We start from the raw sequence: 60,948 nt of genomic DNA, 5'->3' as shown, positions 1-60,948 counted from the left end.
ATTACCTCTGCCATTTTTACCTCTGCCCTTTTTACCTCTGCCATTTTTACCTCTGCCATTTCTGCAATTTTTACCTTTGCCATTATTACCTCTGCCATTTTTACCCCACCTGTGTGCCTACTAGGTGGGGAAGTTACAACAAAAAATATCAAGATCAAGAAAAAAAAAAGAGACAAAGTGAAAAACAAAACCAAAACATACCCCAAAAGTGGTAAGTTGAAATATAATAACATTATGTGATCATTCTATAAAAATCTATCACAAAATATCAGATTTTTGTATGAAAATTAATAAAAAGTAAAAAAATTCTGCTTGCTCTCTTCGCTCGCTCGCAGCTTTCTTTAAATGCTGCCCCATACGTAGGCTTACACTATGTCTAGGGCCCTCAAAATGCTGGACACGGCACTGACTGTAGACATTGACCAAAATCGATGCCGTCTAAAAACCAAGCACCACCCCAGCTAACACCCCTGCTTCCCAGGGCCATGCATAATTCAATTCTTAGGGCACCCTTATTCCTGATAATAATGATTAAAAAAAGTCTTGATTTTTTTTCTCATCTGTAGGCCTATAATACCCATGCCAAAAAAAGGTTTTCATTGAATACATTTCGATTGCTAATCTCAATTTTCTCGTTTTCTTAGGTCTTGACTGTCACTACCAAATGATTTACGCCACTGCTCATTATGGAGAAGTGAAACCAAAAAACTTTTACCAACTTTATTTTTCTTCTTCTCGGTTGTACGTTCCACCATGGTAACAGAATAGATGTGTTTATATTTTGATACAAAGTTCGTTTACCTTCTCCGAAAATTCACAGTCATAACAATCATAATCAGTTTAGCTGTCAGTTTTCTGGGTCAGTCTGACAGTGTGAATGCCGGGCGAATGTAAACGTCTTTTAATCTCTAAAGGACATGAAGAATGTAAAATACTTTAGGATATTTTTCAATAAACCGATAATTGAGTTGTGGTTATACCATAGAGATGTATACTAACTACTAGTTACTAGTATACATCTCTATGGGTTATACACAGATCGGACACAGATACATATAATTTGAATATATAAAGGTAAGCTGTACGCGTGAATATATGATGATCGGTTGAAAATAAAGTGACAATGAGATTTCAATTAATTGCAACTTTCTACTGCAGTAGAAAAGTTGCAATAAAATTTGGAACCAACAACAAGTATGAATTCTCAACAGGCCCAAGCCAAGGTGATCCCCAGACCCCACATCTTTGCCCCCCCCCCTCCCCCCTGTACTGTGCGATGATGGGCGTGATCGTTTGGCTCGTTTTCATTGGTTGTTTTTCGATCTGTCGATATCACGTGCGTACACATGTGACGTCACACTGTAAAGTTGGCCCCGGTGGCGGTGTGCATGTGATTTTTGCTTTACATGTTTTTATGAATATTTCCAACCAAGGCTTCAGTTTTACAAGAATACCTGCACGAGGTGACATAGAGACTGTGCAACATCATCTGAAACTCAAAACAAATTGAAATTTCTCAGTAAAAAAAAATCGATCAGTCCTCGCATCTGTCGCACTCACTCACTTCATCTGCCGAACGGATCTCTGCAGCAGTGTTCCCCCGCTCGTCCCCGTTCAAATATCAGTCTTGACCCGGCCGTCGCTGCCACGCCGACGACATGGAGACTTCGATATCTCGTTGTATGTTTCTTCTCTTCACCACTCTTTTGGTTGCCACTAAAGGCTATAAACCGGTAATTATTATCCATGGAATGCTTGATGGAGCAGCAGAAATGCACTTCATGCATGATATGATCATGAAGGTAAGTTTAAAACAACTGATCATGCTGAGCTGATCATGTCTCAACATGCTCAATCAACAAACAACCATATTAAATTATTATACATTGTCTTGATTAAGAATAAGATTCAACAGTTTTTCTTAACTTATTTTAAGTCAATTTTTCCCCAACTGTCACTGAGTGATGTGACTTAGGCCAGAACCTCATTATTTTGTATTTTGATTATGAAAAAATGTAACCCTCAAAGTGTATAACTATAAGATCTAAGTTACTAATCTAAGTTCTTTTTTTTAAAGGCCAAATTCATTCAATGTCAGTTTATCACCGATACGAGTGGATACCATGTGCCACCAAAAAAACACGTAGAAAATATGTATTTTTCAAGATAGGGCACGATACGTATGTAACGTAATAAGGACCCGTGTCAAAAACACTAAAATAATGAAAAAAGGGTATCTATTTCACGAGGAAAGCTACATGTTTAGGGTCAAATTTGTGAGGGTATAAAATATAAAACGTTTTATAAAGGATGTACTTTTTGCCCCAACAGTCAACACTGGTACGTGTTTAGAGTACGATTTGCGCGAGGTGTGTGGAAGGTTGGGCTGTACTAATGATGTCGGTAAAGGTAAAACCGACGACCGGTTCGTGACATAATATCGCTGTACTTGTTAAGGGGTTCAATTCACTGAATACTTGCCAAGACTATTGTTTTGTTTCCAATACTTGTTAAGGGTAGGGTTTGGCACGCCAATACGTGTTAAGGGGTGCATTTTCAGAATATGGAAAATACTTGTTTAGGGTGCTTTTCGAGACCCCATGGTCATGCATGGTATCCATTCATCAATGGAAGTGGCCCCCCCCCCCCCCCCCCCCCGGGTTTATCATCATCCTCAATCATGGTTAATTTTAAATGCCTGCCGCTAATATGTAGACTGGAATAACTGTCGTTTCTGCGGATTTATTTAACAATTTCTGACATTTGCTATAATCCCCATTGGTGAGTGGAGCCAACCAAATACAGAGACTGAAGCTTTTGGTCTACCAATAATGATATCACTCATCAGCCAGACCAAGTGAATAATATTTTATTCAATTTTTTTGTTGTTGTTGAAATTTTCTTATGTCTGGTTTCTTTTGTCATTTCAACAGAATACATTAAATGCTATTGAATTTTTTTCAGTCATTGGCTTAATACATTTTTTTTTTAAGTGAAGGAATATTGTGTTTGAGCTGAGAGAGTGAGAGGTCAGAGGTACATGTAGTCTGACACTGGCAAATGCCCCCCCTTGATTTGTGCATTATGTACTCTCAAAACTGTCTTTGAGTTTTTTAAATTATACTGTAAATATGTCCATATAAACTTTGGTTGACAAGTTTTACAATAGTGGTTTCAACGGTTCACCCTTTTGCAGCTTTAGCTGTGAAAAGGTTGTAGTTAGAGCAATTTACAGTAGACCTACAAAATATGTATTTTTTCACTCACTGGGGAATCATGCAAGGTTAATTAATTAATTTTCTCAGGCACATCCTATAACGTTCTGAACTCCCTGGGATCATGGGATGCATATCATTAAATTGTTACAAAAGTTTTAAGTGGTCTAGATTCATTTGTTTGTTATTCATCAGGCACATTCTGCAATTTTCTCCATTCCCTTTGGAGCATTACATGCATTTGTTACAAAACTTCAAAGTGTTCATGTTCAATGTCTTTTTCTTTTACAGGCACATCCTGGAACAAACATCACGATCCCAGACATCTATAGTTACTATAAAAGCTTGGAGCATCTATGGAAGCAGTTCCCTGACTACCTCAAGGCTATTCAAGATGTGATCAATCAGTCCCCTAATGGCATTCACTTAGTCTGTTTTTCACAAGGTAAGGGAATCAATGTTTGACCTGGTGGATGTTTCATAAAGCTTTTTATTAACTTAACGATTGATTGTAAGTTTGAAGGGATTGTTTGGACAGGTGTGTCAGTCTTTTCTTAATCACATTCGACAGAGTTTATAACAAACTTTGTTAAGTGCAGAGTTTATTACTTGCCACATAGATGAGATACTCAGAATTTAAACTCTTGGCTTTCTTCTTCCGTTGAGTACAGTCCTCTTTGTAGAGTACATTCGTACTCAAGGTAAGAAATTTGGACACTTAATTTGAAACTTCCTATTTCAGCTTTTTGGTAGGTCATGTTCTACTGTATGGTGGAACACTTCCTGATTCTCACAAGTTGCAGTAGGCCTGACTCTCGAGCATATCAAAAGATTTTGCAAATTAATAGATGGCTCCAAAATGATGATATTCTAGGGTAAGGATTCTTTTTCGAGGACACATTTCTATACTATAGCACAAAAGGAAAACAGCCAGTGAATCCCCATGGGCAATAAATAAGGCATAAGGGAAAAAGTACATGGAAGCTGGGGGTGATTTAGCCCCCCCAAATGTTCAAAAGAGCCCTGAAAATTTTCGAAACAGCACCAGAAAACCTCCATTCACAGCAATGTTAAATCTTCTCCATTGTTGCAGATTTAGGCAACTGGTTGTGGAAAGTAGTGCCCACAATTTTTTTTTTTTTGCCTTGATTAATGGGACATTTTTCCTTCTCGCCCAGTGCTAGACAGGGGAAGGGTAAAATGATTCATTGTCTACTGGATAGCTTATAGCTAAAGTGGCTATACTTGGTAAATAGATTATAAATATGAAGGATTTAAATGTAATTGAGTACCACTTAAAAATGAAGAGGGACAGGATTGAGCACAAGCAGAAAGAAAAAAAAAGGAATTTGATTGATTGATTGACTTGAAAAAAATTGCTTATTCCTGAAATGAGTGAACAAATTTGAAAGTTGAAACTCAAATAAGGGCTTATTTTTTCTTTTTTGGGGGGTGAAATGGTTCAAACTTCACCTTAGCATTGGCAAGAAATTCCTTTTTTTCACATTAGGTGGTTTCAGACCACCTCGAAGTTCGTCAGTTCCAGGTATTTTCTGATCGGGAAATTTACCCGATCAGAAAATACCAGGTAATAATGGCAATGTGAAAGCAAATTACGCTTAATATCCCCGAAAGAAAATACCCACTAAATAGTAGGTACTTGGCAAAATTACGAGAACTTTCGCAGGGATTTTTCCAAGGTCGCAGGTATTTTGGCAATGTGAAATCAATTTACGGAAACTTTTAGCCCAGCGTGTAGTTGGGCGCGGGCGCCTGCTGAGCTAGTGGGTTTGAATCTCGCGCCTTGCCTGCTTATCAGACCATACTGCGCATGCTCCTAACTTCAGAAATTTATCCCGAAGGGTATGTTTCGGGGCGGTGTGAATGCAGGAATAATTAATGGGTATTTTTTAGCCTAAAAAAGTTCTCGTAATTTAACGGGTTAGATTTGAAAACCAGTGTCTTGCTTGAATGCTCACGAGGGAATGGAGAAGATGCATTGTTTGTGGGCAAGTCTGAAACTTATTCAATGTCGGAAGACATAGTATATAGATCTGCAAGCATTTAGAGGTGTTGTTTCAAACACTGTACAAGGAATATTATATTATTCTTCTTCCCTCCTGCTGCTGCTCCTCCTCCTCCTGACCCCCTGATTCTCATCTGTTCCATTTAATTCTCATCCTTGTGCACGTTTTTTATTCTCCTTAATCTCATTTTCCTCCTCCTGGGTCCCGTTTCATAAAGACTTGTTACAGTAACAAGTGCAAAATTTCTATGACAAATTTTGAATCAACCAATCAAATTGCAGGATTTCAGTAGCTTTAAACTGTTATTGCAAGTTTGTTATTATAACAAGCTTCATGAAACGGGACCCTTATATTTTTACATTGTACTGATGTTTGTATTCTCTCTCTTTCTCTGCCTCACTTTCCTTCACTTTCTCCTTTTCTCCTCATAATTTTTCTTCTCTCGTACCAGGTGGTTTGATGTGCAGAGCTGTGGTTGAGCAGTTGGACAATCACAACGTGGAGAGTTTGATTCTACTTTCATCCCCACAAATGGGTCAATTTGGAGGTAAGATTTTTAGTGTATTATCCTCACCCCAAAACTGATCTAGGATTTACCAGAAAGGGGGGGGGGGGTGGTGGGTGCACTTAAAAGAGACCAAAGGTTAGCTTTGCTGTTAAAGAGTGCTCATTCCCACCCCCTCCCCTTCACAAGCGCAGTTTAATACTTACTCCTCAGCCAATTCTCTGCAACATCCCCCCCCCCCACCTGCATGGATCATTGCGGATAAAATTTTCAGGCTCCCTTTTATTACTGTAATATTTACAGTGTGGAGCAATTACTTACAGTGCAATGGTCACAGCAGTATTTGATGTCATAAAATGTTGTACATGTACCGGTATTACACAGATTGAACTTGGTCAATCAATGAAATCACATTGCATATGTTTTTTCTTCACATTCATTTTACATGCATGCAGAATCTTTTTATGTCAGCAGTGCAAAGTCTGTTAATATACATGTATGCATTATAATAAACTGATGATATGGATCCTAATGAAGTGATTGGCTGAAATTTATCATGTGAGCAGTCAAAGCAAACCTAAAAATTTGCTAATGAGTAGTACTAATGTCTACTTGTAGTTCTATTGACCAGTCATGGTCTTGAGATGAGTATGGCTCTACAAAAAGAAAGATTCCCATTAATAACATAAATCTGCTTGGTTGTTACACAGACTTGTTACCTAAGGAAACAGTGTTATAAACCCAGTGCCAACAATTCTTACCATTGCCCTCAATAATGTGCATTATTTGTTTAAAGGATTATAAAAGATGTTGTAATCAAGGCCTTGTAAAAAAGGCCATTTATAGTAGTGTATCATACACTGTTTATTTTTTCCCCCTGTAATTGACTCTGAAGTTGAATGCCTATGCATAAAGCCCATGATACAAAAGTCATTATTTTAAGGTCCTCTTACATTTTGATCACTCTATTTAAAAAAAAAATTAATTTACAATAAGGTGGGTTTTTTTCATGCGATGTACATGTGCCTTTAAAAAATCTGTACCCATATTCCCTTTAAGGAATTTCCTGAATTAACCAATTCTACTTTGGACCATCAAAGTAAAGTTTGTTTTATAGTTTGCTTTTGCTATCATATTTGTAAATTGACAACTTTGGGATATCTTGCAGAGTCGCTTGTGCATGTACTAGTCTGAGGGTGTGGTGCAGGGGTACATGTATTTGATGGGGTGGGGGTACAATTTGAACTTTAAACTTTCCTTTTCTATTTTATTCCTCTTAATTTTCTTCTTTTTTAATGCCTTTTACAGTATCCTCCCCTTTTCACTTCTTGAAAATCATAGGGGCAGCCCTGGCTATTATTGTAAAACAGTAAGGACAGAAAGTTATTGTTTTCAGTCAAGAAATGTTTAATCTTCCATTCAACAATCTATATACATGTAGTCCTTGCTCTATGTGGAACGAAATATCAGAAATATTAGAAATGGGTAAATTAATGCTTACAGTTAATAGTTGGACTAAACATGTACTGTATCATTTCATGAAACATTTTTTTTTATATATTAATGTATGCCATTTGTCTATCATGACTATACATGTACTGTATCATTTCATGATTTTTTTTAATATTAATGTATGCCATTTGTCTATCATGTCTAGTCCCATATATAGATAATAAAAATGCATGTAAGTACATTTGTCTGTTTGCATGCACCTTGAAACGTTTTTATTACCATTACGCAGCACCCCTTTTTCACAATTATAAAAAAAATATCACATCTCATGTCTTTGTAGTAAGGTGTATGTATCATTTTTTTTCCCCATTAAGCTACATAGTATTAGAGAAATGCAAAAGCTTTATTATAAATTTGGGTGCTTTTTTTATTTTAATGTCACACTTGGCCTTTGGTATAATATTTTGATCATCCTATGATGTACAAAGTAAATTGAAAGAACTCGATGTTTAAATGTGCCTGCGCTTAAAAGAATATTATGTATGTGTACATGTAAAATCACCAAAACACAAGTTCCCTCCATTGCTAATAGGTGATTTCCTATTCACGGTTTCACTCACAACTCCTATGCTGAAAGTCATGCTTTCAAGATATCAAATTTATATTTTTCATTTCCGTGTTTAGTACCCTGGGTAATTTTAGTTTATTGTTTTATCTTAGAACGTTTACCATTCCATTTCATTTTTTTTCTTGATAAAACCAACGCTGCTTTGCAATACATACATGCACCTCATTCATTATTAAATGAGATCTAGCTCTATGTAGGTCAGGCTGACAGAGGTCATAGCTTGTCACTAAGGCAAAATAATCACTATGCAGTAGTATAATAAGGTTATGAACCAAGTTCACTTTCAACAATTCCCATAGGGATAAAATCAGAGCTTTCCCTAGTATAAAGAAGATTATGATTTTAAGTTCTGTGTGGGTGCTAGTAGATTGTTTCCCCGAGCGCCAAAACCTATTCTGAGTTTTATCAGTATTAGCCAGATCACATTATTGATATCTTAACACCTAGTGAAATACCAGCTGCATTTTCACCTCATTCATGATGACAAATCACGATTGGTCAAAAAGATTCTTCTTTGGAATATGTACATGTAGATGATAAAATGTTATTTGGATGGCAGATTTTCTCAGTCATTCTTTAAATTTTTTTTTCACTTTCTGTTTTATTCTTTTTTTTTCAGACACAAGCTATGTTAAAGAATTTCCAAAGAGTCGTTATGAGGTGTATAGGTTAGTATACATGTACTTCTACATGCTATCATCTGGGGTATTTCACAAAGATTTAGATTTGACAAAATAATCACTTGAATTCTAAATGGGGTACATCATACTAAGCCCAGAGCAAAATATAGCGATGTGATTGCACTAAGTTGCCAATCGCATCTACAGTAAGTGCAATCTGTTTCAGGCCAGTGCGCACATTACATGTACAACGGCACTGCAGCATGCTGCATCTCACGTCGCCTCTTCTGTTGCGTGTATGTTGTCTGCTCTGCAGCAGCGCAGCAAATTGGTAATGACATCATTGTCTAGGACAAATCTGATTGGCTGAAATTATCAAAATCGCAAAAGATTTGACATGTAAAATGTCTTAGATTTAATCTGTGATCCTACTGCAACAAAGCAGGTCGCAGTTGCAGCGTGTTGTAGGTTGGCGCACACTCTGTGATTTTGTTGTAATCGCGTCACATAGTTTTCGCTGGGCTTAATGTATCTCCATTGGTCAAATCATGCACAGGGAATGTGCGCTACCACTTGTCTATTAATGAGATTGTGCATTGAAAAACATGCTCATTAGCACCTAAGAATGAATAAAATATAAAGAACAATGAAACCTGAAACAAGATTATTCATAACAGATTAACCAAAGGAAAAAAATCAATGAAAATCTGAGAAAACTTGAATAAATAATAAGAAAATCTTGAGCATTTGAATGTTTAGATCACTAATGATATGGGCATCCTTCAATTTTTAAATTTGAATGGATTTTGAATGTATGATTCATGCTAACAAAGGTAGACTGTGTTAATAAGATCTTTGGTAATTGTCACCTTTGCCTAAACTGAAACTTGGCATTGAGTTCTAGATGTTTATCATGACCTGCATTGCTTAATGTTTAATCAAGACAAATTTGTCTTGATACTAGTTTCATTTTCTGCCATTAAGGTATCATGTGATAGGTAATAATGATTGCTAGTATGACAAACATTTACAATGTATATTTAGATATATGGTTGGTTTATACAAATCATAGTCTGATATCATGGGACCACTTTTAATGTATTTTCATATATTAAACAATTTGCCTGTAAAGTTTCAGTTTTCAGTTGGACAGTTACTGAAGTTAACATGAGGTTGTGAAACTACTAAATTATGAAAAATGATACAAAATGATACTGATAAATTACAATAATCATGAGGGCTCTTCATATTAATGAAGAAAAAAAAAGTGAAATTTAATCTTATGCATAATTTCAATATATTTAGATAGGGTTTAGAAACTGGATGTAATTTCTAATTATACTGTACCCTGCCAAACAGAGTTTAAAGAGGGTATGCAATCAGCATGTGACTTGGTGGCCATGAGGTAGAATAGATGATTAGTTGGTTGGTCTATTGCAATATATATGGATTGAACTACTTCCTCAATATTTGTCCAATGCTCATATGATACTTGGCACACACAATTGTATTAATATGAAGATGTGCTTTAACACTCTTCTTTTGAGTGAAGAATGCAAGACAAATTATTCAAGTGTGTCTGAAAGTATGTTATCATGGTAATGGCATGAGAGATCTTGCAAATTACATCTAGCTACAGTTAAAATCTATTTTTTTAGAATGACTACATATATTTGAGTGATCATTATTCCTATTTTCTTCATTTATACACAGATTGTGCTATGACCTCAGTCTTATAGGTCAACAGATCTCCGTCTGTGAATATTGGAATGGTGAGTGAACCAAATTTTGATTTATGACACATTATGTTTTTAAGATATTTCAAGATATCTTGATAACTGGGCTTGGATATGATCCAATCCTATGTGCAATAGGTTTAAAAATATAAAAAGATAAGAATTATCAATAACCAGTAGATGTATAAGTTTTTTTTTTAATTCTTATCAGGAATAATTGCTTATGTTTGTGAAAAAGTGCCAAGTCTCTGCAAATTGTTCCTGATCAGAGACATGAAGTTTAGTCCATAACACTGCCTCTATAAACACTTTGTTTCTTGTTATATTTTCACTTGTTCTTATTGCAGCCTTTTGTGTTTGTCATTTTTCCCCCCTGTATCATTCATACTTCTGTTCAATTAATTTGTTGTTCATTGGTTTTTTTCAGATCCATACCACCAACCAGAGTATCAAGAAAGGTCTGATTTCCTGGCATTGCTTAACAACCAGAGTGCTCACAGTCAGAGTCAACGTGAGTATACTTTGATTATCATATTGTAGCATAATGATTTGTACCTTAAAGATGTATCTCATAGTTTGATCGTAGAGGGCGATATTTTTATGTTGTGATACTTTGCCATTATTGGAGAAGTGCGTCAGTTTGCTGGGAGCTGTGGTGACGTCCGGTTGTAAGATGTAATCTGAATATATTAAGTTAAACTGTATACCATTATCTCCTAAGTTGCTTCATTTACATGATTTGGGGTGAGTGAGCGGGTGATTTGGTATATTTCAGAGGAATGAGAGAGTGTATCATGTTGCACAATAGACTTTTGTGAGCGGATCTGCCCAAAAAGAGATAGAAAAGCAAGGAGAAACATGGACCGGGTTCTGGAGACTGCAAGACGGCAGAACGCTCCCCCGGCAGGGCCCGGTTACACCACATATTGATGTGAAACTGTAAAAGAATACAAGAATAAGAAGACTGGGAATGTATCCTGTTAACTTCTACATGTATATTCAAAACATCAGAAAGTAACAACACTTTCAATGATGATGAAGTACATTGTAACATGAAAGAAACAAACTACATGATATTATATTTACACTGTATATGAAATTAAATCACTGTGCCATGTCCTGTTTGAAGAGCGCCATTCAAAGTCCTAAATTACCTCATATGGATGACACTGCATCATTATCTAAGATGTAATATGTTTATATTCATGAAGAAGACTTTTAATAGACTTGACAATTGACAAATTATGTAAACATAGCTAGATTGGTTCAAATCAAACAATTTAAATGTACATGTACTACACTTTGTCCTTAACTTTGTTTGGTTGAACTACATGTTTAGCATTCTATGGAGTGTGTGCTGTGTACCTACTGTGAATATTGATAACAGAATACATGATAATTATCATGTTTTATCTAGTTTTAGCCTTTGTACAAATGCAAAGTTTATTATAGCATAATTAATATAACTCTAAAGCAAAGAGTTATCTTTTAAGATTCCAGATTAATACAAGTTGCATTCTTACATGCATGTTCATGAAATAACAACTTTTCAATTTTAATCATAAAAATCCCAAGGAAATTGATAACATGTATTTTCTCCCTCACCCCCAAAAAAGAAAGAAGTAAAAATCAAGGAAATTAAGACTAGCATTATCATTTATATCCAGTGTACATTGTATATTATATTAAGCAGTAAGAAACTTTAAATCGCACAAATTAAAAAAGTGACACCAATACCAACACCATTATTGAACTTTGTCAGTTTTACATTTTTTATTTAAAAAAAAATCAATTTATCTTTCAGAATGGCGAAAAAACTTCATGAGATTGAAGAATGTTGTGATGATAGGTGGCCCAGATGATGGTGTTATAACTCCATGGCAATCAAGGTAAATGTATTGACAATTTTTATTGAAGTATGACGAGTGCTTTGGTAAAAGGGTTAACTGAATTATACTCCAGTATCATCTCACTGGCCAGTCTTACAAGAGTGTAGTGGCCATTGAATCTTTTTTTCAATGGCTTCTTCGTTGTGGAAATTATTTTTATAAAAATTATTTTATTCTTTTTCAGTAGTCTGACTTGTTGAAAATTTTAGTTATTGGATTCTTCAGTAAGCTACATGTACATTATAAATATAATCTCCTGACATTTTCAACCATTCCATATTAGAAAAGAGGTTTCATATTGAAAATGAAATAATATGTGGAAAGTTCAGTTTACAGTTGTTTAGTATCACAGTGTTGGTTTTCCCTGAGTAACACAAATGATAATGAGAATGTTGAGAGTAGATTCTTATATTGTACTAATGCATGTTGGACATACATGTAAAGGTTCAAATTCACCACGTATATTAAAAAATGTCCAATGCTGATGCGCGCTTTTGTCACAGTGCGCCAACTTGAAGCTGTTGCCATGGTCCACTGTTTGAAGAGTGGACTCATTAATTCAAAACAGTGGACTTGTGAATAAAATAGCATACTTCACCATGGCAACAGGCATCAAGTTGGCGCACTGTGACAAAAGCGCGCATCAGCATTGGATATTTTTTGATATGCGCAGTACATAAGCTTAATTTATACAGGATATCTACATAAACCATGGGTTCAACCGATGATTTAAAAAACCACCTTTGTGAATTTGGGCCATATACTCCTGGAGCCCATTTGCAATAACAGTTATAAACTACTGAAATCCTTCAATCTGTTTGGTTGATAAAACAGTTGTTATAGAAATTGTGTGTTTGTTGTTCCAACAAGTCTTTATGAATTCTTACCCAGGTGCTCCATTATGTATTTACTGAGCTTTAGGATAGCAACCGATAATGCAAACAATACTTTTGAATATTATCACTAATCAATAGAATGTATTTTTGTATCTTGCAATGGGTCGTTTACAAAAACAAATTATCTTTATCAATGCTGAAAAAGAAACTTGAATGTATTTTCAATGTCTTGTTTGCTGTTGTTATATATGACATGGTCTTATTTTTGTTTCAGTCACTTTGCTACGTACGACAAAGACCTGAACATCACTGAAATGAAAGACCAAGAGGTAGGAGAATTCTACTCCCATTATTTCATGCATGTACCCATTGATAAAAAGAGTTTGATATACAGTGCGTCCCAGAAAAAACGAAACCGAGATTTAGCGATGATTTATTATAACTTAATCATAAATTTTTTTTTTATTTATTTAAAACGGTTTAATTCAACAAGGGTGTCTATAGCGGCTGAAAAGCCGAATTGCATTACCCTTTACAATCATTTACATAAAAAATACAATCAAAATCAAACAAAGAACAACTGAATTTACACGAATTCTACATCTTAAATACACTTATATCACGATATAAATTAAATTAAATAATAAATTGATACTGATACTGATAGTACATGCATTTGTTGTAAAATGTTGTTAAAAAATCGTACAGATTAATTAAAAATTAACATCTGAATGGCAAGACTCGTTTGTTTTCTTTCCCGTAATAATCCTGATTAAAAATGTTATAATGAAATAATAGTTGTTTACTCAAAGCAAAGGACAGAGAGAGTTACAATGGAAATTAGAAAGAGAGAGAAATTGAGCGAAAATCAAAGAGAGAGAAATGAGGGGAAAGAGGGAGAGAGAAAGGAGAAAAGCAACGAGGTGAATTGAGATAGTAAAAAAAGACAGATTGTCATAAAGAGAGATTGCGAGTGTACAACAGATGGATACGTTATTGATTGATTGCACTTCCTATATAAAATTTGAGAATTTACAAAACAAAAAAACGTAACTCCAGTCATGTAAATGAACCTAATGTACAGCTACAGAGGCCTGTGAAATGGATCCTGTAACCAAGGGCAAGACAAAAGAAAGTAAAACAGTCTTAACATATGAATTCTTAGCAAAGCGTCATATATAAAAATTAAAAAGAGGCATAGAAAGTAGAGATAGATAGATAGATAAAAGGCTAAGTATCTAAGGGATAAAATGGAGAAGGGTAAAGCAAGAAATGGAGCTAGGAAGAGAGAGAAAGGAAAGAAACAAAGAAAGAAAGAAAGGGAGCTTAAGAAGGAAAGAATGAAAGAGGGATAGAAAGAAAGAAAAAAAGGAAAGAAAGAAAGAAAGAGAAAATGGAGGAGAGAGAGAAACGAAAAAAAAAACAGAGAGAAGAAAAAAATTAGTAATTATTAAAAGAATTAAGTTAATGAAAACTGGAAGAAGAGAGGGAAAGAAAAGAATGAAATAGGAAACCAAAAGAAAAAAAAACGAAGAACAGACAGAAATGTAGACTGAATTAAGAGAGAAGATGAAAACTTATTAAGTGGATAAAAAAAAAAGACTAAAGGAATTCAAACGTATAAAGGATGAGAGAATTAGAAAGACGCATGCACTGCAAGCTGATTCACAACATGTGGTTGAAAATATATTAATTACAGTGAGAATTCAATAGTCGGATTAGATATGGCAAAGGACTATTTCTATGCCTAACAGTTTTACATTGCACTTCGGTATATTTGTTATTGTTTCTGAGATTCTTAGAGTGTGATTCACCGCGTGTTTGGGGAAGCCAATGTCTGAACCTCGCGCTAGGACCCAAGAGTCTCTGCGCGAAGCTGAGACAGAGGCATTCCCTGCGGTGACTCAGTTTTGGCAAACGGCACCGCTGGAGAGCATTCTCGTAGGAAGTGTACTGAAATCCTAGAATCATGCGACACGCGCGCTTCTGAATACGTTCAATTTGAACAACTTGGGTAGAAGTTAAGCCCGAGCTCCACACGGGAGCGCAATACTCGAGCACCGGTCGAATGTAAGAAACATAGATTTTAACCAAATCGTCAATTGGCAGTCGAAACCTGATTAGATTTCGCAGCATGTGCAGTCTCACGTTTGCCTTCCTTACCATTTCATTTACATGTGAAGACCATTTAAGATCACTCTGTATATTAACCCCTAGTAACTTTATACAATCTGTTTGAGTAATTTCTTGACCCTCAATTAATAAAATTATTGGCAGAGGAGGGTTACGCATGAACGTTACTGTCATACTTGAACATTTCTTGGGATTCAGTTTCATATTATTATTGAGAGTCCATTGTTCTAACTCGGTCACACTTGATTGGATATTAGATGGAGCGGACGATTTTCTACTCTCCAACAATGTGAGGTCATCTACATACTTCCAGTAGGATGGGGGATTAGGACTGTTGCACGCATCGTTGATTATTGCAAGGAAAACAATGGGGCCAAGTCTTGTCCCTTGTGGAGCACCTGTATTAACTTCTAGCCAATCAGAGAAAGATGTGCGATACTTTACGCTCTGTTGTCTGTTGTTCAGAAAGTCCGCTATCCACGCGATAGCGCTCGGGCGGACGTTCATTTGAAGCAACTTGGCAATGGCTATGTTGTGGTTAATCCTGTCGAACGCTTTGCTAAAATCAGTTGTAACAATCGTGGTGATCATTTTCGACTTTTCTGCGTTACTGTGGATCATCTGAAGTAAATCGATCAAGTAGTGCGAGGTTGAGATTCCCTTCGTGTTGCCGAATTGTGCAGGATCAATGAACTTCTCCATATCGGAAAGAGTCCATTTGGCTATGAATTTCTCAGCCACCTTGGCAAAATGATCTGTCAAAGAAACTGGTCTTAGATCATTCACAGATGGTTGAGATGTTTTCGGCAAAGGAACTACATGGGCTTTCTTCCAGCATTCTGGTACGAACGACTGGCTGAACGAAGCATTCAATATATCAGTGAGAGGGCAACTAAGCTCATAGGCGAATTCTTTGACAAGTCTAGCCGAGATGCCATCCGGCCCTGGAGCTTTTCTTTGATTAATAGCTTTTAACTCTCGATAAACTTCCCATGGCTGGATCAGCGGAAGTGGTCGATCAGCAGGTAAGTATGACGGCAGACTAGACGTGTCCAATCTCGGAATATCACTAGCGATGTTCACAAAGAAGTTGTTGATGTTATTGGCAACTGCCTCGAAGTCCGTAGGGGAAATCCCTTCAATGTGAAGAAGTGGTGATGCATTCCGACCTGACGTCATTGCCCTGATGTGTTTATACCAGGACGCTGGGTTGGAGCTCTTCAACTTCCTAACACGATTGTTGTAGAAGTCATATTTTGCATGTTTGATTTCACGGATAATGCGATTCCTCAAGCGACGCCATTTGCACATCTCTCCCGAAGCAAAAGCCGCCTGCCGTTGTTTAATCAATGACTTTATAGAAGGTGTTATCCAGGGTTTATCCTGGTTGTGCAGCTTGACAGTTTGTGTTGGGAAATATGTCTCAATCAAAGGATTTAGGATAGAGTAGAACGCATCGCATTTGTCATTCACATGTACAGCAGATAGGACTGGTGACCAGTCACAGTTGAGGATCTCCATCCCAAATTCGCGAATGTCACTCTCTTTCATCGGCCTAGTGGTACGACTTTGGGTGATATTACCGTTTTTCCTGGTGATCACTCTCAAAGGGGACCATTTCACAACACAGTGATCACTCGCTCCTATGGGGGATGCTACAGTCGGCAACTGATAATAAGTGCTGATATTTGTGATAATTTTGTCAAGTGTCTGTAAGCCCCGTGTCGGTTCATTCACACACTGCACGAATCTAGGGTCTAGGATGAGAGATGAGATGTCGAGATCATTCATGTCCCCCATTACTATGAAACCCACATCGGGGTATCGTGAAGACATTGTATCAATCACTTGATGGATGTGATCAATAAGTTTGTCAGATGTATTACAACCAGGAGGGTAATAAAGGACGGCAACAACGATGGAAGAAACTGCCCTGGGAAGCCTTTTGGGTTGAATTCGAATCCATATTATTTCTAAGTCATCAGGTACATCAACATCTCTTAGAACTTTCGGACAGAGGGACTCTTTCACATACAAGGCGACCCCTCCACCCCGTTGGTTATTTCTGGATCTAAGAAACAGGTCATAATTCGGAATGGTGACAGAATCATCAGGCATATTATTTTTGAACCATGTTTCAGTTACTCCGGCAAGGTCAACATCAGATTCAATGATCATTTCAAAGAATTCATCGAACTTGTTATTCAAAGAACGAGTGTTTGTAAGCAAACAGGAAGGGAAATTGTAAGTACTTACGCCTGCTCTTCGTTTATTCACAGGTTTTATCCTTTTCAGATTCGCAAAATTGGGTCCAAAATGGGGCATATCATTATCCTTATCCGAGCGTTGGGTAATGATCGTTGAAATTCTCCTCACTATATGAGTTCCAGCACGGCGTCCGCGATGACGCCTACGAATTCCTAACTCATTTATCGTGTTCCACGTATCCTCAGACAACCGATCCTTTGCTTGTTTACGTAGAAGTCTCAAACATCCGGGTGAGTATTTCTTCGGTTGACTGGTCCTGTTATCATCAATGGCGGGATATTCAAAATGTTCACGTGTAGAACCCGGAGATAGATGGGTTATCTGAACGTTCAAACCGCCGTCTTGGTAGGCCAAATCCATGTTGAGAATCAGTAAGCCTATGGCTGCTAGGAATGCCAGAAAATATACGTAGAAGTTACCTTGAAAATGCATGTCGTCGTTATACAATAGACAAATTACCTACCAACGTAAAGCTTAGAATCTCCTCTTTCATCTGATACTAATTAGATTATTCCTCATTCACGCATGAGTGAGCAAAAACAATTCGAAGAAAGGATGCCAAAAACTCATTTGGCGGGGCGTATCTGAATTTCAAAAAGAAAGTCACATGACTAAAAAGTTCAATATCTGCTCTTTTATTTGATACCTTGGTCACAGAAAATTGTCAAGAAGTAAAAAAGTTATGATCCCTCGAAACAATGCTTGTATTTTCATAATTTCATTAAATAAACGAGTTTTCACCGGTTTCACACTAAACTATCGCACGGTATAACAAAAAACTTAATGCATGGCTGATCTTCAACAAAACGGAGCGTCGAGTGAGTCTGGACGCTAGCCTTTAAAACCTCTTCATTTCATTTGCGTTTGGACCATATAATGCAATTATTGGGAACTGAAGTAGAAATAAAGGCCTGTTGAATGAATATCAAAGCTATTTTTGTGTTCTCTGAAAAAGAAAATCCATGTTTCATAGCAAAAAATAAAAGATAAAATAAACAAATGTTCAAATTTATGGAAATCAGTTCATTTTTAGGTACAACAGTCATGCACCAATTAAGCCTGATTAGGCAAGATGATAATGCAGAGGAGATTGCATTGTGATGTATTAACTGATGATATTAATATAGATTATTGGTAAATTACTGTATTGATATAGGGCTTGATAAAATCAGTCTAAGAAATTGTAATATTGTTATTACAACGTTAGCACAACTACATGTGTACCAGCATAATAATAATAGACGCTAGAGCCGCAGACCTCCATTGGTATCTCAAACCCTAGAAGTGAAACTTTTGGTTTCGAATATGGAGGCTGATCCACACTACACCTTCACATCAATTACTTCATCAGACTTTATTTTTTGGTCTGCAGTTTTAATTACTGTTGCAGGACTAGTGTTCTTTGCTGAGGCACAAATTTACATTCACCTAGGTGTAAATATGTACCGTTGCAACACATTTCTTTTAATACTGTGAACATCATCATCTTCATCATCACCACCACCACCACACCATCTCCACCACTAGCATACTCTTTATAAGTATTTATATTTTGTAATAATTCAGCAATATTATATACTTTGTCTTGAATGCTGTGACATCATCCTCATTGTCATCATTATTATTGTCATCACTACCAACACCACTTTTGCTTAATCATTAATGTTCTGAAATAATTCAGCAAGATTTCATACTTTTCTCTCCTGTTACAGGTATACCAGAAAGACTACTTTGGCTTGAAGACATTAGATTCTCTTGGGGCGTTGCACACCTATGGTATCGCTGGGGTCAATCATACCTTCTGGCATCGGAACCAGACAGTATTTGATTGCTGCATTGAACAGTTCCTGACATAGCTGTGTTTTCCACCGTACCAAACGTGTACCAAAGATGCCTTCTAGGTACTTTTATTCTTTTATCATTTGGTATCATCATGATTACTTGCAGTGATATCTGATTTTTTAACAGTATGCTTAAAGTGCCAAAATAGAGGAAATTGATGCCTCTGTAAAATCCATACTTGGCCATTGATGCCATAATAAGATTGGCAAATATTATGGAATAATCTTGTGAAAGTACATGCAAGTGTAAGCCTTTCCATGAAGACAATCTCCATGTATGTAACAACTCTTCTTGTTTTCAATTAGAAGTCTTTATGTACAGGATTCACAGTGTGAGCATCAACTCCTGAGCCTCGTCTTACAAAGAGTTATGATTGATCCGATCAACCTCAAGTACATGGAAATCCATCATATTCATAATTTTTTTATAGGAAATTTGCATAATGGCCTTTGGAAACAAAGAGAAGCCTACTGAGTTGTCAAGAAAAATATAAATATATGAATCATATCCAGAAAATATTTTGAACAACCATGCATTTTAGATGTCGATGTTGCTTGCTTTCCATAGTTGTGGTTGATTGGATCAATCGTAACTCTTTGTAAGACGGGGCCCTGATGTTCCATCTGTAGCTGTAATTTATAGATAACCAGGAGATTTCATGAAATAGGAGGTACATATCCAGCCTAACTTGATGAAATATCTAGTTTGTATGTGTGTCCATAAAGCCCATGAATATGTGGTGCTTGAAGAATAGAAGTCCTCTAGAAGAAGAATAGTAGTCCTCTACCAATGATGACTTTATGCACATACCAATTGCAATGGAAAGCCATGGACAAAAGGATATTAAAAAAAAACGATTTTTTCAGAATTTCCCTACAGCAGAAAGTCTAGAAAAACGTATTGTCTGAAGATTCTGGAAAGTTTGAAAGAGTTTGAAAATTGTTAATGAAATATTTTTGTATAGAGGACATGTATTTAGGTATTGCAAGAGGATATCATTTTAGAAAGAGGTGAATGAATTGGATACGTCCTTTGTTATAACCATTTTAATATTGGCTATGCAAAGGAGATCTAATGAGGCTTAATATTACTGGAATGATAAAAGTAGGGGCTGATGTATGACTATATAATACTTTTTTTCAAATCTGAAAGAGCTTGGGGATTGATGGTTAATACTCCCTACTGTATAACTCATTAATGGAGAATCGAGGGGGGGGGGGGTTGCAAGGGTGGTCCAGTTTTTTGGTTTGGGATCCCATTTCTGGATACCTGTAATTGTCTTTTTAATTGAAAAGTTATCTTCTAGTAATAAACTTTGACCATCGATTTTGGGGATGAAGTCTAAGGAAAGTCCTGTCAATGGCCTTCATTTTCATCCTAGATCTTTACAAATTTCAAGAGTTTCAAATTTTAAAGTAGTGTGTATAGAGCACTTTGCAAGTAATCACTTTTAGAAAAGCACCCAAAGTAGGTGTTGGTATAGGTACATGGAGATGATAAATGTATAAAAAACTAACATTTTGCAAAATTTAGCACATATGTTAACAATATAGCAGTCATAAAGTCAAAAAGGGGCCTAAGCTTTCGATCCTAGCAGAATCTTCGTCGGAGGCAAAATGACAAACATATAAAGTGGAACAACCATAATATAGACCACAAACAAGCTACAGCAACACTAGAAACAAGGAGACAAAAGGGGCATTAGTGAGTAGAGAAGACCAATCAGGTTAGTGAATGGGGATGAAAGAAAAGGAGTAGGCAGACACAAAGGGAAGTTAGTGTAAGTAAGGCCAAGAGGGATTAAGATAATGAGGCAGGCAACATCAAACAGGATCTGGAACAAAACAGTGATAGAGGGATGAATAACTAGAGAATTAGTGAGAGGTGGGTCAAACAGGTTACAAAGAAAGGCTTAATAAACTGGTGCATAAGAGTGGGGGGAAAAAAGAAGAAAAAGAATGGGGAACAACTGATAATGTGCAAAAGACATATAAGTATATATGATAAAGCATTAAACAAACTAAGAGAAGAAGGTAAGTGTAAATATGTATCTATAAGTGATATGTATATAAATATATCCAAAAAAGAAATGTATATGAAAAAATATATAAATATATACACATATGGTGTAACTGATATGGTTTGTCATTTTGCCTCCGACGAAGATTCTGCTAGGATCGAAAGCTTAGGCCCCTTTTTGACTTTATAATTTACTCCATTGGCTCTCTTTTATTAGATAAGCAGTTTTCAGCAGCTTCTTTTTGCCAATATAGCAGTCTTCTAATCAGCGCTGCTTCCATTTAATGTGTGTTTTCAGTTTATTGATAATAACAACACGCCTCGGAATAGAATAGATGGCGCTATATAAATGCCTATTATTATCATTATTGTATTAAGTATTGGTTAGATGTATTTACATCATAAGTCAATTACAGAAGTAGTTTACAATACACCATGTGTTAAGTCCTAGGACGGACTATAAAGAGAAAGTGGAAAGTTAGAAGTGAGATTTACGGAGAGGCGAGAAATTGAAGGTTAGAAAGTAGAGTATCTTTTGCAAATGAGTGCATGGAATCCTTGATTCTGATTGGCTGTTGATCAGCGTTACCACGGTATTAACCATTTGATGGCAGAGTTACCATAATAGTAACTTTTATGCAAAGGGCCCAGGATTGTAAGTGTAAACCAGAAAGAGTAGAAGTGGTTTACAGTATGGTGTACCATAAATCGCTTTCCTGATTATCTATACCACCATACAAACCTTCAAACATCACATTATATGTCTTGAAGAGCATGACTTCATTCATTTTTATATAAAACCATCCCCACTTAAGGAACACCATTCAAACATTATTTACCCAAATTGAAATAAAATTGAAATAAAATCATTTTTAGGATACTAAGTATGCAAACATCTTTAATATTTTCTTACATTCTTCCTATCATTAAAATTTGCCTACTTTCAGTGATTCTTTGTCCCTAACTGATTACCAGCTTTGTACAATAAACACTAACAACATTACTTTGTAATTGTAATCACAATGCCAATAAGTTTGATTTTTTTTCATCCAGTTAAAATTGTATGAGAACTTGATTATGTTGTGATCTAAGTTATCATTGCTACTTGCATGTGATATCTTAATGACAAGAGATCAAATGTCATTACTCAGGAATTCTTTGATATTTTTAGTAATCAGTTGTGTAAATAGTTGAGATTTCATTTTGTTAAGTTACTGTGAACTGTCATGTGAATTATGTTTACTCTATCAGCATTCAAATTTTCCACTAAATGGCAGTAGCTTTATTTTCAGTGTCTGATTTGCTATGTTTTATATTTATTTATTTATATGATTGCATTACGACAATAATTTTGAATTTTGTTTCATATTTGAATCACTGAAAGTCAGAATTGTACTTATTACTTGATTGTTGGTTTCCAATAATATAATCAATATGTGGTAGTGATTTCAAAAATATTTCTAACACAATAAGTCGAGGGGATGCACTAATTGACGTAATGATTGCCTTAAAAAGTATTGAACTATGAGAAGTCCTTAAAGATAAATCATTCCTATCTTGCATGGTGGATGCTTGGTCATCTAGTCACAAGCATTTTCATGATATACATATGTACCCCTAAACACAAACACACAAACAAAGTCATGTACACAGCTACTCTTATTTTATTATAAGAAAATGACAATATTCAATAATTCATAGCATTCATGTAAAGGGGAACAGGAAAATATCTATCAAAGGAGATGTTCTTTATTATAACATAATCGTGATTTACTTCAGGCTTCAATATTAAATTTTGTTGGGGGCATGGAGTAAAGAATGAAATAAAACCCCCAATCAGGCAATTTTTTTTTCTTGTTTGCATAGTATTCATTTAATAAATTGTGATTTTATTTAGGAAGATCTATTATTAGGATTCTCTTTTAAAAATAGATCTGCTAATTAATTCATTCGATTTTTTTTAAGAAAGTGATTTCTTTCTGTCAGTATATGTTTTCATTGAATATAGTCAGAATATGTTATGTTCTGTTTGCTGCATTAATTGATATACATAGTACTTATCAGCATGCATGTATTTGGGGTGAGTATCATATTAAGAGTGCAATTATTACAATACTAAATTTACTGTACATAGAGATATATGAATGTAATTGGTTTTAGGGAGATATACATGGATATCATGTCATTTCTAAAGCTTGAAAATTTCATGCACATTATTAGACTGCATAATATTAGGGTTCACAGTTAATGGTTGTAGAAGCGGCATGTTGTAACGGTTCGCCTTGTAATCAGAGAGTTGTGTGTTTGAATCCCACTGCGGTCTAGCATCCTTTGGCAAGGCATTAATCCACACTTCTCCACTCTCCACCCAGGTGTTAAATGGGTACCCGGTAGGATGTGAAACCCTATGTCTTATGCCGAGCAATTGAATCTTTGAACTCTCGTTGGAATGCTCCCCAGGGAGAGGAGAAAAGGCATACATTTTGTGCAGGCATACCAGGATCCGATGACTGGATTAATACTAATTGCAGTGTAAAGTGCTAAGAAACAGAGTGTAATAAGCGCTATATAGGTGCTTGTAGAGATGTTGTGGCTCAGTGGATAAATCTTCGGACTTTGAACCACAAGGTCCGGGGTTCAAATCCCACCGCAGCACTAGCGTCCTTTGGCAAGGCGTTTATCTACATTTGCCACTCTCAACCCAGGTGTATTAAATGGGTACCCGGTAGGAAGGAATTCCTTGAATGCTCGATGCGCCCGATCAAGGTAGCCGTGCTAAAGCCGGGGTAATAGTATGCAGCGCTTAGAAACATTTGTATCAAGCGCTATATAAATGTTGCATATTATTATTATTATATAAATGTAGCTATTATTATATTTAATTGTTGACAATGTTTTCGTAAATAAACGTCATCCTGGACCAGAAATATTTACTTTCAGTTGTAAGTCACAAACTTGAGTTGCATTTGGTTTGGGGAATGTTTGATACATTTTTATTTCTGCAAGAGGTCCTTTGGGGTGGTTTACAAAAAAAAAATTAAGTCTGACTCCAAATTGCTCTTAAATCCTGTTGGTTGTGGTATTCACATTGGTCAGGTCATACTCATGTGATGCCTGCTACTGCCTGATTACACATTTAGTATCATGTTCAAGATGGTACAAGCATAACTTTACAGGTACATCAGTCTTAAAGCTCGTGGATAGTGTTGGTAAAGGATACAAAAATTCCAGTTGAATGGATCTTTCCTATTGAATAACGATTGCTGATGATGATTCAATGCGAAATTGACAGAATTTCTTCTTGGAAATATTAAATTTTAAATAAACTCCGAGAAATAAAATCATTCTCCTCGGCTGAATTTCAAAGACAGTTCGCTGAATTTATGCGCACTTATATAGCGCCCACTTTCGTCCACGACTGATTTTTCCCCCTGTTAGTTGATCACTAGCCGTTCCACTTTTAGCAAACCGAAATATCCCTGCGAGCGTAGTCTGCTAATTCCGCGCTCGTCGATCATTGTTCCCTAGTTTTAGCATAGCCTCCGTCGAGTTTCTCCCCCAGCGAGTTCGGCGAGGAGCACAGGAAACCGTTGAATTTTTGTTAGATGGGTTAGATAATTATTTTAAAAAATGTGGACTAACTTACCCCTTATGCTGTCCCTCCAACCTGTAGTTCACATGTTACAGTAGTTTATTTTGACGTTCATGAAAACGTATTAGAGATGAGTCTGTCAAAATTTTGGCTACAAATTTCCACGTGCGACAAGATTGGTTCATGGTTCTTGAAACTGCGAGATACATTATACTGCATGCTGCATGCGATGCGATGCGATGGACATTGGTCACGCTCGCTCAGCTCGGCGCTTCGGCCTGACATTCTCTCACGCTTTATCCAACTCTATGCATTCTGTTCATACACAGTTTTGCGTGTACGATGTGTTCATGTCTTTCACGTCATATTTCAGCGCATGCATTGGGGAAGGGAAATTAATTTGGAAGTGGGAAAAGGGAGAAAAGAAGAAAGGGAAAGGTAAAAAAAAGAGGATAACAAGTAAAGGAAAAGAAAGATCAAATGAGGCAAGGGAAACAGGAAATAAGAATGGAACGAGCTAACATGATAGCAGAGGCAGATCAATTTCGCGGCCAATATCACGAATATGGGGGGGGGGGGGGAATTTTCACCCATTATTTTCCACGATCGACCGCTCTGAGTTGATTTTTGTTTGTTTCTTTCTTTGAAGGTGTAGACCTAACAGTCAGCTTTATTCTTATAAAACAACATAAATGCAGGGGCCGCAGAATGGTTTTCAAAGTGAGGGGGGCTGAGTCAAATGTTTTTTTTTTTTGGGGGGGGGGGTGACCATGCAAAAAATCACAATCAAATGGTCATTTTTACTTTTTTTAACACGGTTATGGAAAAAAGCAGGGGCTGGAGCCCCCCCTCGCTTCCGCGACCCCTGAAATGTATAATCCTATACGTACTATTCAATATAGTGCGAGTGATGCGCGAGTTAAAATTTTTCGTAAATGTCATATTTTGTCCTGAAAATAAAACATCTAACTAATAACTATACTGCAAATACGAAGCACGAGCAGATTTTTTTTTCATATATATTCTGGCCTGATAAACAAGGGACCTGTTCTGATTGTAGTAGCCATGAAGACGATACATAGGCCTATATAATTATGATGGCCTATTTCAAGAATGGAATAATATGCGAGCGCGAAGTGCGGGCTGAACATTTTTGACATTTTTGACATTCTAAGCATTAATCCTGAACTGAATAGGTATATAACTAGACAATACGAGCGATAAGCGCGATGGGGAAAATTAAGATTTAGAGCTAAAAACGGGACACTAGTTCATGTTTTGTAAGGCGTGAAGATGGGTAATTAGGCATCTTCCTACGTAATGCGAGCGGGAAGTGCGAGCAGAATTCTAATCTGAAAACTATTTCAAACACTGAAAATGAAACTGACTGGATGTGGATCGCACTCAATAAATGATTCAAGCGCGAAGCTCGAGCGGATATTTTTCGGAAATTATTCTGACCTAGGACGGGAACATTCTAATGACATTTTGTCATATGAAAATAGAAATTATCTACCTATTAAGTGTCCCCAAGCGCGAGATGAAAATTCTTTCAATTATAAAAAAAGACAATATAGTTATTAGCAATTCATGAAATGTTATTGTTATTATCTTATTTATTACTCTAATAAGCCCAATAAGAGCGAGAAATTTGTTAATATCAATTTCTGAAAACTGGATATTCTAAGTATTTTTCTATTTATGAATAGAAGGCATTGGTTGATATATCTTTAACAATTAATGCGAGCGCAAATCACGAACCGATTTTTTTTAAATAAATTGTCATGAAAAGGGATTTTAAATAGTTTGTTATAGAGATAAATAACTAACCAATCGAAATGTGAGCGCGCAGCGCTAGCTGATAGGTTTTGACAATCAGAGCTGATATGTTTTGACAATCAGACCTGAATAAGAATATTTTGAGAATTTATTGTAAATACGAAGACTAGAGATTGGGTACTTGACAAATAATGCGAGCGCGTAGCGCGAGCTGCATTGATACTCGATCAGACCATAAACGGACTACGGCTGCACATTAAAAAAAATCAATTTGTAAATCAAGCAACGTGATATTTTAAGCTCCATATCAGCCCATTGAGGATTATTTGTATCTCGATATCAAACATGCAAGTGCGAGCGAAAAATTCATATAGTGATATGAAAGATTCTTATTTTTTTTTTATTTTCCAAGTCTTCTTCTCACCTTATTTTTTTCATTTGTCTTCCTCCTCTTTTCCTCCTTTTTTTCTCCTCTCTTTTCCCTTTTTTTATTTTCCCCACTCCTAGAGGGACCCGGGAACTTCGCCCTGGATCCGCGCTCGCATTATTCATGTTATTAATCTAGAAAGATCCCAAATTACTCATCCTTTTCATTATTTACAAAACATGAATGATGTGTCCCGTTTTAGTCTAAATCTCTTTTTTTTTACGCTCGCGCTTCGCCCTCGCATCAATAGTTCAGTGATATACATATCCTGTTTACGTTTACAAAAAAGCTTAGAATTTCCCTTCTTTAGGTAAAAATGTACTTCTATTTGATTGTTGAAATATGCAACGCATTCATGGCTAACTGCAAGACGTCCTTGACAGGTGCATGGTTCCTTTTCGATCAGATCAAAACGTATATTTAAAATTTCTGTTCACGCTTCGCAGTAATTATTTAGTTGCATATATACACGATTCGTTCAGGCTCACAAACATTGCCCAGAATGTTAAAATTTCAAATACAAAATTAGCTCGCGCTTCGCGCTCGAACTATTTATATAAGGCTTATGAGATTATTAAATATTTATGTTGATTTATAGGAATACAGCTAATGGACTACCCCTTCAAATAAACATACATAAATCAACTTCGAGCGGCCGATTGTGGAAAATGTGACTGAAAAATCCCCCCCCCCCCATATCAGCGAAGCTGGATCCGCCCCTGTACCCAACATATCATTTGTAAATATGCCTCTATAAAGGAGCTATATACAGTTCTTTACTTGTGTTTCTGCTCAGACTCATTAGAAAGGTGCAAATTGGAAACTTGAAACTGATCATGCATCCAGTGCCATTTGGCCAGGGTATACCAATCATGGTACAAGAGCGATTTATATAGTTTATGGCAATATCGAATTGGACTGTGTCAGGCAAGGTCGCCAATTATAGTAAAAAGATTCTTATAAAATTTTACGTTGTGAAGAAAGTTCAAAAATGGTCACTCGTTTCGTGTTAGATGTCAAGTAAGATTTTTTATTTATTGGAACGTGGAACAAAAGAAAATGTATCATTTTGGATTTTGAAATAAAAATTGGTGGAAACAGCAAAACAGACGGGCCCATATTTTATAATGGCAATTTTCGTACATTTAGTTCTATTGTGCAAGACTCTCTTACACTGGGGAAATGAAACAGAATATATGATAAATGACCATGCATGAATGAATGAATAAATGCATACAATTATTAAAGTAAATAAATAAAAATGTATGTCTATGAGCAATTTTCAAAATATACCTTGGTCGCCCCCAGCCCTGATCCGCCAATTTACATGTGGAAAGAAAAATTATGGGAAAACTGGCGTATATGCTGTATTCTCGACCGCTGGTCTTTCTCACATTCATAAAATATTTTGGGAATAAGTTTTGACTTTATAAAATTATGAAGTCAGAGATCTTTTCATTACAAGAGATTCGTACTTTGTTTCGTTGACAAACAAAAATTACACGTTTTATACAGCCGAAGGCCAAATACTTGCTCGTGCAGTATTATTTTGTCCACCCTATGCGATTGGTGAGGTTGGGGGGGGGGGGGGGGGGTAGGCCTATTGGGGAAGGGATAGGCCATGCAGTTGAACAAATAGGCATTTTCACAAGAAAGTGTGTGTGAAGAAATAATATTACTTCAATGCACTATGAATTATGATGCAATTAATTTAGGCCGATATCGCAACATGTTTGTTTTGGGTTTTTTTGCTTTTCTCTCACTCATAACAGTCCGAGTGACAATATATATCCGGTTATTCATGAGGGACGTGTATCGTTTGGTTGTCAAGTTAGAAACAAAGAATTGCAATAATAAAGTTTGTCAGACTAGACAAATTCCCAACGACTCGTTCCCATGCAGCTCGATCCCCACCCAACCCCCCTCCCCTACGTTCTTTCTTTCTCTATATAATTTCTTTCTTTCATTGCATTTTTTCCCCTTCCCGTTCTTTCACCTCCTTTTTCTGATAATGACTTGAAAATCGATCAGTGCTTGGCTTGTAAATCATTGTCCCTGCCATTTTTTTTGCATCTCTCCCACAGTTCAATGTTTAATTAAAGGTCAAGTCCACCCCAGAAAAAAAATGTTGATTTGAATCAATAGAAAAAAAATCCAACAAGCATAATTTTGAAAAATTCATCAAAATTGGATGTAAAAATGAGTAAATCAGTATGGCATTTCCAAATTTCACATAGCCTATATTTTTCACAAAATAGTTATATGCACAACTCAGTATTATGCAAATGAGAGTTGATGATGTCCCTCGATCACTACCAACCGCGTAGCCAGGATTCCATTTTGGAGGGGGCGGTAAATGCACGCGAAGCGTGCCAACACTTACAGAGCGCGCGAAGCGCGCTCCCTAGGGGGTGGGTGCAGGGAGGGGGAGTTTCCCCCTCCCTTGCGAAGCTTTTGGTGTTTCATAAATTAAAATGAAAAGGAGCCGTCTCTCTTGTCTTTAGTACCTATATATCAGCTCCAATTCAGTTGACTATATTGTGATTTTGAACATTGTTTTCAAAAAAGATTGTGAACGCACAAAAAAGGAATACAATGGAGGAAATTAAAATGATAATAACCCCGCGCGAAGCGCGGAAACTAAAGCGTTTTATCAATTTTTTGCCATGAAAAGGGTCCCGAGAAAACGGTATTCTCAAACACATATTGGATACTTCCCTTGGAAAGATCAGATTTGATTACAAACAATTTAGCGACAGTGCATATCTTTAACTCGCAAAACAGAGGAGAAGAAGTGTATATGCCGGGAGGAAGATATTCCTCCCCGCGCAGAACAACGAAACTCTGAAATTTCAAAGGGCAGACGTTTCATCAAATGCAGATATCTCCAATACCCGATCGGCTCTAATTCAATTAATTTTCTAAGATTATTGAACTTCATTACAAGGAAAATAGTGCGCAAAAAGTTGAAACTTCTGTGATTTATTGAAATTATATAAAAAGGATACCTAATTTCTTTGACTTATCCTGAAGCGCTTCATTTTTAATTATAAAGAAACTTTGGTGTCATTCAAAATTTCAAACTGAGGGCGCAAAACAGGACAGGAGATGAATGTGCAGGGAAATGACATGAAGTTTAATAGAATTTGAAAAAAATATTGTACTTTTTTATTTAATAAGATACGAATTTTATACCTTCCTCTTTTTAAATTAGGAACCTGTTTGCCCCAAAAATTATGGTTGTTTAGTAATGAGCTGAAAAGCGGGAGAAGTTGACTTTATGGAGGTGACGGCAGAAATTGATATAAAGATTTCACCCAACCGGAGCCGACCCGACCAGAAGTTGCGCGATCAATTAAAAAAAAAGATAACTTTATATACTTCGGCCTAACCATGCCCTAATGTATACATTTGAACTTTACCCGGCAAGAAACACATATATAGCTGAGGTGGAAAAACAGGGTTAGAGAAAGGGTGGGGGGAACAATGGAGATCTTCAATATTGTCATTTAACCGCGCGCAGCGCGGAAGCAAAATTCATATATAAATCTAGAGCAAGAGTGAAGGAGTTTCTCTTTTGAGAAAAAAAGAAAAAGAAAAAGAAAAAAAACCCTCAAAGCTATACCTTTCTTCCCTTTCCTCCCTTCCCTTTTCCTTTTCTCCTCTCTTTTTTCTCTTTTTTTCTTTTTGGGGACTTTTTTTTTTTGGGGGGGGGCGACCGCCCCCACCGCCCCCCTTGGCTTGTTTGAATTATATTTCAATTAGAGATTTGAAAATAAGGACCAACTTGACTGAACCATAGATATAATCCTCAGCGGTTATTCCACATATTCAGGAAAAAAATAAAATTATGGGGAAATATATAAAATGATATCGAGGCCCTATATCGACGTTACACCCGACCCACATTATTATTTTTATTGTTCTTTTGGTAGGCCTATTTAGTTAGTGAGATAGTGGTTATTGCCATGTGAAATGGCCATATTATGGAAAGATATACGATCAAACTGAATAACATTATTTACAGAACTTTATCCAATAAATTACTTATTCCATAGGATAGCCAGTTTTCTGAAACTCGGCATGCTGAGCTGTATACTAGGCCCATGGTTTCGATTGAATCAAATTATCTCGGGACACGCAGGATCTCTCCATGTACATGACCAGTGAACTGAACTCTTCATGACCTTTAGGAGGCCCGGTATACAAGATCATTGCATGCAATGTATCTGTTGACCTTATTACGTAACGTCTCCACACGCACTATTCAACACAAACACACACACACTCATACCGTACACCCACGCACAAGTGAATGAAATTCCCGGCCAGTCCTACTGCATACACAGAACATACATCCAACGTGCACAATGTACTAGTCTACGAATTCAGACACAATTAACCCAAAGACTGTTTATATATCATTTTAGTGAGAATTAAATCAATACATTTCCAAAACATAAACAGGATGCACAATCTTGGAATTTTCTTTGAATGTAAGGGTTCTTTCTGTTGGTTTCATTTTCCTTTCTTTTCTTTTGAATCATTAGAATCGTAAAATAAAACTTTTTGTCAATCTGAAACAACATGAGCTGAGGCTAATACGCGGGAAGTCGGAGAAGAACCAAAAAAAGAAGTTTTTCCAATTCTAATTCTGTGCTGTACGTTATATTCATTCTGATTTATAAATTGTTCCAGTGTTATATTAGCAATCAGAGAGCAGATACTTATTTGCAACAGCTAATATCGTGGTTGCATTTTTTTAATGGGGAAGATGGGACGGTCGAGGTTTGTTATATGCAAGCGGCCCCCAGCCAAGGGCAAGTTCAAACTTCAAGGAAGGTAGGAATGAGGTACGTACTCCTAATATCGATCAAGGCTGTTTAGATCTAAAGTCTGCTCTGCCGTTCGTTGTAATGTGATGCAATCATGCAAGGAAAGTCTGGAAACGGCAATGTATCTACGACTATGAGCTTTGTAAAACCATAGAGCTGTAATAGCTCTATGGTAAAACTGATTGACAACGCAATTGTGTAGCGAGGACTACATTATCGTTCTCGCGTAGCACACGCACGGCAGAGGCGGTGGTGCGCACTTTGAGTGTCTGCATGCAGCTCACTGAACTAGTGATGCAGCTACGTTTCAAAAAGCTGGGTATCCCGACAAGGTAAAATCCACACATGTAAGAGCATAATTTATCATGAAAAACACCTTTTCATTTCATATCATCCACATCATGACTGTTTTAGGACATACACATTCATATAATATACAAATTAATTAGAATGGTGACATGCCGATTTTGAGGAATTACCAAAACTATCCACCCTCTTTAATATATATCATTTTATCGGATTATTTCAGAGAGTAAACTTTTTTTTGATATGCACTGTATAGCATGGTACTTCAATTGAAAGTAAAACCAAAACTAGTTTTCTCAATAATCAAACAAAACTTGAAAATATCACAAGTAACTATGTGTTTTGAATACTGTAAGTATCCTAATATAGATATGAATGGTCTCTGTGACAGATGATCCACTCAAGACATTCTGAACTACTCTATGAATGCACATTTAATGATGTATTTAAAAATAATCAGCATACATTATATATGCATGTGTTCCATATGATGTGAGCTACTGAATTGCAGAAAATTAATAAATCATTCAGAATGAAGCATCCATTGTTATCATTAAGTGTGGGTACAAAGGCAGTCTAAAATTCTAGGCAATGCAGACATCATGTTAGCATATAACCAAGGCGAAGGCTGCAGATTTTGTCTATATTACAAGTCTGATGCTGTGTAATAGACGAAACGTCAGCAATACATTTATGTCTGATGCTGATGACTACGTACAGTGCCAACAAAGCAGCCACCGCCTACACTCCAATCTTGCATTAGTCGTTGTGTTATTTTTTATCAACAAATGTCTGCTGGTAGTTTATCATAATGAAAAACCCGCACCGAAACCTGTTCGATGAAAAGAAAACAACTTAACACAAGACCGGGTGTGTATATATGTAGGTGGTGGCTGCAAGGCAGCCACCGTGCATAGTCTCCTCATCAGACAGACATATTTTCTACGTTTATCGTAACAGCGAGAATAATAGGCTGCAGCCTCGATCTGCCTAGATTATTGGCTAACATCACATCAATGACGTTAATATTAAGATGACTTAATCAGATATGCCAACCTGATCAAGAACATTTCAGTATTTTAAAGGCTGAAAGTCAGTATTTAAAGAGAAATTCCAGTAGTTGCAGTAAACACTGATTTCATAAGAAAGTCTGTAAAACCAGGCTTAATTGTCAGTATATCATCGAGGATCTAGATCTGGTACAGTTACATAAACTGAACTTTGTGAAATCTTGAAATCTACGCTGAAAAATGTTCAGACTGAACTTCCCCAACACAGATAAGCGCACGTGGGACAGTGTATAATTATTGCTTTGAGCGTCGGGCCCGACGCTCTACCCGAATCCTGTGCTTATTTGCTGATTTCTCAGCAATTACACAATTTCTTCCAGAATCCTTTGGCACATGCGTTTTATTTATACAAACAGACACTTTGGAGGTAATTTCATTGGATTCTGTACGAACTCATTTTGATATCGTTACCAAAACTAGCATTTACCTTTAAGAAATTCATTATTTTCACAGATATACCATAGGACAACAAATAAACTGAAACTTTAGAAATCAGTTATTTGAATGAAACCACCAGTATTCTTTCTCACTTTGCAGTACTAGTTACTGAAAACCAGTACTACTTGGCTGTTCTGCTCAATGGAGTTTGTTTGCACCTTGGCCTACATGTATGGGTCTTTGTACACAAAAAGTGTGTAGGATTTGTTTAATTTGATATTTCGTCCCATATTACGATTTGTGCTATGAAGGGGGCATATCTGACCAATCAGATATATCTTCTACCAAAAGGCTAATCTTATACAAATAAAACAAAATATAAAGTGTGTGATGACATTGAATCTCTTATTAGCCTAGTTTAGACTCTACATGTATGTATTGGATTCTTTATTCGCCAACCGTAACCAAAGCCGAGTCAACGTATGATCCCGAGAACCTGTACTCATCCGATAACCTGCACTCTGAGATTTTTCTCTAATTACAGGATTTCCGGGAGAACCGGTTTCCAATATTCACTCAACTTGGCATACGGTCAGGGAATAAAGGATACAGTAAATAGAGTCTTGAACTAGACTACTCTCTCATTTGCATGCATGCATAATCTGTGTTGTGCAAATAAATTGTTTTAGTGAAATAAAACAAAATAAAGAAATTTCTTAGGTTACCTGTGATTTTGATTGATTTTTTTTTCAGTGCTGTGCTTGTTTGATGTTTATTTATTCAAGTCAACTTGTTGTTTGGATGGAGGCTACTGACTTTCAGGCTAAAGATTTTAAACCATGATATAGACTAATGGGGTGTTACAAGAAACTTGCAATCAATTGCAAGTCAATTTTTGCTCCTAAAATCAGTCATAAGTATGGCAGCTAATTGCAAATTTGTACTTGATTGATGGCCTGCTTCTTGCAACAAGTAATACAAATCAATTTCCTATACCGTAGATACGCTTGATATATCAATTGTAAATTGGCAACAGAAATTTGAAATTGATTGCAAATATTTTGTTGCAACTCCCTCCCCCCTCCCCCCAAAAAAAAAAAATCTCTGTGCATAACCCACTGACTGCTCATGTTCCAAAGTCCAAAGACAAAAGAAAAAGAATGGAAACAAACACAACCAGATACATTTTCACTACTACTGACAGTTTATTGACAAATTCAATCAAACCTATTTGATAAATGATTTATGTGACAGAAAAATAATAATGAATAATAAATTCATGATAAAGATGATTGAAATAATTGTATGTAAGAATATAAGAGAGCCTTCCAACTTCCATTTTTTTCTCTCGAAATTCCTGAGTAAGGTACTTTTGTAGACCTTATGCTCTCAAAATTCTCAATTTAAACTCCAATAATGCAGTACAATCATGGGATGAGGTACAGATATACATGTACCAAAAGAAGACTGAGGAGCGATGGGAGAGGATGACAGTGGCAGTTCTTGCAAACGACCCCTGTCCTCGAACAACAACAAAATGACACAATATTGTTTGTATGTAAGGCTAGACCATGGTTCATTCATGCCATGTGCTAAGTCACACCAATGAAACCAACCAATGACAAGCCAATCGGAATAATGTATCAGCTTTGAACAATCTGGAATCTGCATTGTTGGTGTGACTATAACATTAGGGACACCAGGGTCCCTAAAAAAAGAGGTTAGCAATGAATCGTACACTTTATTTTCATGATTAATTGTACGTTGTAGTCAATGCAATCAATCTTAAAGTGTTCTACGATGATTGCTAAAAAGCTATGTGTTGCGGGCCCCAGAGCTCTGTATACCACAATGGCTACATGACAATGACCAATCAAGATAAATCATTGCATGTGCATTTTGCAGAACACATTGACCAAGATCCAATCAGGATGGCTCTTTTCTTTTATATTTGCAATAACATGAATGTTTTGCCCCCAAAATACATCATAGACAGATGATCAGGATCGAAATCACACAACTACAGGCTGCTTTTTTTCTTCCTATCTTCATGAACTGTCCTCATTGCTCTCCAGACGTGTTTTAAAATCTCCTTAGTAATTAATAAATCTGCCCATGAATTCTGGTGCATCATCAATCAAATATCAATAGTTAATTATAATTATTTTTTTGTCCTTTCAATACTACATGAACAATTACCTGTATTACAAAAATGACATTAAAAATGGTTATACAGATGTAAATGTGTTTTAAAATTCATACATGCATAGGTTACAAAAGTTTATAACATTACATGAAACTTAGCAAAAAGTAGAGTATAATATGCACCAGATACAATCCACATGTATCTCCAAAAGAAATGAAAAAAAAATGAAGCTATGATTATCATAATCTCATTGGGTCATTATTAAAAGTATTTTACCCTTACATAATAAGAAAGTGAATTACCCTGTAATAATACAATAATTCAACAAAAATAATGTTCAACTAACCTATGTGATCAAAATAATAAAATGATAATGCAATGTAGTACTTGTGACATTGTACTGAACAAACAAAGCTGCTGATTCCCAAGAAAAGAAAAGGTCATAAAAATTATTATGAGAGGAATATTACCTCTTCATATGACAGTGTCAAGCATATCTTTCTGAATGAAAGACACATGGTGGGAGGGAGAATAATCATGAAATGGTATAATTTGTGCAACTTTTAAAGGGATTAAACCAACCTGTCCACCGGGGAAGAAATTCACTTTAAATAATAGAATCTGGAATTTAAAGAATTAGACATTGGCTTATGAAAAAAAAAAATATAGTAAGCAAGTTTTATCCAAACCGTTTCGACTAACATCTAATACAGGTATAAAAGACAACATTTAGGAATATCAAATACATCTTAATATACATATATGTACAATTCTTAATAAGAGGGATAAAGTCTATAGGCAATGTTGGCTGAGTGTTTTGATCTTTGTTTGTAAGCACACAGATTGAGTGATTTCTGGGATAGGGTCCAGTAACATAAAGGTAAGTGATTGATCGTAGAGCAGATTATTACGACTGATCATACACAATGATCTATGCAATCGATCGCAGAAATCAGCCACATGATCATCACAAAGTTTTATGTTACAAGGGCCAAGTTATTTTGTATTCATGACTGAGATAACCCCTAAACAGATTCTCATTGACGTTGAAGTATCCAAGAGGTAATAACTACAACCCGGTTTAAGTCCACAAAATGAATATATATTACATAAGCCTCATACAAGTAATACATGTATCATTACATAAGAAGTTCAAAGTACATTGAAAAGTGTTCAAATATTGATTTGGTACATGTATTGTATAACTAACATTTTTGGAGCATTTATAGCCTCAAACATGACAACTACTTCATTTCACCTGCCCCCCCCCCCCCCCCCCCCGAAAAAAATACTAGGAAATATTCATATATTGGTTTGATACTGTCAATAATTCTTGAGCAATGCACATAAAGCAATACTACACTTGAATTGAATTGTGCATTTATCGGTATATGTAAGTTCAAAATACTTCAATCAAAATCACTTTAATGAAATTCAATTTTAAAGCTGCTTGAAAATCACTTCTGAAGATGAAACATTCCCCTATTCTCAGATCTCCATTCACTTTAATAGGTACATGATAAAACAGGTGCACTGTAAATGTAATGTATAACACTATCATGGAACAACCATTCATTTCAAACAGTACAAATGTAAATATCATACAATTTTAACCCACTTGACTCGCGCATTATGGAATAAAACATTCAACGGTAGCTAAATACATACAGAATTAACATATAGATTGATGGGATAAAAATGATACAAATATGACATTCATTGTTTTGAGTGATGGTAGTAAATGAATGACTGACCTGACATTAATATACACATTGAGACTAGACATAGGGATATACACTATGATGTGGTTCTACTGAACACTGCATACTGGGTTGGTCACTGCTCATCCAAGCTTACACTCTGGTAGCCTTGATTGCCTGTGTGAATAGACAAGAAATTAATGCATTGAATGGAAAAATCACAGAATTCATTGAATAGAAATAATCTCAGAATGTATTGAATGGAAAATATCATATGGTGATATCAAAGACTGCAAAGTATTTGCTCTGGCAACACTTACTCATCTGGAAAATCTGTACTTTAAACCAATTATAACTGTTTAATGATATAGTTTTTATCAAATTTTACTTAGCAAGGGGGAAGGGGGGGGGGGTGGGTAATAAATTGGGGGCCATGAAATGTCTGATGAATGTAATATAGCTTGCATATCATTAAGAACAAACATTAACTGTTTCAAAAGTGGGCAAATATTTTCCATGTAAACCAGCTTGCCATACTTCATCTCAGCTAGTAACCTCAATGATTGAATAAGCATCATTGATGGTAAAATATTACCCCCCCCCAAAAAAAAAAAAAAGTAGTCCATCTTGGGAGGTAAACTTGAATTATTGGAAATCAATCACAAATCATTCAACATACATGGGCCCGTATTCTGAAGTCGGGTTTAACTTAAACTCAGGTTTAAAGTTGTGGTTTAATTATGGACAGCCAATTGTTACATAATCACTAACAGTAGAGATATCATACTTTCAGCTTATCTGGCTCTCAAATCATTCATAATTGTGTAGGAAGTATAAATAGATGATTGTCTTCACCATCAATGAATCAGGAAAGAGCACAGTAAACATAAGAAACATACAACTTAATAAAAATGTTGATACTTTTGGCTATCCATACTTAAACCACAACTTTAAACCTGAGTTTAAGTTAAACCCGACTTCAGAATATGGGCCAGTGTGTCTATTTTTGCTTGTTTTTAATCACTCTTTAAGTTGAGATCACTTCACAAGTCCCAATAAATTTGATTCAGTAATGTTGAGCATCTGCAGTGCTTACCTTGTTGATGTTAACGCTGGTCATATTCTCCACCAACAGAGGGATCCTGTCCATGATATCCATAACTTCACCAGTAAGCTTCTGAGCACCCACATCTCCCTTGCCGCTAGATACCATGGTGATCTTCTTAGTCTTAGACAGAGGAGCAGCAATCTCCGCAGCAACCTGGACAGGAAATATAAAATCACACAATTTAATTATCGTTTGATAAAAAAAAATCCTCACTCATCAGGATAACAAGGAGCTTTAGATTTCTTATCCATGATGCTTAAATTTCTGATTGGGGAAATAAGCCAAACAGCACATTATAAGGAGGACAACGCAACATTAAGGGAAGGGACATTCTGTGTTATTGGAAAGGTTGCGATATGTAAAGCTCCCTGTTGGTAATCACATGTTACAAGTGCCTAGAAATGATATTAAGTGCTATATAAATAAAGTATTATTATTATCATTACACAAATTATACTCTTGGAGAAGACATACATGTGTAAGTAATAATTACACACACAAGGTACTTCTAGAAGGGTTCTAACAGGCTAGATGCATAGTCAAGGGCATTTGAAACTGTTTCTAAAATAATAACAGCATGTAAACTATACTAATACCAGGGCAAAGTCTGTAGGAATTACAGAATTCAGTTGTTGATGGGTTAATTCGCAGAGTTAATCTATAAAGAATGTCATAGCCAGTTAGTCAAGAGTTAATAAAGGTTCTCCTCAAGTGGATGTAGAAGTCATGGTTTCTAATTACTTGAATTAAAACAGTTTCCTCAGTGCAGTGTAAAATACAGAAAAGTCAAAGAGGATTAGATAAATTTGATAAACAATAAAATTTAAGTGCAACTTTAGTTCTGGTTGGAAATTTGAATAATGGATGGAAAGTGATCGCGACAGGCTGTTTATAATGCACATATTAAGTGGTGTTTGCAATGACTTGCAATATTACTAACATCTGAAGTGGACTTTTCAATATGTACTTGCATGCCTCATATTTCTGAGGTCATATCTATTATGAACCAATATTGATAATTTACAGCATTGCATTGGTACAAATCAATAAGCCTACAAAATACAGGGAAAATGCACACCATACATGTACATCTACAGTACCTCTGATATATTCAATTTCCTCTGCATTATTTTAAAACAGAGATCAAATTCCAATCAATTACTGATTTTTTCTTTCTCTTTATTGTGGTTGGCCTTGAGATTAGAGAGACATGGTTTCCTGTCTTGTTCACATATGGTATGGAAAACCACAGAAACAGATTTTTTGATTTGGCAATGACACGATACATGTAATTGAAATGCACTTGATATTAATTCTGTGGATCTTTCAAAACATCTATCTATGATTCACAAGCTTTGCTTTTTTGGAGAATTCATGATATTCACCCTCCTCAATCGTCTAATTCAAATTATAATTATTCAATTTCTTTTTAGTTTTCTTAAATGTTTTTTTTTTTATCTGAAAGAAAACATATTTTTCATATCATTCATGTGATTTATATGAAGCAAATCCTATGAAACTAACAAGACATCTGCAACAGGCTGACAAAAAAGTTTTGACAGATGATAGATGGATAAGTTAACAATATCAAACACCCAAAACTATTTTCTCACCATTTTCTTCTGTTTGGACTCTTTCCCCTAACTCCCTTTGGGTTATTGGTTGTTTTGTGGTGGAAGGGCACATACTAAGAATCTAATTTATTGCAATTGCTTTACATTTAAGAGCCCATGAGGGTGATTCATAAAAATGTTTGTAAAGTTACGAACAAATTTATGCATGACTCTAACATGTTCTTGGGTTCTAGCCAGCTACACAGGGATATATTACAATAGCACAAGATAGGCCCACCAGTCATGTGTAAAGTCATCCATAACTAGTGCTGAAGTCACATTTCCCCTACGGCGAGTCGAAAACAGCCGTTTTATTCATTTCTATTCAAACCACCTATATCTAGCTGGTACAAAAAATGTTAAAACAGCTGTTTCCGACTCACCATACAGCCGCCGTTGGGGAAATGTGACTGCACCATTACTAACAGCTTAATGAAAAACACCCACCTGGGGTGTTTCCTAAAGCTGTTCGTAAGATACGAATTACTTTACCTATGACTGGTGACCCCTTCTTTTGCTAAATGATACATCCGTCATTCATTAAGGACATAAGAACATGTTCCAGTCGTTCATAAAGTTGTGTGTAACTTTACGAGCAGCTTTATGAAAAACACCCACCAGGTACTTGAAGCATGTAATGTAACTTACCTTAGGTAGTACATCCAAGACCATATCAACCATAGCAGCATCTTGATAGTCCTTCCAGGCATCGGCCTTCTTAGCCATCTGTTCCGCTTCGGCCTTGGCTTTCTGTTCAATTGCAAAGGCCTCGGCCTCTCCCTTCACCTATCATAACAATGAAAAAAGGAAAGAAAATCAGGTTTCTCAGTCATCTGTTCTAATTCAGCCTTTGCCTTCTATTCAATAGCAAAGGTCTAATTTGTCATACCCATGACAAATAATCAGCCTTCTTTGAATAGTCATTTATTCTGCTTCAGCCTTGGCCTTCTGTTCAATAGAAAATGTATCAATCTATCCCTTCACCTCTGATTGCTATAACTAATAAGGCTTTCTTTAACAACCACCAATTCTGCTTTGGCCTTGTCAAAAGCAAAGGTCATATTTGGCCTATCCCTTCGCATGTCATACCAATGACAAATCAGCTTTCTTTAAATAGCCATTTATTCTGCTTTGGCCTTATCCTTCAGTTCAAAAGCAAAGGCCTTGGCCTCTCCCTTCACCTATCATACCACTAAAACACATTACTTATAAAGTTTCATTTATTATCATGTACATAGACAAAAGTTTAGATGTTTGAAATACCATGAACATCAAGGTACTTATGGATTGTTATGTTAACATAGCAACACACAAATGGTCAAGACTGACACACTGACTAGAGACTAGACAAATGAAATGACAAATATACTACCAAAGTGACAGAATTACTAACAGACAGACATACTTACTCTGATTGACTCGGCCTCTGCTTCAGCTTCAAGAATTACACGCTTCCTATAAATAACAAGTAATAGTAGAAGTAGTAAAATAAAAATGATTTCCCAACGTCATATACATTTAAGGAAAAAATTCAGAAGAGAAGACAATGTAAATGAATACACAGAAAAATGAAATATTTACCATAAGCATTTTCAACTCATATTTTTCTGTTTAATCTGAGTATAATTACAGAAAACTATGTTTTCAAAGTATAACTGGTTTTGCCCAATTGAAGCATATGAAATGTATAACGTATCATAGCTGCAGAAAGTCGACCATATATGTGCATTATAAAATATAAATAACATTTTTACAAACTACAGTCCAAAAAGAGACAGTTTGAAAAAGGACATAAGAAAACACTTGATAATAAGAGGGACAGAGAGAGAGAGAGAGAGAGAGATGAAGAGAAATGGTGAGAGAAAAAGAAAAGCAGGAATGTGTGCATGTGAGAGAGCTATAAAACTAAAGACAGAATCAGAGAAAGATACAGAGAGAGGGAGAGATAGAAAGAGAGAGACATGCACAAATAGAGAGAGAGAGAAAGAGAGAGGGGGAGAATGCACACATACAAAAAGAGAATTAAAAAAAATACAGAATTAAATTAGAAATTAAATCACAACAGAAGGATGATTCACTCAAAACATTGAGAAATTGCAGAAACTGATTTCAGAGGAAATTCATGGGGCTCCAAACAGAAGCCCATGGAGGATTTAGCAGTGCCAAGGCAGGAAGGAAGGATTAGTATATGACTAACATGTTAGCATTAGCAATAGTTTCCAGTCTGTATTTCTCTGCTTCGGCTGGTTGTTTGACGGTAGCGTGGAGTTCTTTCTCCCTGCGAGCAATCTCTTGTTCTTGGACCTGAATCTGTTGACTTCGTTCAACGACCTTGATCTGCATCTGTTCTTCCATGATAGCTTGTTTGGTCTTAGCAGCCTGTAGAGGAAACAGAAAAAACACAATCAGATAGAAATTACAATAATAAAACATACATACATGCATAAAATTTGTTATTATCCAGTATCCTCCATGAGATGCTCATGGCGTAGCAAACAATACAGAAAGGAATCAAATAATATACATGGAAAAAAGAGGGAGAGTTACATTTTAAATTACTGAAAAGCTTTCTGAATAGCCAGGGCTTCACTGACATTTTGAAGATACAAAGAGAGAAGATATGACAGTGGTCTTGTGGAAGTTTATTCCATAGGAACGAGATGAGAGATTATCTCATAAACAGATGAATACTTATTGTTACCCTGGTTATCAGACCCTGTATGCATGCACACGATGTATGTAGTCTCTCCACTCCCTGGCGAGCATTCCAACAAGATTTCCAAGACTCCATTGCTAGGCATACTACATGGGCTTTCACATCCTATCAGGTACCCATTTTAGGGTGTGTTTATGCTTCCATTGCGAGGACAGAATCAGCGTTTTCAAACGTCGATTCAAAACGCCGATCGTAAACGTGGTTCTGGGAGTGCTGTTTATGCTTAAATTTTCAGAGGCAAAATCACGATCTCCAGCTGGCTTCGCATCGTAATTTTCGTTGAGCAGGAAAGCGAGGTCAAATTGGGCGCGCCCTTTTTCGAAAGTTTTTTTTCCGAGTGTTGTTATGGGGAAGGTACGTCAACTGTTTTATAAACATCGAACAATTTCCGATATTTTAGTCATTGCATGGAGCTACTTGATATAGCCATATAATTTTCACCATGGTGAGGAAAATAGTAAGAAAAAATAAAGAATTTAAGTGTAGAAAATAATAAAATATCTATTTGTTTATGCTACTGGGGCATCTGGCGATGTCTCCTCATTATAACTCATATGTTCCAGGGGTTTTTTGGGGTGTAAATCCCTCAACGTTCATCATGATGACAAACTTGGAAGAGTAAATGCTAGCAATAGTACTACATATGCAAAACAAGGGAGATGAGAGGTAATTCCATGGGGGTAACATGCGACTATGGAGCAATGCGACTGTATTTGCCCGCGGATTTTCATCTCACCGGAAGCATTACCAAATGACGTCATTTAAACACGTTTACGATCGTGGTTCTGTTTATACTTCCTCAGAAAGCCTGATTCTGGTCAAACGACGTTTACAAACGCACCTTTTTGTGAGTTTACGATCGGCGTTTTGAAACAGCGTTTAAATGAAAGTAAGCATGGACGCAACCGTGTTTTGGACTAATCACGTTTGGAAACGCTGATTCTGGCCTGAAAAGTGGAAGCATAAACACAGCCTAACTGATATAACTATTTAATGCCTGGATAGACAGTGGCATAGTGTGGATTAATGCCTTGCCAAAGGACGCTAGGCCGCAACGGGATTCAAACATTTATCAGACACATTACACCATGCACAAGTAGCAACTAATTAATGGGCATTGAAAGTACACAGCTTACAGAGAACTCTCAAGTGATATTACAAATGACATTATTGCTTAACTTTTCAAAATAACATTTCTAAGAAACATACCTGTAGCTCATAAGCCAATTCTGAGGTAGCCTTCTTGGTCTGAACTTCAATATCGTATGCTGCTTTCTTCAACTCAAAATCTCTCCTTGCCTTGGCAACCTCAGCACTGTTCAGGTATGTAGCAGCCATCTTCTCTTCCATTGCTCTTGCTTCCTATTATGAGGAAAGACATGGGGGACATTAGATCATTGGAATATATCATGATACTCAAAGACAAACAGGAATGCCAACCTTGTACAAATTTTGCAAGATTTTGAGGGATGAAAAAAGAATCATTCTAAAAAAACAGGATTTAATAGAAAAACTGAGGTGTTTTAAATCCCTTTTTTAATGAAGAGAGTTTAGTGAAAATCAGAAGTGTAACATTGATTTAATTTGTTATAATGTTTAAAAAATTCAAATATTCACAATTATGACAAGCATCCAGCTCATAAGAGGAAATATTCGTGAATTTACTTTGAAAATAGAATAAAAGGGGTTTTGTAATTTCATGATTTTGTTCTCAATTGTTTATTAGTTAGAAAATCACCTAGAGAGTGTGATCTTTTCTTCACCCCCCCCCCCCCCCCCCCCCCGTGATGCGATATAACACTTTACCACTTGTCTGTAATAGAATAGTCTTAATATTGTACCTTGATTCCTGCATCTCTCTTAGCCTCTGCCTCACCAATACGAGCATCCTTCTTAACTTCAGCTGTCCTGGCCATACCAAGTGCCTTCAGGTATCCCTAATAACATCAGAATAAACACATATTTAAAGGCAATGGTCAGTTATGATCATGTGAATTCAATAAAAAAGAAACTCAAAGATATTGGGAAAAGTATGTATCAAAGAGGAAATAGTGTTAAAAAGACATTTTTCCCCTTTATATTAAATTCATGGGATGATTTGAACCGATACCACTAGAGTACTCTAGTGGTCGAGTGGGCTAAGATGCTGATCTAAAAATCAAGAGGTCATAGGTTCAAATCCCTCCTGGGTGCCTATGATTATTTTTTACAGCAGCCATTAATTACAAAGCAGTAACATGTGTTGTTACCTCAGATATAAATAAGATACATGTCTGTCTTCAAAATAACTGTGACCTAATGATTTGGGATCATTATTCTTATTGTCGAATATGGCATTTTTACAATAATCTCTTCACCGATGATGATTTTAATACTATGACATTTTAAAAAGCCACAAGAGAAGAATTAGAAAGTATCTTAACAAAGGTATTTTTCCACCTGTCCAAGAACTAATCATTTCTATTATATAATTCTTAAATTTTGGTAAACTTTTAGATGTAAAATGGATATCATATTTTACAAGAGAATCAATTCAAAATTGGTGTCAATTGACTGCAGAAAACAATTGTAAATACACCAATTTATATCCATTACGAGAAAGACTAGTATAAAACTCACATTTTCATCTCGGATATCTTTAAGTGTATAACTGACAACAAAGATTCCCATATTGAACAAATCTGAAGAAGCAACTTCAAATACGTTCTTGGAAAACTTCTTGCGGTCCTTGTAGATTTCCTGCAAAGATGATAAAGTAATAAGAATGCACAAACATATCAATCTCTGTACTATAAAATCAAGTAAAATCTATCCTCTGATTAAAATAGGAGAAATTGTAAAAACAAAGACAAATCGAATACTCTGTATATTACTGTTCCCTTAACTATTCACTAGGTAATGAGAATAGTTGCCTACATGTACATTTATTTCTACATGAAGCACATTTAGAAAAGTGTATTCACTGCACACAGCACATATCTACACTGTTGTCTTCACCAATTCTTGAACTAAAGTGACAATGACTTTACTAGTAATAGATGACTAAATCAAACATACCTCAACTGTCATGGTACCCATGATTGCTCTCTGATGACCTTCCAGTGTTTCCATGGCGATTTGTTCCACCTCCCTCTCTGACTTTCCAAGGAATTGCTGTGCAGCTGCCTTTAACATGTCCTTGCTTGACCCTTGAACCTTGACCTGGGGTAACAAGGACAAAGTTCAATACACACTAGAATTCATGACACGAATATGGGAAAACAGGAGTGGGATAGAACCTTGACCCTTGAACTTTGACCTGGGGTAACAAGGACAAAGTTCAATACATGCTAGAATTCATAACACGAATATGGGAAAACAGAAGTGGGATAGAACCTTGACCCTTGAACTTTGACCTGGGGTAACAAGGACACAGTTCAATACACTCTAGACTTCATGACACGAATATGGGAAAACAGTAGTGGAATACAACCTTGACCCTTGACCAGGGGGCTGTTTTATAAAGCTGTTCGCAAGTTATGAGCGACTTTAAGAACGACTGGTGATCCTTTCTTGCGCGCTAAATCATCGCCAATGGTGTGTACCATTTACCACAAGAAAGGATCACCAGTCGTTCTTAAAGTCGCTCTTAACTTAAGAACAGCTTTATGAAACACCCGCCTGGGGTAACAAGTGCACAGTTCAATACACACTAGATTTCATGATACGAATATGGGAAAACAGGAGTGGGATAGAACAGGATTTTTTTTTTCGTATCTTTTATTATTTTTTCTTATGTCTTTGGTTGATTGGTTTTGTACTTTTACACATAGTTTTTATGAAAGGGGAATTATCGCATTATTTGACTAACATATGAATTCAAATCACAAAATTTCATTCCAGAATAATAAACAAATCACTTGTCTGTAATCTTGAGATAATTTCCTGAACTTATCAGGAATTCTTGGTTCTACATACATGCATGAATGAAAGTTCACAAATGATAATCAAGAACAGGAGCTTACAGTAACTACTTTAGTTTATAGTGTGTAAAATAAACTAATATACAGTCAACCTAGCTGAAGTTGATATTGCTGGGAATGGGGAAATAACTTTGACTTAAAAAAAAAAGAGGAAATGTAAAGGGTTTACACAATAGAAGATACAGAAAAGATTATAAAGATGACATTCAACTTAGTCTTGGGTAATTATCTGGCCTTTCAAGTTTTGGTTAAATTCAAAATAAATGCCATCTTTAAACCCAAAATGTGATAAAAATACTAAGTTTCACCAAATCAATCACATATTGAACATTTTGACTTTTTGCTTTTATATCATATCGAACTTGTCATGAAACCATGAAATTGCAAGTTTGTGGGTTATGTCCTGGCTTGCTTGGAACTGCCCTGACTGTACAAGAAGTTGTTTCTTACCTGTGCGATACCTGTGACTGAGATGGGTACGCCCAGCCTAGTATAGACATTTGCAGTGTCAATCTTGAGTGTCATTGTGTTGAGAGAAAGCCTTTGACTTTGTTGGAAGATGGGAATGACAAATGTCCTTCCACCAGACACCATCAATGGCTCTGCGTGACAGCATCCTGTACGGTGAATAGAAACAATTTCATCAGTCATTAAATAGGGTTCTTACAGGCCAACTAACATCTAGGCTTTGAAGATATTGAAACACCTCTCTTTATCAATACACATGTACCAGCCTTGAATTTTTCTAAAATGATCTAAATTGAGCAGAAAATGAAGGGAAAAAATGCAGTTTTCATGCTTGCGACATGTCAGCTCCACCCCTAAAAAAATTGGGTATGCATGATCATGTGACTTAATGATGCGTCTAGGCTACATCTACAACACTTTATCATATGGGTACATGGGTGGACGTGGACAGCCCAAGCATTTTGGAAATTAACCTCTCCCCTCTCCATACTGTACACTTAACTTATAGTAAGGTGTCAAGTCTGTGTAAACCTCTTATTTGCGCATACGTGTTTCTAATAAAATAAGATTTGCAACAACCACTAACTTTACATGTATGTATATTCTTTAAAAATGTTACTCAAAATGGTGACAAAATATCAAATTTCAGGCCTTTTATGTCATGGTCTAAAATTCAGCCTTTCTCATCAAATCCCTTTTTTTTTCAATCTGATGACTGGTCGTTAATTGCAAATGTTTTTTCCTGACAAAAACTATCTCGATCTTCATGTACAGCATGTCCCCCCCCCCCCAAAAAAAAGGGCTGAAGTAATTCCAAATTGTAGTAGTATTTTTCAATCAAATTTACTTGAATAGAAAGCTCATTTCATAATCGAACTCCTATGAAAATTTCATTGGTCTCGCTTCAGCGGTTCTGAATACACACCGTATTACGCAACAGTGGTACACTTCAGGCCATTCCAAGTTTGTAACACTGCTGTATTTCTGCATTGTCTTTAACATGTTAACCCCCACTTTACCAGGCTCCAGGATCTGAGCAAGGTAATTTCCCTGATCAATCCAGGCTCATCAAATCATAAACTTGAGCATGTGCAGAAGGGTAATAACCATCAACAAGTGGAATGCCTCTGGCAGTCTCGCCTGCATTACGCAATTATAGCAGCAGTGCTGCCTTTGAAAACAGCTAATGAATAATTATTCACAGAAGAAAACACTAATATGACAGTAAAATATTATGTTCATTGACCCAAAATGAACTTTGACCATGTGACCTAAGACATGCGCAAAACAATAATTCATACTTGATTACCCTTATGTTGATGTTTCGTGAGCTAGATCCATAAACTTTCTAAGTTATGATGCCAATTCAAAACATACTCCAAACACAGCCAGAGTTCATTGACCTTTAAATTATGACCTTTGATCTTGACCATGTTCCTGAAACGTGCACAGGGTATTCAGGGATACATTGCTGCTGTCCAAGTTTCATGAACTACATGTAGATCCATAAACTTTTAAAGTAATGATGACAGTTCCACAAATACCCCCAACATTACCAAAGTTTGTTGACCCTAAATAAGCTTTGACCTAGGTCATGTGACCTGAAACTTGCACAGGATGTTCAAGGATACTTGATTGCTCTTCTGTCCAAGTTTCATTAATTAGATCCATAAAATTTAAAAGTTATAATGACAATTCCTCAAATACCCCCAACATGGCCAAAGTTTGTTGACCCTAAGTAACCTTTGACCTTGGTCATGTGACCTGAAACTCGATCGCAATACGAGCGAAACCCTTGACCTACATGTACTTTATAATTCCATCAAGAGAATTTGACTTTGGGATCTTGCCTTTCGTCTGGTATTAATGATTTTGATTAATTTTGTGTGAACTGTGAGAAATTTTTGATTGAAAATCAACTTCATGATAATTTTCAAAGTGTGCGCAAATCATGGTCACCCCATCATACAATTTAACGTTAGACTCTACAACAATCAAGTTGAATGATCTGCAACATATTGAACCTTCTCCATATTCACAATTTTGGTGAGGGTGCATCTGGAACTCTTCTGCAACATGTTGCATTAAATCAAGCCTAAGATATGGTAATTACTGATTTATGCTTGTGAAAATGAGCAGCCCCGCCCGCCCTGCGAATGCAGACCTTGAAATAAAGCACTGCAATATTGGATGGACAACACCGGGGGGTGTTTCACAAAGATTTCAGTATGACTTAAGTCGCACTTAAATGCTGACGCGTACATGATATGCAACGCGCAATCTTATTGATCAATACGCAGTAGTGCGCGTCCTCTTTGATATGACCAATGCTGTAATGCCTTTTATACCGCACGCAACTCAGCATTTAAGTGCGACTCTCAGTCATATAGTGAGTGATTGTATTAACGACCAAACGCGCATCGTACGCGTCGGAAAATAATTTCATACGCTCAAAACTTTGCAACATCCTTCCAAAGGGAACTTGAATAGAAAGATGATGAAAAATGGTCAAAAACACATTTTTCAAATCAAAGTCTGAATATTCTAAGAATAATAAAATATGGGGTAGGTGGGTGTTTCATAAAGCTGTTCGTATGATACAAATGACTTTACGCACGACCATGACGACTGGTGATCCTATCTTAAGCTGTGTGACATCCCTATATACAGTGCGTCTAAAAAAAATATACACTTTTGAAAGGGCTACCAAACAAAAAATATGTCACTTTGGGGGGAAATATCTGTATACACATGTATATGGAAAGCAAATAAAGTCAACTTTCAGATGACACAAAAAATTTAGAAAACTACCGGTATTTATGCTTGAGTGAGCACTACCCACTTAAACAAAGGGTATGAAAATTAGGGTGGGCAGGAATTAGCCTTCCGATTTCTTTTAGTTTCTGTGAGGCGAGTCCCTTGGAACTTGCAAACTTGAGGGTGTTGTAATAAATTAATGGTCATTCACTATCAAATTGTTAGAGCAAATTTCATGAATTATCCAATTGAAATTTCATGTGTGAGTGAGCGTGAATTGCAATCTTTAGTGCAGCATTTTAACTTTACAATGTGGATCTCAGCAGTGTGTTCATTGGAGTCAGGAAAATACCTAGGGTAAGATAGGACTTCAGTGGGTGAAGTAAGCTTCAGTTCAGTTCAACTTTATTCAATTCCAATATTAAAAACATTTACAACACATTTGATAAAAACATGCAATTCAAGATAAAATAAAGTAATTCAATCGTATGTACATGTACATGCATATTGTTATAGAAAAAGTATTGAAATTAGGTACATGTATAGCTGTAAAAAAACATAAAGGTCTTGTCAAGACAGCTCCCTTTATAAAATAAGATTTGATCAATTAATAAAAGCGGAGAACAAATTCAGTAAATATTCAGTAAATAAAAATGAATTGAGTCTTGCACCAAGACAAACCCAGAACAAACATACATGTAAAGGGTAGGAGAGAATGAAAAGCAGAGGGGGGGGGGGGGGGGTTGAGAGTAGAAAGAAGACAAAAATCATTTAAAATTCAACGAGTCACGTTTGATCAAATATAGCTTTACATTGTGCTTAAATCTGTTATAAAATGAAATTTAGGTTATACAGTACATGTACATGTAGGGAGTGAATTCCAGATTGTAGGAGCTGATGGGAAAAGGGTCAACAGAATGTTTAGCCTCCCTCCTACAGTTCCATCCCTCCCCCCTCCTGTTTAGATCGAGTCTGATTGCTATTACATGTACGCATTAAGTCTTAGCGGTCTGTCAATTTGATAATAAATTCTAAATATTCTGAAAATTCTGAAGTCATCAACTTTTACCTATCAATCATTCAATCAGCAATTTGTTAGTAAATCAACTCATTCAATGTGAACAATCAAACATTCATTTTTATCAATAAATTATTAATCAAACTTTCAGCTTTCTCAATAAATTGTTTCATAAATCACCATAATTTACTTTCAACTTTTAATCAACTTTTTAATAATCATTCAACGATAAGAAAGACCCATCAACCATCAGCCACTTGGCATTTAAGTTTTGAATACCATTCGGGAGAAAGAAAGGGGGTGGAGGGCGGGGGTGAGGACATGATTTGTAATAAGAGAACACAAAGAAGAATGCCCCTTTAACCCACTTGTTCACTGCAACCACCCTGCCTGTGGGGAATCTACAGGTTGGACTATGGCATGCCAATGCTGTACAGAGCACACACTTTAAAAAATGATTAAAATATCACTTTTGTGACCAAAATTACTAATTTCCATACAGTTGCAATTTATTTTCATTAGTAACTTGGGAATATTTGTATTAACTAGAGCGCTCAAAAACTTGAATTTTGGGCATATTTTTGTGTACGCCCTCTATTGGTGGAAAATAATATGGCAAGAAAATTTTCATTTTTTAATCTCTATTTTTAATTAAGAAAAAAATAATTTAAAGAATCAAATTTACTTAAGGGCCAAGTTGTATGACGAATAGGTGTAATGGAAACTGTCAGTGTAAAAAATCAAGCATTTGTCCCAAAGAAAAAGAGAAAATAAGCCAAACATTGCCATCCTTATTTGCCACACATGGAGATATAACTGAGAACAAGGTTATATCATAACCTTGTTCATTGAATGAGTGCTTTAAAGGGATGGTCTGGGCTGAAAATATTTATATCTCAATACATTGAGTAGAATTCACTGAGCAAAATGCCAAAAATTTCATCAAAATCGGATAACAAATAATAAAGTTATTGAAGTTTAAAGTTTAACAATATTTTGTGAAAACAGTCATCATGAATATTCATTAGGTGGGATGGTGATGTCACATCCCCACTTTCCGTTTTGTTATGTTATAACATAACACTTTTTCATTATTTCATACATGTGTAAATGATGTGTCTCCATTATGATGAAATAAGTTGCAGCAATAAATATCTAATGCACTAAATCAGTTGTCAATCCTATTTTTCTAGTTCTTGGAGGAAAAAATTGAATAAACCTAATTTCATATAATAAAATACAAAAGAACAAGTGGAGATGTGACATCATCAGCCCACCTAATGAATATTCATGACGACCGTTTTCACAAAATATTGCTAAACTTTAAAATTCAATAACTTTGTTATTTGTTATCCGATTTTGATGAAATTTTCGGCATTTTGCTCAGTGAATTCTACTCTATTTGTAAGCTATAAATACTTTCAGCCCCGACCATCCCTTTAACCCAGTCTTACCCTATTTCGCCCCCTTGCATGTAACAGGTACATGTACCATCACATTTCTCTGACTCTCACAAGCACAGTTGCTAAAATCCACATAATAAACTAAAAATGCAACACCAAAATTACAATTCTTGTTTACTCATACATCACATTTCAATTTAGTAACTGAAATTTGCTAAAGACACCAAAACTGATCTCAATTCATCAGTAATTTAGCATCCTTAACCTTGCAAGTTCCAAAGGACTCACCTCTAAAAAAATCTGGAAGGCTAATTCCTGCTCACCCTAGCAAAGGCTAGTCTATCAGGAGGGGAGAAAGGGGTAGAGAGAGAGGGGGGGGGGGTCAAGTGTTCTGTTGACCCTTATCCCATCAACCTACTTCCCCCCACCTAAGTCCTATCTCATCCCTGTTCTGACTTCCATGAACACATTGCTGAGATCCACATGAGTTAAAACTTCTTTTTCATATTCAGTCATGCATTAAATTTCAATTTGATAATTCTTGAAATTTGCTCTAAACACCTAAATTAATAATGCTTGATCATTGATTTATCACAACACCATCAAGTTTGAAAGTTCCAAGGGACTCGCATCTCAAAAACTGAAAGAAATTGGAAGGCTAATTCCTGCCAAGCCTAATTTCCATACCCTTCGTTTAAGTGGGTAGTGCTCACTCACCCATGGTTGCATTACTGCCGCCGTGCACGGTAAAATCAAGGCATGTCGCATGCAACTCACTCTATGAGCTGATCCTTCCACAGAATTTGGAGATTCCTGGAGTCCAGATTAACCACTTCCATGCACATAGCCGAATCGATATTGCCACATTTATCATTATCTCATAAAATTATTCCATTTCACTTACCGATCCATATGAAGTCCATTTGGAGACTTATTTGAGCACTCTATTCCCCTCTGTTCCTCATCTTTTCTTGCTCTTGACGTCGCGCGGCTTGTCGAACGACAACATCAATTTTTGGCCTAAAGAGGGCGCGCGATTTATATTCATATCAAAGACATGACAAGGGAAAGACTAGGCACCTAAACTATTTTACACACAAATCGACGCAAAGCATTACGCGAAGTCCGTAAAGTGACCAATCTTTTCATCGTATAGACTTCGGTAGACCATATTGTTGACGTTCCTTATAGCTTGTACTGCTGGTTTCGTTCCAGGTACGTAGATTTTTTTCAATTTTTTTTTATTAGTCATCATTTTAAATTATTTGCAAAAAAGTGTTATCATCGCCAATAATAATCTTGAATTTTGTTTATGAAGGTATTCCATTTATTGGTGCCCATAATTAGTCAAGTAATCATAAGAATTGCGCATTCAAAGAATTTAGACACGGTTATAAAATTACCGAGGAGCTGAATCAAGGTTGTGAAATTTATCAGCGCCACCAACGGGCTTCCTTGTATTTCCGTAGAAGAGACATGCAAAGTCACTTTCCAGGCCGAGGTAAGCGAATTTGCTCTTTTTTTGTACGATTTCGATTTTCAATTACAATATAAAAATTATGATTGTATTGCTACTTACCGGAAAGAGCCCCGATGAGTAGCGAGGAGTTTCGGCAAATATTACTTACAATCGATGTTTGCTGACTACAGAAATCCAGGGTCAAACGCGGTACGGTGTACGAGATTAGTATATACTAACCTCGTACTAGTGTGAGTGGTGGTCACTCAAGCATGAATAATTTCCCAACTTTGTGGTGTCATCTGAAAAGTGACTTTATTGGCTTTCCATATAAACCCCTCAAAAGAAGTTTGGAAATCTGTGTTTGGCCATTAATTTCTCCCAACTCCCAGGTTTACACAATGCATATTTTACATCATTCAAAAGATCATTTAATTTTCTTTAAAATGATACTATGCTTGTTATAATCATGCCATCACAAAAAGAGCAGGATTCAAAAGTGTTGGATGAGGTCTGAATTGAAAAGCTGCAAAACGAGCAAAAAGGGTTTGGAAATTTGAGTTTGGCCATTAATTTCTCCCAACTCCCAATTTTACACAATGCATATTTTACATCATTCAAAAGATCATTTAATTCTCTTTAAAATGAAAAGAGCAGGATTCAAAACTGTTGGATGAGGTCTGAATTGAAAAGCTGCAAAACGAGCAGAAATAGTCATGAAGGGTCAATACAGAACATGATTCTTTTGTCTGTGTCAATAGAAATGAAAATCCGTTCAAATCAAGCCCCTGCTTCTGTAGTGATGGTTCTGTGAGATAACATGATTTGAGTCGTAGTTTGATATACCCATGCATGTTTGTTTGTTATGTGTTTGCTCGTGCAGAGGTGTGTTTGATTCCATATTAATGTTGATGTTAAGGTGCATGAAAATAATTAAAAGACTGAACCGCTGAGAAACTCACTCATCACCACTGAAAAAAGAACAGTGACTTTCAATATTGTGTCATTTTGCAACTTTTGAATTTTGACCTTGCCCCACATTTCAAGGCACTGCACCTCCATATGAACGATAATCACATCATGTAGGGTATCATTTTAAAGAAAATTAGATGATCTATTCATTGATATTAATTACACACTGATATTTACTAAAACCCATGAGGAATTATCGATCAAAGTCAAAAGAAACCGCTGAGAAACTCACTCATCACCACGGAAAAAAGAACAGTGACTTTCAATATTGTGTCATTTTGCAGCTTTTGAATTTTGACCTTGCCCCACATTTCAAGGCACTGCACCTCCATATGAACCATAATCATATCATGTAGGGCATCATTTTAGAGAGAATTAAATGTTCTATTCATTGATATCAATTACACATTGATATTTACTAAAACCGAGGAGGAATTATCGATCAAAGTCAGATTTCCAAACTTTTTTTGAGGAGTTTATATATACATGTATATAGGTATTTTTCCCCAAAGTGACATATTTTTTGTTTGGTAGCCATTTCAAAAGTGTATTTTTTTTTGCGACTTACTGTAAAGTCCCCAAACATCGGACGGTTCCAAATATCGGACGAAAATTACTTCCACTCCCTCCCCATAACTACAGGGACCTGTACTGGCTGGTACGACTGGTACAGTGGTAGTAACTGTAAATAATTTCCATTTACCATAATTTTTTTTCCAAAATTTTTTATGACAGTAAAATATTCAACATTTTTATTACGGAAATAAACATGATTTTTATTTGATTCAATGATTGTATATTTGTTTTGGTCCAATTATGCTTTAAAAGAGTCCGATATTTGGGCACTTTCCTCTAATTGATTTAACAGTAGAGGCGCACGGCCAATATTGGAGACTGTCTCCAGAGTGGGAGATTATCTCCAATATCAGAGACTTTTGTAAAGAATTTGGGTATCCAATTTCAGAGACAGTCTCCAGTTTTGGAGACCAATTTCCTTTGTTTACATTTGCTGCAAAAGGATTACCTTGGCGGCAAATAAAAATGTGATAAGCAGATTCCTCATGAAAAATTACCCCTTTTCACCGTCTACTTTAAAAATTCACCATCTACCTTTGTTTTGATAAGGATTTTTGTTGTCAATCACACACAAAACAAATGGGCTTCTGACCTCAGTGAGACAAAATTTTGGGTGGAAAAAATAATGCTTTTGTTGGTGTTGTTTCTTTTGTCCTTTTGCAAAGCAAGTCTCCAATGTGGGAGATTGTCTCCCCTATTGGAGAGAGTCTCCCATATTGGCCATGCGCCTCTACTATTTAAGAATATGTTCCAGTCGTGCGTAAAGTTGCGCATATGGCAAGTTCCCCCAAGTCTTCGGAGTCCCCCTTGTCTGCGCACAGTCACACGCGTATCTGCGCAATTCTAGTAAAAGAAGGTACGCAACGAACACAAACTTTACACATGCAACACATAGACAGATATTCATTAAAAAGTCTGACTCAAAATGGTGGAAAAATAATAAATTTGGGGCATTTCATGTGACGGCCTCCAAATGCATTCTTTCTCATCAAAATATCCGAATCATGTGCAAAGTGAATGGGTGCGCAGACATGGGGTACCATTTTTTTTTTCAATCTGAAAATGACTGCCCGATGTTTTTTCAAAGAAAATCCTTTAATTTTTATTTCTCATGTTTCTTACAAATTTTTATGAGATATTTGGTGCACTTACTTGTAATAATGGCATAATCGTGATATAGTCCCCAAATCCAAAAGTGGGGATTATTAGAATCACACCTACCAGAACGCATGAAAATCACTTCCTTTCTCCAGAACACAGTCCCCAACTCTCGCACAACTCTGTGGCAAAATGATAACACACACAAATGAAACACACACTGTATATATAAACACTAGGGTTCTCTCCCTATTATATACTCGTGATCCAGTCCCCACTCAATGGGAAATCCAGTTTGATTTTCACGGCGGTGGGGACAGTTCCAACAGTATATATAGTCGTGATCCAGTCCCCACTCAATGGGAAATCCAGTTTGATTTTCACGGCGGTGGGGACAGTTCCAACAGTATAGTATACTCGTGATCCAGTCCCCACTCAATGGGAAATCCAGTTTGATTTTCACGGCGGTGGGGATAGCTCCAACAGTATTCATACTCGTGATACCGTCCCCTCACAACATAAAATCGTGCTCGTTCAACAAGGGGATGGGGAGTGCAGTCTTTTTTCCAGACCCGGTTAATTAAAAATTGTAATATAAGTTCAAAGTCTTTTTTTCCAGACCCGGTTGTTAAAATTATAATATAAGTTCAAAGTCTTTTTCCAGACCCACTTTTACAAATCATTTCTCAAAGAGTAAAAAAGTAATAAAGATCCCCAATCTCTTATTATTGTTAAATAACATGGAAATATAGCGTAGTCTTTCCTCCAGACCCAGTTATAAAAATTGTTAAAAACACAACAAAACAAAAACCCTGCAATCTTATCAACATTGAATAGCACGGAAATATGGTGTAGTCTTTGCTCCAGTTATTTCAAAATAGGAAATCACGAGAAACAATAAAAACAAAAAACAACATTAATTAACCAAGGCCCCCCTAATATTATTGATGTAGAATAACGTTGTTGTTGTTGTTGTTGTATTATTATTTATAATTTTGGAATAACAGGGTTTGGAGAAAAGACTAAACTCGATTTTTAATTTTTATTCCACTGGAATATCATTATGGTATCTTAGTTTGGACTTATATGATAATTTTTGAAACAACCGGGTCTGGAAAAAAAGACTTTGGACTTATATTATAATTTTTAATTAACCGGGTCTGGAAAAAAAGACTTTGAACTTATAATTTTTAATTAACTGGGTCTGGAAAAAAGACTGCACTTTTATGCTATATATGAAGGTATTTCTATAGGATTTTAGTTCAGAAGGATTCACAATGTTTTGGAAAAAGGTAGGGGCTGAAGTCCCCCCCCCCCCTCCCTCAGCTTCCGCAGCCATACCCTAAGATGTTTTATCCTTGTCACAATGCATCAGGAAACTGTCCCCATCCCCTTGTTGAACGAGCACGATTTTATGTTGTGAGGGGACGGTATCACGAGTATGAATACTGTTGGAGCTATCCCCACCGCCGTGAAAATCAAACTGGATTTCCCATTGAGTGGGGACTGGATCACGAGTATACTATACTGTTGGAACTGTCCCCACCGCCGTGAAAATCAAACTGGATTTCCCATTGAGTGGGGACTGGATCACGAGTATATATACTGTTGGAACTGTCCCCACCGCCGTGAAAATCAAACTGGATTTCCCATTGAGTGGGGACTGGATCACGAGTATATATACTGTTGGAACTGTCCCCACCGCCGTGAAAATCAAACTGGATTTCCCATTGAGTGGGGACTGGATCACGAGTATATAATAGGGAGAGAACCCTAGTGTTTATATATACAGTGTGTGTTTCATTTGTGTGTGTTATCATTTTGCCACAGAGTTGTGCGAGAGTTGGGGACTGTGTTCTGGAGAAAGGAAGTGATTTTCATGCGTTCTGGTAGGTGTGATTCTAATAATCCCCACTTTTGGATTTGGGGACTATATCACGATTATGCCGTAATAATCAATCAAAGATTTTGTAAAAATAAAATAAATTCATGTTAAGTCTTAACTCAAATCGTTAGGTGCGCAGACTTGGGACCACCATCGATCATAACTTTACGAAACACCTACCGGTGGCGCCTGGCCTGGTAGAGGGCCAGTGGCAGTGCGTGCAGCTGTACGCAGAGACTAAGCCGCTAGAGAGGCACCGTTTTTTACCAGGGCAAGGCATGTTTGACGCTGTAAACGCCTCTATTTTACAGCAATTCGACAAATTTTATACACATACTATAAATCAAAGATCACAAAATTTACCCACCTGATATAATCAAGGCTTCATTTGGTCCACATACTTCAAAAAACACCATTTTGTCGTCAAGTTAGATTCGATCGTACGGCAACCAGTAATTCCAATCTCAGTCCGATATGTACACGATCTCGCGACCCAGCCTATGCATTACGTCATGGCAAAACACAATTACACACCAATGCATTGCGTCAATGCAAAACATAGCGTTAAACGAAGTGAGCCACTATTTCTCAGTAAAATTTATTACAGGCGTTGCCAATCTAATACATCTTTTTTTCAAGTGAAAAATATAAAAATCTAAATTTTCTCCCCCTTATTTGTTTTGGTCGGGTTATTATTATTATTATTCATTTGGCCATAAAAAACATACAAAAATTGTACAATGTAATTACATAAATACAATTTGAAATTGGATAATTGAATATGGATAAAGTAGAAATGAAAGAAAAGAAGAAAAGAGTAAGAAAACGGTTTTCCATGGGCCAGGGCTCGCAAAAGTAAAATTCAGTACTATTGCCCAGAGGCATGCGGGCCCTCATGGAAAAACCGTTGAGAGAATATTGCACATTCCAATATATAAAATTACACATTATTAAAATTCAAATAAAACACATTCAACAAACATTATTTTAAAAATTGTGTAACGCCAGTCAAGCTATATAAAAGAAATAAAGAGGGGTATTGGGAAGAATTTGAATACCCATGCCGGGTTTTTGGCATGTCCCGGGGGCATACCGGGTTTTTATTCGCTTATTTTCATCCGGGATTTTCATAAGTGTCTACTACTGCTTAGATTTTTTTTTTTGGGGGGTGGGGCCGGGGGGAGGGGTAGGTCTAAAATCATTTTGTTGTTGTTTTTATTTAGATACACGATCAATTTCGATTTATTTGATCCCATTTATTTTTGTTCCAAATTATGATGTCTATATTTTGATGTTAATAGGGGCTCTGAAGTCTTGTCTTTCAAATGCCATTAAAAATATTTAGTTTCGTTCATGCTTGAGCGAACACAGAATGTTTTTGTCTGGGGTTAAAGATGAGGCTTGCGCCAAAATGGCATAAAATGATGAATATGATGAACGGACTTCTTGCTAATCAGCAGACCTCCTCATTATCTTTGCCATAATTTTCGAATTATGCGGTCAAAATACATTTTCTAATCTGTTTATTTGCTTGAATTGTTCTGTTGCTGTTTTTTTTTAATATGTTCTCTTTTAGCTTTCTTTAAGCAAAAAAAAAAAATTTTCAACCGAAGTATGGGCGTGTATTTTTTTTTCAAATCCTTTCAATGTGTGCTACAAGGATTATGGTGCCTTTGAACAGTGGCATACAGATTGGCGGGGGCTCGGGGTGCTCCCCCAATATAAAAAGATAAAAAGTGGAAAGGAAATAAAAGGAAAGATAGAAAGTGAAATATGATTTATTTTCTGAATATTATGTCAAAATCTATCACAAAATTTGATATTTTGATCAAAAAGTGAAAATTTTTGCTTGCTCGCTTCGCTCGCTCACAACTTTTTAATACATTTTATCCGATCTGCCATATCTAGCTCCTTTAAAATTGACTCAATACACCATTGCCATTGAAAGACATGAATCCTTTCCTGTTTGTCCTGTCAAGCACATAATTAAATTTGGTCAAGGAATCAATAACCCCTTGAAAATAGGATTCATGGTTTTTAAAGGTACCTTAACATGATTCGTTTCACATAATAAAAGGATTTTAATAATTACAAGTTCTCCCGAGTAATAATGCAAATCTTCTTGCTTGTGTTGAAAAAAGGTCTTCTTTTCTTACATATGAAGGAAAATTCAAAGGTAAAAGAACTTTAAATGAAAAAAATAATAATTCAAGTAAATAAATAGATGTGTAAATGAAATTTGACAGCCTAATTCGAAAATCATGGCAAAGATAATGAAAAGGTTAAAAGGATTAAGTCTGCTGATTAGCAAGAAGTCTAATCATCAAATTTCTCATTTCTGCCATTCTGGCGCAAGCCTCTTTTTGAACCCCCGACAAAAACGTCCCGTGTTCGCTCAAGCATGATCATTTTTTAATGACATTTCAAAGATAAGATTTCAGAGCATCTATTAACATCAAAATATAGATAACATAATTTGAAACATTTTTAAATTTTTTTCTCTTTAATCC

General features: G+C 36.2%; 2 protein-coding genes across 2 annotated transcripts; one reads left to right on the top strand and one right to left on the bottom strand.

Moving 5' to 3' along the window:
* Positions 1-1,342: 1,342 nt before the first annotated feature.
* LOC129278041 (lysosomal thioesterase PPT2-A-like) lies at positions 1,343-19,701 on the top strand. The gene is made up of 9 exons (XM_054914244.2): positions 1,343-1,802; positions 3,507-3,660; positions 5,694-5,789; positions 8,447-8,495; positions 10,161-10,219; positions 10,611-10,694; positions 11,988-12,072; positions 13,183-13,237; positions 19,022-19,701. Exons 1-9 carry the CDS (start codon positions 1,659-1,661, stop codon positions 19,163-19,165), a joined length of 870 nt encoding a protein of 289 aa, XP_054770219.2. The 5' UTR covers positions 1,343-1,658; the 3' UTR covers positions 19,166-19,701.
* Positions 19,702-34,738: 15,037 nt separating this feature from the next.
* LOC129277541 (flotillin-1-like) lies at positions 34,739-47,468 on the bottom strand. Its single transcript, XM_064110280.1, has 10 exons — positions 47,253-47,468; positions 45,898-46,041; positions 45,460-45,579; positions 44,682-44,777; positions 44,050-44,202; positions 42,322-42,503; positions 41,534-41,579; positions 40,773-40,910; positions 38,500-38,664; positions 34,739-37,580 (listed from the first exon to the last, which is right to left on the bottom strand). Exons 1-10 carry the CDS (start codon positions 47,451-47,453, stop codon positions 37,557-37,559), a joined length of 1,269 nt encoding a protein of 422 aa, XP_063966350.1. The 5' UTR covers positions 47,454-47,468; the 3' UTR covers positions 34,739-37,556.
* Between the last annotated feature and the right edge of the window lie 13,480 nt (positions 47,469-60,948).

Source organism: Lytechinus pictus, chromosome 15 (assembly GCF_037042905.1).
Source record: "Lytechinus pictus isolate F3 Inbred chromosome 15, Lp3.0, whole genome shotgun sequence".
Lineage (NCBI taxonomy): Eukaryota > Metazoa > Echinodermata > Echinoidea > Temnopleuroida > Toxopneustidae > Lytechinus > Lytechinus pictus.
The sequence above is the reverse complement of the archived record's forward strand: the minus strand, read 5'-3'. Positions and strand labels throughout refer to the sequence as shown.

Bases quoted from the DNA above. Each gene is read 5' to 3' on its own strand.
- LOC129278041 (XM_054914244.2), top strand. From the start codon at position 1,659: ATGGAGACTTCGATATCTCGTTGTATGTTTCTTCTCTTCACCACTCTT. The intron at 8,496-10,160 runs GTTAGTATACAT...ATTTATACACAG, and splicing joins AGTCGTTATGAGGTGTATAG to ATTGTGCTATGACCTCAGTC. The intron at 12,073-13,182 runs GTAAATGTATTG...TTTTTGTTTCAG, and splicing joins ATAACTCCATGGCAATCAAG to TCACTTTGCTACGTACGACA.
- LOC129277541 (XM_064110280.1), bottom strand. From the start codon at position 47,453: ATGACTGATGAAATTGTTTCTATTCACCGTACAGGATGCTGTCACGCA. The intron at 45,580-45,897 runs GTATGTTTGATT...TCATCTTTGCAG, and splicing joins TGGGTACCATGACAGTTGAG to GAAATCTACAAGGACCGCAA. The intron at 44,778-45,459 runs GTGAGTTTTATA...TGATGTTATTAG, and splicing joins AAGATATCCGAGATGAAAAT to GGATACCTGAAGGCACTTGG.